The 68,574-nt window shown below is 39.4% G+C and overlaps 11 protein-coding genes and 1 long non-coding RNA gene across 16 annotated transcripts; 6 read left to right on the top strand and 6 right to left on the bottom strand.

Moving 5' to 3' along the window:
- Positions 1-26: 26 nt before the first annotated feature.
- LOC112179736 lies at positions 27-954 on the top strand. Its single transcript, XM_024318213.2, has 3 exons — positions 27-240; positions 322-386; positions 491-954. The coding sequence occupies exons 1-3, from the start codon at positions 153-155 to the stop codon at positions 608-610; spliced, it is 273 nt and encodes a 90-aa protein (XP_024173981.1). The 5' UTR covers positions 27-152; the 3' UTR covers positions 611-954.
- Positions 955-1,282: 328 nt separating this feature from the next.
- Positions 1,283-4,328, top strand: LOC112175897. Its single transcript, XR_002926697.2, has 4 exons — positions 1,283-2,670; positions 2,758-2,803; positions 3,075-3,244; positions 3,753-4,328. It is a non-coding gene; the product is annotated as an uncharacterized LOC112175897 (long non-coding RNA).
- A 5,191-nt stretch (positions 4,329-9,519) lies between these two features.
- Positions 9,520-11,220, top strand: LOC112176789 (protein-tyrosine-phosphatase PTP1). The gene is made up of 2 exons (XM_024314870.2): positions 9,520-9,767; positions 9,894-11,220. Exon 2 carries the CDS (start codon positions 9,913-9,915, stop codon positions 10,969-10,971), a length of 1,059 nt encoding a protein of 352 aa, XP_024170638.1. The 5' UTR covers positions 9,520-9,767; positions 9,894-9,912; the 3' UTR covers positions 10,972-11,220.
- Positions 11,221-12,681: 1,461 nt separating this feature from the next.
- Positions 12,682-14,615, bottom strand: LOC112179096 (GDSL esterase/lipase At1g74460). The gene is made up of 5 exons (XM_024317422.2): positions 14,193-14,615; positions 13,901-14,031; positions 13,582-13,821; positions 13,227-13,476; positions 12,682-13,132 (listed from the first exon to the last, which is right to left on the bottom strand). The coding sequence occupies exons 1-5, from the start codon at positions 14,428-14,430 to the stop codon at positions 12,885-12,887; spliced, it is 1,107 nt and encodes a 368-aa protein (XP_024173190.1). The 5' UTR covers positions 14,431-14,615; the 3' UTR covers positions 12,682-12,884.
- A 19,804-nt stretch (positions 14,616-34,419) lies between these two features.
- On the top strand, positions 34,420-36,428 carry LOC112179713 (geranylgeranyl diphosphate reductase, chloroplastic). The gene is made up of 2 exons (XM_024318188.2): positions 34,420-35,195; positions 35,535-36,428. Exons 1-2 carry the CDS (start codon positions 34,491-34,493, stop codon positions 36,234-36,236), a joined length of 1,407 nt encoding a protein of 468 aa, XP_024173956.1. The 5' UTR covers positions 34,420-34,490; the 3' UTR covers positions 36,237-36,428.
- A 738-nt stretch (positions 36,429-37,166) lies between these two features.
- On the top strand, positions 37,167-39,334 carry LOC112177143 (malate dehydrogenase, chloroplastic). Of its 2 annotated transcripts, none has more exons than XM_024315358.2 (2): positions 37,167-37,343; positions 37,742-39,334. In XM_024315358.2, exon 2 carries the CDS (start codon positions 37,752-37,754, stop codon positions 38,979-38,981), a length of 1,230 nt encoding a protein of 409 aa, XP_024171126.1. In that variant the 5' UTR covers positions 37,167-37,343; positions 37,742-37,751; the 3' UTR covers positions 38,982-39,334. The 2 variants fall into 2 exon arrangements, with proteins under 2 accessions (XP_024171126.1, XP_024171127.1); XM_024315359.2 differs by lacking the exon at positions 37,167-37,343 and adding an exon at positions 37,400-37,556.
- A 3,728-nt stretch (positions 39,335-43,062) lies between these two features.
- Positions 43,063-44,447, bottom strand: LOC112179810. Of its 2 annotated transcripts, none has more exons than XM_040512202.1 (2): positions 43,696-44,447; positions 43,063-43,384 (listed from the first exon to the last, which is right to left on the bottom strand). In XM_040512202.1, exons 1-2 carry the CDS (start codon positions 44,030-44,032, stop codon positions 43,260-43,262), a joined length of 462 nt encoding a protein of 153 aa, XP_040368136.1. In that variant the 5' UTR covers positions 44,033-44,447; the 3' UTR covers positions 43,063-43,259. The 2 variants fall into 2 exon arrangements, with proteins under 2 accessions (XP_040368136.1, XP_040368137.1); XM_040512203.1 differs by having other exon boundaries at positions 43,705-44,442.
- Positions 44,448-45,069: 622 nt separating this feature from the next.
- Positions 45,070-50,120, bottom strand: LOC112179564 (pentatricopeptide repeat-containing protein At3g47530). The gene has a single exon (XM_024318023.2). It carries the CDS (start codon positions 50,093-50,095, stop codon positions 48,176-48,178), a length of 1,920 nt encoding a protein of 639 aa, XP_024173791.1. The 5' UTR covers positions 50,096-50,120; the 3' UTR covers positions 45,070-48,175.
- On the bottom strand, positions 45,070-51,812 carry LOC112176386 (protein RKD1). The gene is made up of 5 exons (XM_024314289.2): positions 51,719-51,812; positions 51,587-51,640; positions 51,162-51,451; positions 50,855-51,022; positions 45,070-46,450 (listed from the first exon to the last, which is right to left on the bottom strand). The coding sequence occupies exons 1-5, from the start codon at positions 51,810-51,812 to the stop codon at positions 46,361-46,363; spliced, it is 696 nt and encodes a 231-aa protein (XP_024170057.1). The 3' UTR covers positions 45,070-46,360.
- A 2,726-nt stretch (positions 51,813-54,538) lies between these two features.
- Positions 54,539-56,555, bottom strand: LOC112178914 (protein EMBRYO DEFECTIVE 514). The gene is made up of 2 exons (XM_024317186.2): positions 56,151-56,555; positions 54,539-55,000 (listed from the first exon to the last, which is right to left on the bottom strand). Exons 1-2 carry the CDS (start codon positions 56,508-56,510, stop codon positions 54,695-54,697), a joined length of 666 nt encoding a protein of 221 aa, XP_024172954.1. The 5' UTR covers positions 56,511-56,555; the 3' UTR covers positions 54,539-54,694.
- A 1,466-nt stretch (positions 56,556-58,021) lies between these two features.
- LOC112179570 lies at positions 58,022-62,028 on the top strand. The gene is made up of 8 exons (XM_024318030.2): positions 58,022-58,179; positions 58,723-59,021; positions 59,565-59,636; positions 60,028-60,095; positions 60,316-60,472; positions 60,855-60,938; positions 61,019-61,108; positions 61,628-62,028. The coding sequence occupies exons 2-8, from the start codon at positions 58,743-58,745 to the stop codon at positions 61,748-61,750; spliced, it is 873 nt and encodes a 290-aa protein (XP_024173798.1). The 5' UTR covers positions 58,022-58,179; positions 58,723-58,742; the 3' UTR covers positions 61,751-62,028.
- A 2,596-nt stretch (positions 62,029-64,624) lies between these two features.
- Positions 64,625-67,460, bottom strand: LOC112179027 (probable arabinosyltransferase ARAD2). 3 transcript variants are annotated; one of them, XM_024317328.2, is made up of 3 exons: positions 67,287-67,460; positions 65,716-67,164; positions 64,625-65,287 (listed from the first exon to the last, which is right to left on the bottom strand). In XM_024317328.2, the coding sequence occupies exons 2-3, from the start codon at positions 66,688-66,690 to the stop codon at positions 64,778-64,780; spliced, it is 1,485 nt and encodes a 494-aa protein (XP_024173096.1). In that variant the 5' UTR covers positions 66,691-67,164; positions 67,287-67,460; the 3' UTR covers positions 64,625-64,777. The 3 variants fall into 3 exon arrangements, with proteins under 3 accessions (XP_024173096.1, XP_024173097.1, XP_040367870.1); XM_024317329.2 differs by having other exon boundaries at positions 65,716-67,076; XM_040511936.1 differs by having other exon boundaries at positions 65,716-67,076; positions 67,298-67,457.
- Positions 67,461-68,574: the final 1,114 nt, after the last annotated feature.

The following is a 68,574-nucleotide window of genomic DNA, read 5'->3' as shown; positions in this document are numbered from 1 at the left end:
ATAATTGCTTCCCCCACGAAACGGAACAAGGTCCAGATTCGAAATCCTCATTGTAATTCCATGTATAAATTGAGTACTGCTGCCTTTTTCAGACGACTCAACATTCATTCCCACAAGCTAGCTTCTTCCTGCTTACTTCAAGATCATCAGCAATGGCTAGCAGTACTACTCTCATTCGTCTACTCGTAATCTTGCTAGGGTTTTCTCACCTCATCTGCTTCAATGCTGTCCCAGTTACAAGTAATAATCTTAAACCAACTTTTCACATTCTCTTTCTTCTTCTACTTCCATCTTCTTCTGACTTGTTACTTTTGCTTGCAGGAATCGGAGGCCTAAAGCATATCGGACCTGAAGTTCATCAAACCGTTGCAGAAAATAACAAACTGGTATTGAATTTATTGACAAAATTAAATGATAGTTTGTTTCTGTCGTGGTGAGGTTTGCCATTTTTTCTGTCACTAATGCAGTTAATCTCTATATTTGAATGCAGATAACCACAGAAATGAAATTTTATGAAAGAATGGATGTGGAGCTTAATGACTACCCGGGATCAGGGGCCAACAACCGGCACACTCCGAAGCCTCAATATGGGAGATGCGTTGATTGCTAAAGAAGAATATTTCTTGATCCAAGTATTGAATTATATGCATCTCGATTAGATTTCTCTCTTGCATGATCACTGATTTAAGTTTATTATTGGGTCTGAAATTAAAGGGGAATGACTGTAACAGTAGGAGTAGATGCATTAGGTGGAATTTGGATTAATCCATATTTCCATATATATATATATATATATATATATAATATGTACGAAGAGGAGTATGGATGTTTAGAGTAGTATTAAAGTATGGATATCAGTACTGAAATGAATGTGAAAGAGCTAGCTAGCTTTTGATATAGCTAGTTTGTATCTATATATCTAGTTGATAAACTGGCCGGACAGTTCTTTTACAATTTTTACATGTTGCTTTAAGTCTGTGACTAGTTTGAGCATGATTTCAAATCCTATATTTTACCTTCTAAATAGAATCGGTGATTCCCTTTTACGTACTAAGATGAGGTAATAAAAGTGAAACCATAAATAGAAAAGATCAAAATAAATAGTTAAATACACAGTATATATGGTGGCAAAAAGGATGAGAATTGCTTAATTTGCTCTTTGTTCTTTTTCTCTTTTGTTTCTACAGGTTGTTATTGGAGAATTAGCCAGTTCTTAGAATGTCAAATAGTTAACAACTAGTGAACTAGAGGTAATGGATTTAAATAAGCATGTTAGGCAAACAACCAAAAGGCAAAAGCATACCAGTCGGTCTAAATATCTCAAAGCAATATCGATCCCAAAGCAAGTGGATTAATTATTTTGTGGTAGATTCCACTTTGATTGCCACTAATTAATTTGAACAATACTGGAATTCTGGAAAGCTGCAAGCACAAAGTTTGTAGTGGATATGAATCCATTAATTATTCAAACGTATCTATCCATAGTTCCTTACTCTATTTATAATATGCCACTACATAATACCATAAATGTTGGAACTATATAAACAATATATGCAGATCGATCTTAATAAACAAAAGTTAAAATATAAGCAAGTAATTAAGTTGTGAAAAATTGCACTACGATATGATTGCCTAACCAGCTTGGACAATGGCCGGCCGGCCATTGTTGTGTGGTAGAGCATTCGATCTTCTTCACCCTCATCTGTATGCGCTAGGCTTCGTAGTTGTCATTCTCATACAACTTTTGATTTTTGCACTTTCTTCTGTCTTCTTCTTTGATCTGTTGATACTGTCCACGTACGTAACTTTCACAACACAATGATATTGGACTAGTATAGTAAGCTTGACCCTTTTGCCTCGAGTACGTACCTAATTCAAGTTCAATCAAAACTGCCCGTAATTTTTCAGTGAAATCAAGCTCTCAGTATAACTGATTATAGTGCCTTTCTCCATCTTTGAAGTTGGACACGTGACCGGTTTCACTAATACATTAACTCTAGCTAGGAGTAAGCGCCACATGTGCTTTTTTGAGGAAGAAGGAATGGTGGTCGACTGTGTCCCTGAACATCTTAGAGACAAGTCGGATGCAACGTAGGGAGTTCAGGGGCAATTTGGAAACAATGTTCATGAAGAGGATGTCTAAAAAAAAAATCTAAAGAACTACAAAGTTTTGGCCCCAAAAGGAAAGCTTCGAATTATCTTTCATATATCATCAAGATAATGTTTTTTCTTCATAATTCCTTAATCTAATATGAATAGAAAAAATAGAAAATTACTCATAAGTGTCATTTTGAAACTTTAATTAACTATAAGGCCACCCAGTTTTTTTTGTACACATAAGGCCACTTACATCTTCAAATTAATTAATCTCGGACGATTTTGCCCTTTCACCTGACAAAACCAATTGCGTTGGCCGTTGGCTACATTACAGATCTCTCTCTATGACTTTCTCTCACAAATCGAAACGAACGCCATTACAGCCTCACGAGCTCGCTGGCGATGTTGAAGACGAATGCGTGGCTGGTCGTCGTCATGGTGGTGATCATCTCTCTGCAAATCTCGTTGAACAATTTGAGAACTGGCGAATCTCATTGAGCTTGGATCGACAGCGGTTTCGCGGTGTTGGCACCTAATATCCAAAGAAACCTTTACCTTCTCTCTGCTGAACAGGTACAGTGATGTGGATTTGTGTTCGATTTTGATTAGTGGTTTTTGATAATGGAGATGAAATTAGGTATTTGTACTGGTTTTGATTAGGATTTGCGGTGAGTCAGGTAGAGCTAATTCCTTCAAGGCCATTCAGGTATTACTAATCCGTTGTCTTTTTCTTTTGATTATTTGAGTTTTGAGAGTGAAGAATCAGTAATGGAGGTGGAGATATTTGCTATTGATAGATGGTGGCTAGAAATTGAAAGAAATATTTGCTACTGGGATTGTGCTCATAGGTTATTTAGCATTGATGATTGTTAATCATGGTTGATGTAAATTACAGTTTGCTATGTTTATGAGTACTTATATTTTACATAAACTTTTATTCAATGTTGTTTAATATTGGCAATATGCTTTTTCTGTAGGAAAATTTTGGTTTCAGATCTATAAGAGATAGTCATGAGGATCTAATGGATTCCTTGTACCTACAAGTCAAAATTGCCAGACTCTTATTTTTGTCACTCAATCACGAAGCTGGTCCTTTTTAGAACACCTTGGACTACTATTACTCAGTGTTGTTGCCATCACCCAGCTGGTAAGAACAATGACATTACTGAATAGATTGGATGCTTCGTGCTGCAATTAATAGTATGGTACAAGTTTCATTATTCACTTAGAGATGTTGCTCATTTGAAGAGAAAGTTTGACGAATACATGCTTAATTTGTGCTAATGGAAACTAAAGTGTGTTTTCATTTTGTTTTGGGTCTCTATCTGAAACAAATTTCAATGCTATACAATTTTCAATCGAAGCTTATTATGGATTGTGGACAACTGATATAGTTTAGAGAAAGCTACTCATGTATTTAGAAAAGTTTACACACTTCAATAAGGCTACTACAGCTGTTAAGCAAACATACTATGCATTATTTGTGAGCTGATCATTTTTTATCTATAATTCAAGGTGTGTTTTTTTATTGCAGTCAGTAACTATGCTTTGTATAACTGCCATAGTAGCTTATAATAACTACCTCAGTAGCTTTTGAAGGTGCTGTCATTATCTTTTGTATTTTGACATACAAGTTCGTGTTTTCTATTTTCTAGTTGATAGAGTGGCAAGTTGGCGATGCAGCGGCACGCTGCTGTTTCCATCTAAATACTATAAGGATTCGTTAAGTTCAACTCCTATTGTGAAGCCTCCATCGACCATGAGGCCATCTGGCAGGCCAGAAGTATTTGAATGAAGTTTGCTAGTGGAGATGGAAAGACCAGTCCTATCAAGTGTGATCCTTGTGGTGAGGTGAGGCTTCACAACAAGAAAACATGTACGACACAGATCTGAAAACTGACAATAGCAGTTTAACAGTTGGAGTATCTTTTCACATAAGTCGAAGCAGCTTTTTACAACACTGAGTGTAGCTTTTCAAATCATCTGGAATAGCTTTTATAGTATTGGCAGTAGGTTTTTCTTTTATAGCTTCTACAGTAGTCTTCTACATTTTTGGTAGTAGTTTTATACACCATCAGTAGTACTTTTTCACAACATTAGCAATAGGTTTTAAGATTGCTTTAAACTTTTTGATAACTACGACAATATATTCTATGTAGTTTACATATTTAGAACCTAGCTAGTTGCATACATTATGAGCATTCTATTGGATTGTAGCTTTTCTTGATTATATGGGTTGTATTCATCACATTTTTCAGAGTTGTTGAATAATCTAGTTCTTTTACTAATTGATTTATGAGAGATATCATTATATTAGGGGTGCTCTCATCGATCTTTATAATTATGGTTATGGTTATTCAAACAGCAATATAAAGTTACCACTATGCAAAAGTTACCATATCACTCTCAATACTTCAAGTCAATACAATAGCTGAAATACAACTCAATTTCCATCTTATAACTGAAATCAAAACAATATATATTCCGTTATGTCAATTCAAAATAGATTCACTAACTAACAATACGAAATTTGTGTAAAACAATAAAAGCTACTGCTAACAGTTAAGAAAGCTGCTAGCAACACCACATAAGGCTATTACTACCATTACAAGAAGCCACAGTCATTGTTTTAAAAGGAAAGAACAGATTATCCATCAACTAAGTCCTCTTGGTTCTTCTTGTTCTCTTTTTCCCTCTTTCTTCTAATGATATGCCTTCAATCTAGTCGTACATGTACACCCAGTTCTTTATCACCTTCCTTTTGTTCTGTTTTAGCCACTTGACATTTGAACTTCTTTTTGAAACTTTCTATGCGGTAACATAGCAGTATCATCAATGAATGCCTTTTCAGTACTTCTTTGTAGTATCATAAAATCTGTGCAGGTTTGCTTTGTAGTTTTGAGTTCTATCTCTCGGTGCACTTTCTTTGGACATCTTTGCCAAACTGCAATTAATTAGATAGACATATCATTATCTTTAAAGCTACTGAGAAAGCTACTATCAAAACATCTTAAAATGTACTACCAACGCATACAAAACCTACTTCTAAAGAAAAAAAAAGCTACTACCAAGGAATTTGAAAGCTACTTCCAAAAAATAAGAAAACTACTGCCAAAGAAACAAAACTTATTGCCCAACTACAGATCTCTGTTCATTTTCTTCAAAATCTTTGCTTACTACAAGTAATTAGAGAAAAGAGTGAGAAAAGATTAAAAAGCTATTGTTAAGGAATATGAAAGCCACTTCGAAGGACTACAAAAGCTACTTTGAAAGACTACACGCTACGTGCCATGATACAAAACCTACCACCAAAGAAACAAAACCCAGTACCTGTATTTCAAAGCTACATCTAATGAATAGCAAAGCTACTATCAAATAACAAAAAGTTACTGTAATAGATATGTAATGCTACTGTCAAAGAACCATAGAGCTATTGAGATAGAACCAGAAAACCCTTGCTAAACATGCAAGCTAGTAAGCCAAGTTGCTATTAAAGATAAGCTACTGTCAAGCATCATGAAACATACTACCAAACACTGTAAAAGTTACTACATGCCTCAAAAAATCTAAATCTACTTCCAGACATTCTAAAAGATACTCTAAAACAATTTGCAGGAATCAAGAATGTATTCGCACACAAGTACTACAAAATTTTGGGAGGCTTTTAATCGAAGACTAGAAAAGCTACTGTCAAGCAAAACAATCGCTACTGCTAAAGACTATAAAACCTACTAGCAACCAACACAAAATCTGCTATCATGAATTATGAATGTTACTACCAAGAAACACAAAAGTTACTGCTAATCTGTTTAAAAGCTACAACGAATGAATACGAAAACTACTACCAAGTGCCAACCAGAGAAACACATACTGTCAACCAGAGAGAAAGCAACTGCCAACCAACCAAAAACCTACTCTCAACCAAAGAGAAAGCTACTATCAACCAATACAGAATCTAATCCCAACCATCAAAACTACTATACAACAACAGTAATACAATCCAAGCAACTACATTATTTAACAAAACAATTCTTCTCGAAAACGAAAGAGAAAGCTATTCCAAATCAAATCGAAAGAGAAAGCCACTCCAAAATCAAAACCGAACACTCTCCGGTAATCAAAATTGGAATGGTCAAGAAGTGGCTTACAACTCAGTGAGGACTTGGTAATCGCCTTGGGTGGAGCAAGTGACGGGGGACCACGACGGAAGGTTGTTGTCGCCGCAAAGATAGAGAGCGTCGGTGATGAAGAGAGCGCCGGCGACGAGAGAGGAATGCGGCAGTGACGAGGTCGAAGTCGAGATCGAGAGAGAGAGAGAGAGATAGAGAGAGAGATGCGGTTTCTGATTCAAAATGACCTAGAACGTGAAATCGGGTCTGTTTAGAGACCAGTGGCATAGCTGTAATTTCTTTTACTTTTAATGTTTAAAATTTAACCCTATTTTGTATCTGATGGCCTTATGAAGGAAGAAAATATTTGATGGCCTTTAAGCTAAAATAACTGTTCAAAATGCACTTATATGTAATTATCTCTAGAAAAAATTAGTTCGATACAGAAATGGACTACTCTTATATTAATTGGTTAATGAAGTCAATTTACCTCCAAAATGAATTACTTTACTTGATATATTGGTACGCTAACTTATCATAGACAAACCCTTATAATATAGGCATAAATATCAAAATTTCACTTGAACTAGATATGATGAACGTTATATAAATTTTTGTGTTAAATTTAAGAGGTTAATTTCCGCAATTACAAATTTTGAACGCCACTCAGGTAAGTTGAAGGAATATATATGCATCGGTCAAGTACTCATTTCTATGCCAATGAGGGTTGGCATGGATGTCAAGACTCAAGGTTTTAAATATCTGCGATATTTCCGATATCTTTTTTTTTTAATAGACCAATATATCTAGGGGGTAAATATCTTATCTTTTACCGTTTCTCCGAAATTTCTCAGACATCATCAAATATTCCCGATATATTAGATATTTGCGTTATATTCCTGATAAAGTGAAGAAATATCTGTAAAATTTGAGGTAAAAATAAAATAAAACTCAGTAATTCTCTAAATAAAAATCTGTGTGAAGAGAGATCTCCTAAAGGTAAATCTGAGTGATGAGAAATCTCCTCAAGGTGAATCTAGGTGAGTAGAAAATCCCCTCAAGATGAATCTAGGTGAGGAGAAATACTCTCAAGGCGATTTTGGGTGAGAAGTAATTATCTAAAATTCTAAATGCAAATTTGTGTGAGGAGAAATTTGGTACTATGTAGTCTGTGACTATGTCTGTAACTCTGTAGTTGAATAATAGAAAGAAGACAAAGCCATAAAGGTTCAATTATTCAAATGAGGCCAAATGACATTGCAGAATGAAGTCAAGGAACCATATATGGATGACATGAAGAGAAGAGAGTGCAGAGTACGGAGTATTAAATTTTGGCTATGCATCTTGAAAATTTTTGGCTTTTCAACAGCCTAGAGTCTCTTTTTGGATGTAGATGAAGTTGACATTCATATGTATTTATATGTAGTTCTAAATTTCAAAAAAATTGACTTTTTTCAAAAACGACATTTTGTTACCCTGTATCCCCGATATATCCCTGATATTTCTGATATCTCCCTTTTTCAAAGTACCGATACATATGAAGATACGAATATTTAAAACCTACTCAAGACCAGGGATTGAAATATCTGTGATATTTCCGATATCTCCTCTGATATCTCTCTTTTTCGACGGATCGATATATCGAGGGGGTTAATATCTTATCTTCCACCGTATCCCCCAAATTTTTTCCTATATCGTCAAATATCCCCGACATATTAGATATTTAGGATATATCCCCGATAAAGTGAAGAAATATATGTAAAATCTGATTGAAAAAAAAAATAGAAAAACTCAGTAATTCTCTAAATACAAATCCGTGTGAAGAGAGATCTCCTCAAGGCAAATCCTCGCAAGGCGAATCTAAGTGAGGAGAAATACTCTCAAGGTGATTCTGGTTGAGAAGTAATTCAAAAAGTGGTGCAATTATGAATCATTTTGTATTGTGTAGTCTGTGACTGTAGTCTGTAGTTGAATAACAAAAAGAAGATAAAGATTCAGTTATTCAAATTAGGCCAAGTGACTTTGCAGAAGGAACCATATATGGATCTCCTTCATGTTGTAAGTGAGCCTCTTGATAATGGCATTGATCCACTTCATGATTGGATTGTGTCTGCACACCTCAACTATGAAGTTGGAAGACCTCTTCCACAAGTTGTAGAAACTGCAACTAACGCTGGAATCAATGTAGAATGGGTCTTATTTGAAGAAGTTGTTAAAAACCTAGGAGATAATTCAGATAGTGATGATGCATGGGGTGGTACAGCAACTCCAGATAGTTCTAATGGTGGTGGAGATGGTGGAAGCGAAACAGGTGGTGGAGGTGAAAGATATGAATGTGGACAATCTTCTGTGGGTGTAGGATTAAACCAATTTACCTGTGGATGTAATTTTGATCATACCACCCAAGATGAAGACCACGGAGTGAGAATAGTTGGTCATGGTGCTCAAGAGAAGACCTCATATGGAGGAGGACTAAAGGTTCAACTGATGATCAAAGTACCTCATCTGATGTTTCTTTAATTGCCTTAAGTTTTAACTCTATCAGTTTAGGCACAGAGCGCAGTGAGACCTCAAATGAATCTTAGGAAGGCAACAATCAATTTGGCTAGGATGCATATGGATATAATCAATATGGAGAAGTACATGATCAGTCATCCAGTTGGATTCATCCTTATTATCCCTTTATAGGGGAAACAGTCGGCAGCTCTAAAGAGATATATAACTATCATGTTCATCACTATAATTCGCACTATATGGGTCATATGTCTTGGTCTGATTATTGCATTTTCGTAGATCAGCGAGCGGCATTTCAACCACCTAGAGTCTCTTTTTTGTTGTAAATGAAGTTGACATTCATATGTATGTTTATGTAATTCCAATAAATTGACTCTTCCTAAAACGATATTTGTTATCCTGTATCTCCGATATTTCCAATATCTTCAATTTTCAAAGTTTCGATAGATATGTAGATACATATATTTTAATCCTTGGTCAAGACACTTACTTAAATGGAAGCTCTACTCAAGTCTGAGCTCTAACATTCACAAGTCCCTAATTAGTAAGTTGCAGGGTGCTGGGATCCTGCCGTACCCATTTGATGATGGTTAAGGTGTCAACTTTTAAAGAGTGTGTATCATCACGAGACATCCGGCAATCAAGCCTGCGGGCTGCGGGCTTTAAAGGTGAAAAACCTTGAATCAATGGAATCTGACTAATCAATGGAATTAGCACTCAAATATTAATAAAGTTCCTACAGACCACAAACGGTTCATAACGGTCGTGAGGTTGTAGACTGCCTCCCCCATCCAACTATCTTTGTCCAAACAAAAAAAGGTACCCATTTCTATATGTCACGGGAGAAGGTGGTCTCATTGCTAAATACTTGAAACAAAAGCACAACGACGTCGTCCTACAAATCCCCAAATTCGAAGTAGGCGAGCTCTGTATCCAGCGAAATCAAAATCCCCCACTGTGCCAAACCCTAGAGTCGCGATCGAAACCTCAATCGACTTCACAGCACCGCTGTAATTGGCAGAAAGCAATCTCTGAAGGTTTAGCAAGGTAAATTTTCGGTTCCTGTATAGGCTCACGGTCGTTTTCAATATAAAAAAAACCCTAACATTACCGATGTGGGGTTTCCTAATTAGCTTCTGATTTGCGCTGTTTCTCTTAAATTTCTGATACAAGATCTCAAATTTAACCGGAAATGGCTAACACCAAGAGAACCCAGGTCGATTGTGACGTTGATGGTGATAATGACGTCATCAAATTCCAAAAACTGGGGAACGTGGATTCATCGCCGTCAGAACAAGCCCTGCCGGAGTTCTTGGCTTTCTCTCCGCGGCGGCCGAGAGTGGTCCTCACCGCCGATCAGTACAAGTATTGCTCCCAGGCTCTCAAGTTCTTCAAAGACAAGTTACAGAACCCTGGCCAGATCAGCCTTGAGTTTGATGAGCTATATGAGCAAGCTGTGATTGAGAAGAGTTGCAGTGTGGGTCTCAGCAGTGCTAATTGGAGGAAGAATCGGTACGATGAGATCTTGCCGTTTGACGAAAACAGGGTTGTTCTGAAGGGCTCTTCCACCAGGGGAGGTGACTACATTAATGCCAGCTTTGTCACGACTAGCTTGTCTCGTTTCATTGCAACACAAGGTCCACTTCCGAATACATATGAGGATTTTTGGGAGATGGTGATCCAGTACCAGTGCCCTGTTGTCATTATGCTTACTAGATTGGATACAGGTAAATGTGGAGATTATTTTCGGGCAGAGGATGAAAGAGAATTCGGAAATGTGTGTATTGTCACAAAGTGGATAAGAAGTAGCGAGTCTAGTGAAAGTAATTCTTCGTTAGTGCTGCGGCTTTTGGAGGTGAGGCGTAAGGCAGGGTCAGAGGAGCCGCCTGTGTCTGTGTTGCATGTTCACTATCCTGAATGGCCTGACCATGGAGTTCCCTCGGACACAAGTGATGTTCGTGAGATGTTGAAAGGATTGATATATCAAGTGGCGCCACCAGAGCTTGGGCCGGTTGTGGTGCATTGTAGTGCAGGTATTGGGAGAACCGGAACATATTGCACAATTCATGATACAATGAAGAGAATTCTTTCCGGGGATATGTCTGCTTTGGATCTTGTTGGTACGATAGCCACATTCAGGTCTCAGCGAGATGGAATGGTCGAGACGCTGAAGCAATATCGGTTCTGTTATTCTGCCATCGTTGATGAATTGGAAGACCTCATCTCAAATCATGGAGATGAGAATAATTGAGTGAATTCAGCTCAACAACAATGGAATGATTTCAGCTCAAAAGAGGTGGCTGCATCAATAGATATTACATTTCTCATTGTGATCATTTCTTTCCTGGTGAATATTTGTTTTAGAGGCTTTTAGCCATTGCTAGTTTCTTATTGAATGAAGTAACTTTGTATAAACCAGTTCTATTGAAATGCCATTACTATGTAATAGGTTGGTGCTGCTTCGTTAAATGCAGCGTAGTAATGAAAGATGCTTTTTCGATGTTCACGTAGCATTGCTTGGACTCCTCACAGGCATGATGTTCTCTGCTTTCTACATGTTATGACAGATGTAGGTGTTAGTTATATGATCAAATCCCATACCAAGCCAATCAAAGAGATGGAGATCTTCATAGTCGACCGGAACTTTAACATTACTTGGTGGGAGGATTAGAACTTTTGCCTTGAGAGGATTGAATAAGAAGAATAGACCTCCATAGTCCATACTTGATATCTTTAAAGCAAACCAAGTTACAGAATACAAATTGTACATCGTAACTAGTTAGACATGTTCATGTTGCATCAGATGCTTGACATGCTCGTATGTTTTCTCTTTTTCAATTTAATTTAAAAAACTTGGATGAAGTCGCCGAAAGAATCTGTATATTTTATATAAACATCCCAGATAGAAGGGACATACGGATCCTTAAACCTATAATTCTAATGATGACAGAATTAGTCACACTTGCTTTTGCTTCAATCAATCTGCCAATAAATTTGCCATGGCTTTCCAGAAACACCAAACCGAAGTGGTTTCGCTTGAACCAACCCGTAACATTTCCATGAAATCAGGCTCCTGTAACTAATGACAGTCCAGTTATAAATCATTGATATCGGACACTCCACGGCTCCACGCGTTTCGCAAAATCACTACAACTAGTACTACGTCCTTTGAAAAATAGGCCATATTCCCACTCGGCTGTCGCCACAACTCTCAAATGGATGCATCAAATGTCCTGTATGTCTTGCACATTCTGCACTTGTATGGTATTCTCGAGCCCACTCTTTTGTATCACGATTCTTTCAACACCCATATGTCAATATGCTTATTTGCCCATACATCCACAATGGACAAACGTCCTCTCAAATTAATCGAGTTAAAGTCATTCCCTTGGGGGGGGGGGGGGTGTTTGGGGGATGGGAAGTCCAATAGAACTCCTCTTTCTTGATGTCGAAAGAAATTATTTTGCTCTCTCGGTCTCTCCCCTTGCTTTACTCTACGAGGAATTAGTGATCACGACACCCAATGCATGTCTCCATATGCACATGTGTTTGTGGCCACTACAAGAATTTGAGCAACCAAGTTTTTGTACTCTGAATTTCCAGAAACACGAAGAATCTTGTTTGGATTTGGTGAAGTTCATTTTGACTTGGAAAGTAATTACAGTGAATACATGCATCCTAAAATACACTAAACATAATCGTAATAAATTCTCAGTAGTGGTAAACTAACTTAATCTAACAATAAACCATCTTAGCAAATTGATAATAGACAACTCTAAACAAACATTTAGTTTGTCTAGCTAGCTACCACCACCAAAAATTGATGTAACGATGCATCAATGCATCTTAGAGCTTTCTGATTTCTCATATGTTAGGTACAACTGTACAACACAATTCACGCCACAGGTGACAAATTATATAATATATGAGTTCAAACCTGATTGATGCTAAATTATGTATGGAACGAACTACTAAAGACTTTATTAAAAAGGAAACCTTGAACAATAAGAATGCACATACATTTGCAAACCATATAACTATAGGAAAAACTGTTTAATCATCTCCAAGCAAGAAACTGCTTTATGAAATAAGCAGTACAGGTGATTAATTAAGTAGCAGACACAGCACTCTAGCTTTAAATTAAGTACACACATTCATTCTTTGTTAATTCTGATCTGGTGATGGAGCAATGGCAGGTGCTGAGGAAGGAGCATCGCCTTGATCGACACGCGTGAAACCGAATTTCTTGATGAGCTCATTAGCAATAAATTGGTTAGCGCTATCCGATGGGTGGTACTCATCCCAGAACAGATATTTGCTTCTGTCTTTGCACAGTACTGATGCAGGCACACATGTTAGAGCCGGTCTTATTTTTCCGAATGAGCAGCATGGTGAGTCTGAGTTACTGAATCCTACAAAGGTTGAAGTTGAACCCCAAAAAGAAAGTTAAAAATAGAACTTCATTATCAGAATAAGAACATAGTGATGACAAGCACATTAAAATACCATATTTGCTTGGATTGATGATGATATTATTGACCACATCATAAGCATCACCAAATCTATAGCTGGAGTTGGGAAGTTTGGCGTTCAAATTGTCCATTAGCTTGCTTCCAGCTTTGTTGAAGCTGAGAGCTAAGTTGTTTGCTCTGTCTACGCAATCCCCAGACGTACTTAGAACCCTCTGTAGTGGAATACAACCCATTGGTCCTAAACCAAACACCATCAGCTGCCTTGCCCCTAAAGTATGCAATAGCTACTCAAAGAAACACATACACACAGAAGTACGTTAATTAGGAAATTATAATATATCATCAAGAAGCAGAAAGAAACTAGCTATAGCTTGATAAGTAGAATCAACCTGAAGTTGTGCCTTTAGTGTTTCCATCAAGTAGTCGATGAAGCTTTGATCGTTGTAATTCCAGGAATCGCTATAGACCGGCATCAAGTAATTGTTGATGAAGTCATTGCTGCCTAAAGCAACCACGTAACGAGCTCCTTGGAAGAACTTGTCTGCTGCCACTTTGCCAATTTTGCTCCTTATCAATGTTTGTGTCCCTTCAAAAAGCTCGATTTGCTTGTAGAGTGAAAGCCTTTGAATCTGCAAGAGGTTACATATAAGCAAGACCTTAGGAGGGTACTGGGTACATGTATAAATAGATATTAGGATTGCAACTTACAAATAAGGCACCAGTTTCATTCAAGATTCCACCTCCTCCAGAAGCATAGTTCACTCCATTTTCGAGTATCATGTCTTCGGTTAAAGATGGGTCTAGATAGGCAGGGGGCCTTGGGAGACCCATTTTATCACCTTAATGTAAGAAACAAACAAGTATATTTCATCAGCATCAAAAACCAACAAAAACATGACCAGCTTTTTAAAACTATAGCCCCCAAATCCAACAAAACAGTGCTCCAGGCTCAAACTCCCTCGAGCACTACAAGTTGTGCAGCGTTAGACAAAGGTGTTACCTATAATATCAGCTACTGTACGACCATTAGAGAACCTCCCATTAGGCAATCCATTACCAAAATCGATACCATACCAGGGCAAGCTTGCTTGGGCCAGGCTCTTGCCCAAGTACTTGTTGTTTCCAACATCCGAGAGAGAGTCGCCAAATATAAACTGCACCACTTTGCAGCTGTAACCATCGATTAGGATGGCAAAGATGGTCACAACCAACATTGCGACTCCCACCTTGATCTTCATGGTTTGATAGTAATCAAGCAGATATGTTGTTTAGGCCTTAATTTCCCAAGTAGAGGGAAGATTAATTTGTGTTGGATTTGAATACATGTGCAGGGATTTATATGAGTAGGGAATGTTTTCGGATTTGGGAGAAACAGAGAGGGTAGTTTAGCTTGTTGGATAAACCAACTCAACTACCTTCATTTTTGGTTACAAGTTACATACAAAGTTACAATGGTATGAGTCTGAAAATGCCATATGTTAATCTATATGTGGAAATGTAAAGGGATTATTGTGGGTTCACCTACCCATCTAGATTTCTTGAACTGAAACATCAAGTAATTGGGAATCTCTAGCTCTTTCAACATGTTGGGCAAACCATATATATGCCTATGGAGAATGCACGCTCTACTTTTGAAGTTGAGTGATCTGTTTTCTATCAAGTAATGATCAAAGTTGAACACGCACAACATTTCCTTCTTTTTTCATCGTCCAATTATCTTCTGCACAATTCTCGAACAAAAGAATTTCTCTTCTAAACAAGAATTGAAAAATTACCGTTCCTAAAAATTATTCTATGCACCGACGGTGCAAGTAACCCAACACTTATAAAACAATCATAACCCTTGATAATTATTATCAACCTTATTTTAAAAAAAAATAAAAAGTTTATTTAATGCAATCTAACCATCCATTCATGTTGGTGCAAGTAACCCAACACTTATCAAACAATCACAACCCTTGATAATTATTATCAACCTTATTTTAAAAAAAATAAAAAGTTTATTTATTGCAATCTAACCATCCATTCATGTTGGTGCAAGTGCATGTCGATGCTCTGAATTCTTGTTTGCACCTCTTTTGCATTATCACTAGAATAGGAGGAGATGTCTCGGTTTTTGTTGAGTTGAACGTGTGACTTTTCTTCATTTAATCTTGTATTGTAATTAATTAAAGAGTGTTCAAGTAAATCCAGAATATGTGTCTGGCCCAAACTCTAGGTTACTTGACCTAATTGTAATAGAATTTAGAATTAGAGATATTCTCGGAAATATTCATAGATATCCGATTAATTGTACGATTATCTTTCCTTATACAACTCTGTATCTATGTCTTGTAATCCTCTATATAAAGAGACCCTATTATCAATGAAAGCACGACTCAATTCTCTCCCAATTTCAGTTTTTTTTTTAACACATTATCAACACGAATCTCTAACCCTGAAACAAATAGCCAAACACTGATTCAAGAAGCTAAAACCCTAAATCTAAATACAAAACCTTGAAACCCTTTCGGCCCCCGCCGTACATCTTGAAGCCCTCCATCCCAGGAGTCCAGAACCAGCGACACCACCCTAAGAACCGGCCGGAAACCTACCGAACCGGCTATCGGAAGCTCCAAACCACTTGCATCAAATACTTTACTGGTTCACCACATTCCAGACCTCCAATTGCAACTAAATTTTTTCAACAGTAGCAGCTCAATCCCAAAATCAGGGAACAGCAAAAATTTTCCCCCGAACTGGCCTAAAAAGACGTGAACAGGTCAACAGAGCATTTGCATCCTTGAACCGGCAGAAGAAGAAGAAGAAAAAAAATCAGGAGAAGCCCAGAAGGAGTCAAAGCCCACTGCCACCGGCCCACTAATATCAGATTCGCCACATCAGCGCGAGACGTCAGCACCAGTGCCACATTAGCAGCCACGTCATCGAGACACGTCAGCCCCGGTCAACAACAGTCAACCCTCCTGTCTACAACAGTCAACCCTCCGGTCAACGACTTTCCTGCAGCTTTTCCGACCACTTTTTCCTGGCAAATTTCTGGCTACCTATTTCGAAATATTTTTTCTAAAAATTCCCCTTTTTAAAATTCAATTTCTCTTCTTTTTCTCGGAGACTTGCAAACTCCCTTCTTCTACCCCCCCCTTTCTTCATCATATGGGAGACCTAATTAAGCCAAACTGTGGGAGTTCGTGCTCACTCCAAGCTTGGAGCTTGTTGAGATCTCCAAACTTAGAGTTTGTAGAGAATTTATGATCGACCACTTATGTCATTGTTACGATCTAATCCAATACCTCTTGGAATTGAATTTCTTGGAAGCGATTACGCTCAAATTTTTTTATTGTTTTTGTGGTAGCCTTTTTCTCTCCTAAACTAACCCTAATTTCTTGTTCTCTTTCAGGATGAGTAACCTAAACAAATTGGACTTTGCTCCATTGGGAACAACTGGCTCTAGATATCACAGGTGGGTTGGTGATGTCTGCCAGCATCTCAAGGCCAATGGAATCCTAGATACGATTCTCGAGCCTATCCAGAACGTGCTAACTGTTAAGCAAGTTCAAGCTTTGGAAGCAAATAGAGCAGCCTTAGAGGCAAATAAGGCGAAAACCATCATCCTAATGACTCGTCATATGGATGATTCGCTCCAGTATGAGTGTATGAATGAAGAAGACCCCAGAAGGCTGTGGGTCTCACTCGAAGAAAGATTTGGCAACGTCCGTGACTTCCTGCTTTCTGACTTAGAAGTGTCCGCTTATGTGTTTTCAAGTCATTTCTTGACTACAGCTCGGAAGCACTTCGCATTAAATCCTTAATGAAATTCTATGGTAAAGAGATCACAAATGCAATGTTGATTGATAAGACTCTCTTTACCTTCCCCATCTCTGCATTGATGGTCGCTAAGAACTATTGAATCGATGTTACTGCAGGACGGATCACAAGGTTTCATGAGCTCATTGGAACTATGAATGTTGCTAAAAAACATGACAACATCCTTAAGAGAGGGCGCCAAGAACATAACCCTAATCTTAGGGATACTTCTGGACGTTTTGGTCCATATAATCGCTCTACTTGGGAAGGTAACCTCTGTTTGGACCCAAAATGAGCATTTTGGCTTGACAAGGCATGTGTTGGAGAAATTGAGCCAATGTCAGTGGCTCAAGCTATATATTGTCGACAAGTTCGAAATATATTATTTAAAGGCTAAATAAAGCCTACTATGGAGAATTATGCGAGTTGTAAGAAAAGGAAATGATGGAAGCATGGAAATGAAGAGTCAACTTTAGCACATTTTCCTACTTCGGCTAGGAGAAACCGAGCTAAACAAGGAAATAGGGGCGGAAGACTAACCAAAAAAGATCCAAATAAGCTGAAACTTTCCATATTAATACTAGACATCCCAAGGATAATTTCTTATGAAGAGTGCAAGATCTAGTTTCAAGTGGAAAGTCTTCAAACAATCAGTCCAATTTTCTACATAAGCAAAACTGGAAAACTGGACCTGTGAGGAGCCCAGCAGCATTTCGGCCCAACCATATGGAATTAAGCTCTAAAATTTCATCACAATGATCTAAACTCATTGTGGATAATTTTACATGAAGGAGTCGAAGACCCATTATGACTTCTTGGTGGAGATATAATTGAAGGAATAAAGGAGCCGAAAGTGATTCAAAATCACTCCAAAACTCATCATTTCTATCTCCATTTAGTGCTCCACTATCTCCAACTAGTGCTCCACTATCATTTGTTTAAGGCCAACCACTTTGGCATGGTAGCCTATAAATAGAGGTTACAATGAAACACTTGAACACAGACAATTCACTCATCAATACATCTCTAAGATGATCTAAGTCTCTCTAGAGCAAACCTCTCTAAGAGCAACTTCTCTCCTTCTCTTTCTCTTACCGGTGACCACACTCTTAGTCCTAGTCTTCTCAGAAGCCGACTTTCAGTGCCACCAAACCCTCTATCAACGTACTTCGGTCCTAGTCTCCTCGGGAGCCGATTGTAGTACCATGACCACAACGGTTACGGAACCAGCCAAGAAAGGGTAACGCCCTGCAAATCAGCCAAGCTAAAGTCACGCTTTAGCAAGTTCTCCTCACTTCCCAATGGTTCTCGCTCTGCTCGATTTACAACATGGAGTATCGATTGTGATTAACAAGAAGCTCAGCAAAAGTCCTCGCCACGAGGCACAAAGAATCCCACGACGAGGTTGGTGCTCTCCTCGTCCACAATCGCTTGAAAGAAGTCAGGTCAAGAGACACCCCCGACGACTGCACCCAAACGGTGCTGGCACACCCGCCCAAGAAAAGAGACTGTTGACCAGTTACAACAAAATTGGAGCCAAACAACCTCCAAAATAGGCTAACACGGAACCGAAGAGGTAAACGTGGAAAGAGAGAGGGATGCAATGCCTCTGGCCATGTTGGTGGCACCACCAACACTAAGAGCCATCTAAATGATGCTTTCAAAGCGCCTCAATCAATGGAGTCTGAACAAAGAGATGTATGTTCTCGATGTGGAGTATCTGATCATTGGGCACACATTTGTAGAGCTCGTAAAGAAATTGTCACCGCCTACAAAGCATATTGTGAAGCAAGAGAAGCTCACTATGTGGAACAAGAAGATCAAGAAGATGATCTAGAGTGAAGGGTTAAAGACTACAAATCTGGCTGAGATCAATAGATCGCCAATTCTGTTTAAGTCTTTTATTTTTCCAAGAGATGTAATAGGCAATTGCAATATACTTTGTAGTAAATACCATTGATTTAGTTTTTCTTGACATAGGCTCATCCAAAATAAGTATGATGTCTAGGAAGGTTTTGAGATAAGTGGTACTTAAGCGAGTTTTGCTCCACTGACATCTCTCTACTTACCTGGTCATATTTATTTTGGAGTTACCGAAAGAAGTCAAACGACTACCTTTGTTTTGCATTAGCTAACATTTGGATTAGATTCTCCTAATGGTTAAGAGACAATGATATACTCTGTTGGCTTATGAATAAAATTTCGAGTTCTTTTCATTATGACTCCATTTTGATTATGAGCATATTACTTTTGTGATTACGATAGCTGGGTCATCAATATTAATTTAAGGACATGGAATAGCCCAAGTTTCCCTTGCCAAATGGCACCTTGATTACTGTCACATAAACTCTCTACGCTCCTAAGGCAAATCGCACCTATGAATAGCCAACGGATTCCATGCAAAAACGCATGTAGAGAACGGAAATGAGTTCCTTTGCAATGCCTCAAACAAATTGCGAACAAAGGCGCATCGTAGAGAAGTTTATGTGTCTATCTAGTGGACTCTATGTCACTATTCGAGCTATTAAATCCAATAAAGTCATGAGAGAAAATCTCTTGGATTTAGACACATATTGGCATTGTCACGACAAGATAGGTCATCCTATTCATGATATGATGATTCGTCTACTAAAGACTTCACATGGACATCCTTTCTCTCGAGCGAAACGAAGCATGAATCAAAAGTTGATTCCTGGACTAAGTGTGACCGTCGCTGCTGCCTCTGGAGCCACTGTCGTCCACCACCAGCCTAAGGCTGGTATAGTCCTTATCCATGATGCCATGGATAGCGTACATCATGGTGATGACGCCCTAGGTGATGCTGCAATCACCCATTTTTCTTCAAATAGCGTTTCAGATGCTCATGCCCAACCAAAATCCTCATTGGTTGCTTCTAAAGCCTCTCACTCTTTTTACAAAGCTTGTTCCTTAGGAAAATTAGGACTGAGACCGTCCTATGCGAAGGATATGAAAATACTCATTCTGTTCTTACATAGAATCCATGAGGATTCTATGGACTGATTCAACCAACTTACGGACGTTTAAATATCTCATGATATTGGTTGACACGCAAACACGTTGGTCACGTGTTATGCCATTGTCCACTTGTAAATGCTGCTTATGCTCCACTCCTAGCACATATCATATGATAACGGGCTCACTCCCCAAATCATCATATTTAGTCAATTGGATTTGACTATGCTAGAGAGTTTACATCAAAGACTTTCGATGGTTTTTGCAATAAGACTGATGTTGGACATCATATTCTCATGTACACGCCCAAATGGTCTCGCGGAAACGACTACGATGGTAGTCTGGACATTGGTAATGCGCACCAATCTCCTTAAATTCGCTTGGGGCGATGCAATATCGCATGCAACTATGCTAATTCGTCTACGACCCACCGCCACGCAATCTACCTCTGTGTTACAGCTAGTGACTGGGTACAAGTATCGTACTTACGCACATTTGAAGGAGCCATTTATATGCCATTTGCGCCGCCACAGGGCACTATGACAGGTCCTTACAGACGAATGGGAAACTACTTTGGATTTGAGACTCCGACAATCGTCCACTACTTAATGCCGTTGCAAGGCGATCTCATTACTGCTAGATTTGCGGGTTGTCACTTTGATGAGACAGTCTTCCCGTCGTTAGGGGGAGATAAGAACACGGATGTTCAGCATAAACGACTGGAATTGTCATGGAATGTCCTCACTATGTCTTATCTCGATCCCTACTAAGGTGACAAGATCACACATATCTGCTGCAAACATGCCTGCAAGGATGGACGTCCCTACGAGAGGACGTAGCGCCACCCTACACGGAGGTAGGCATGGAGCCAACGCCAAAGAGAGTGGAACTCTAGCTTTATAGGCCATGGCCCTAGCTAGAATGCATAGGAGGCCTGTGGGTTCAATGATATTTTGGTACATTCCAATCCTTTGATCATCAAGACTCAAAATCCGTCTAATGAGAGAATCTTCCGGATTATGATTATCGTTGGGAGATGCCTTAATGTCAGAACCTTTTCCTGAGAATATAGAGCTCTTAGAAAATTACACTAGTGTACATGAGACGTGGGATAGAAACTTCATCATAATTGATGCTGTAGTTGCGCATTTCGTTGCGCATGAGTTTGTTGACTCTGATGATATCGAACCACGCTCCGTTGATGAATGAATACCAACATAGAGAAATTTGGCCTAAATGGAAAGATGCGATCCAAGTTAAGTTGGATTTTCTAACGAAGAGGAAGATTTTTGAGCCAGTGATGCCAACACCTCCTGACATAAAACCTAATGATGAATGGGTATTCGTTAGAAAGCGTGATGCGAAAAAGAGATGGCAATCTCGCCTTATGGCGCAAGGCTTCTTATAAAACGTCCTGAAATAGACTACAATGAGACATATTCTCTCGTAATGGATGTCATTGCACTCCACTATCCTGTCAATTTGGTAGTTTCCGAATAATTGAACATGCTGCTTACAAATGTGGTCACTACGTATATCTATGGGGATCTAGATACAGAATATACAAGAAGGTTCATGGTGAACTTCATTTACCCAAGTCAAGTGGCTCTAGACCATGGAGCATGTTTACAATAAGGTTGAAACACTAACTAAAATGACTAATTGATTGGGAAGGGATATGCCCGCGCGTTTCCATAACAAGTTTCGGATTCTATCGTGGTTCATGTTGGACATGATCTTCATTAGAAGCCCTTAAAGAGTTAAGGGAAACAGTTGAACACTTGAAATCAGATTTTGAGATGAACAATTTTGGGAAAAGAGGATTATGTCTCAATTTGGAACTTAAGCATCGTGTTGATAGATGCTTAGGCATTTTGACAAGGTCAAGCCTTCAAGCACCCCCATGATCGTCCATAGTCTTGACCCTCAAAAGGATCCTCTTCGTCCGAAGGATGATGACGAAGATGCGCTAGGGGCAGAAATGCTCTAGTTAAGTAATACAATAGGCGCATTATTGTACTTAGCTCAATGCACAAGACCGGACATCTCATTTGCATTGAACTTGTTAGCTAAGGTATAGCTTTGCACCAATGCGATGCCATTAGATTGGTATAAATGATATCTTTCAGTACTTGAGATGTACGATTGATATGGGCTTGTTCTATCCCTACATAGAGATGATGGATTCAGACCCATCACACACCAGGAATGCCGCCAACACTGGCCTGCGTTCACTATTCCCATCCCAAAACGATAAGCGTTTTGGAAGGTTTTTGTTGATATTGGGTATCTTTCTGATCCACACAAAGGTCATTCTCAAATTGATTAAGTGTTCACCATGGATAAAGACTGTGATATCTTGGAGGTCTACAGAATAAAGCCAAGTCGCTATATCTTCGAACAATGCAAAGATTATTGCTCTTCATGAAGCGGTTTGTGAATGTATATGGATTGGATCCATAATTATGCATGTTCGAATAATTGTGGTTTGAAGTCTACCACAAATGAGCCTACAAGCATTTAGGCTAATGCTACTTGTTTTGAACAAATGAAGCAAGACTATATCAAAAGCGACAACACCAAGGATAATCAGCAATAACAAACTCTCCTCAAGATCAAAGTGTACTAGGTTCAATCTGAGGACAGTGTGGCAGACTTGCTCATTAAGTCATTGCCTAAGTTCCATTTTCGAGAAACATATTGGTAGCATCGTTTGCGGAAGTTATCCGAACTCCCGTAACCGTAGTCATCAGGAGGAGATGCAGACATCAGGGGGAGATGTCTACATGTATGGTCTCGAAACATGAAGGGTGTGTTGTGCTCTTTTTCCCCTTCGACCGAGGTTATTTTTGTCCTATTGGGTTTTTGTTACTCGGCAAGGTTTTTAATAAGGCAACGAGAGAAGCACCACGTTTGGGCGACACAAGGGAGAGTGTTCAAGCAAAATTCAGAATATGTATCTGGCCCAAACTCTAGGTTACTTGACCTAGTTGTAATAAGGTTTAGAATTAGAAATATTCTTGGAAATATTCATAGATATCCGATTAATTGTACGATTATCTTTCCTCTGTACAACTCTGTATCTATGTCTTGTAATCCTCTATATAAAGAGGCCCCTATTATCAATGAAAGCACGAGTCAATTATCTTCCAATTTCAGTTTTCCTTAAACAAACAGAAAATTTTACAAACAGTATCCCAAATAAAGTCCATTCATCACTTTGGTACATCACATTTAAAAACTATCACATTGGTACCTCAACATTTAAAGTCAACACAATTTTCATACCCTCCAATTATAACAGCGTTAACTTCATTGCCGTGTAAACTATTTCAAGGGAAATTTTGTCTTTTCATTTTCTATGTTTTTTTTTCCCCCTTCTTCATCCCCTTTTAATCACATAATCTCTAGCTCTCTCCCTCTCTCTCTCCCCCTCCCTCCTTCTCTCCCTATCTCTCCCCCAAAGTCCAAAGAAGAATCTGAACCCGAACCCTTCTCTCCATGTTTATAGCTATTTGAATCCAAAGTCATTGCCTCTGTGTTCAACCTCTACCGGTGACAACACAGTCCCCGTTGTCGTGAAAGAATGAGGATGAGGGAGGTTGGGGGTTTGATGACCCATGCCTCATCAGCGCACAACCTGCGCTTGGCAAGTGAGGCCAAGTAATTAGCTGTCTCTCGGTTAACCCAACTCCATCGAATTTGGAACAATCTGTCTTGTTTTCATTTGATTTGACTGATAATTGGGTAAACTTCCCATTTTGAATGCTTCTTTCCCTTAATTTCATCAATATCATCACTTGATTATCATTCAATTTCAATCTTGTCCCATCTTTTTTCCAAGGCCAATGAGAGAGCCTATGAAATAGCCAGCATCTCTACAAGAATGACAGAGCTGGCATGGATCTATTTCGCAAACCCTCATACAAAGTGACCAGATCAATTGTCTCTGATTGGAAAGTATCAAATAGTCCTAGGTTATGAAATTAAAGGTGGTCAATGTTGTTTCTTTGCTAGTCAGAACGATTCGAACTTTGGCTTTGAGCGAGACAAACAAAAATGACCGCAAAGATGAACACATAGGAGACAAGTCCCAGTAATGGTTTATGGGTTTTGATCTCTGAAACTTTTGTGAATTAGGAACAGAGATAGGGAAGCATTTATGAGCAGTAATCATCCAAAAATAAACAAACCCATAACAATCAAAACATGAATGAATGAGAGAGTCAGAGATGCGTACCATTTGAAGAGACTAATGAGTAATGAGAGTAGCAGATGGTAGAGAGATAGTTTCGTGATTAGGAGGGTAAGAAAAAAAAAGAGTAAATGAAAAGACAAAAATACCTATAGAATTGACGCCGTTATAAACGGAATGTATTAAAATTGTGTCGGGTTTAAATGTTGAGGTACCAATATGATAGTTTTGAAATGTGATGTATCAAAATGATGAATAGACTTTATTTGAGGTACTATTTATAAAATTTTCTCTTAATTAAATCACATCATGTTATAAATAAGATCTTTTTTCTTAAAGTCATGCCAACAACTTCCTTGAACAAGCAATGGTTTCCTTAATATCATTCCAACTCATAAATATAACCACCTAACCTCATAAATACAAGCACCTAACCAAGCTACTAAGCTTGGCTAAGTAAACCAAAGTGAGTCCACACTTTGGTTAAGATAAAACTTGTTCATCATTTATGAGGAAAATTTTGCAATACATTGACAAAGGTTACATAAACATAGACAAGTTTTATTAATAGACGAAGTCTAATTTTCTCTTTCTAAACGATGAAGATAGGCCAAGTCTACTTCTATTGTCACATCAAATTGGTCTATATTAATACATCGATTCATTATGAGCTGAAAAGAACACTAATTAGTACAATTGCATATAATCATTTATTTGCAAGTTTAGGTCAGTCATATTTGCAAAATTGTATTTGGTTTATTAATTATCCTCTATTTCAATTTCTGTAATGCCTTCGGTGGCTTTTAATGCTATGATGTACATGATCTCTATAGCAATAGGGGTCTAACTTGTAACATATCGAGAAACTTGGGAAAATAGTTGTAATATTTCACAATTTTGTCCTAAATTGATATTACTTAAAATTTATGCTTAAAAATAAGGGTTAATGCTCATACACCCCAAATCTGGGAAAATACTTCTCATACACCCCAGTGTATTATTTTTGTTCCCTCTTACACAACTTTTTCTCATTTTCTTTCCTACCTACCCATCTTTTCAAAATCCCTACCATTAGTACCCCTTTGCTGTTTTGGTCTGTCAGAGTCTGCATCTGCATATGTCTCTTTCATAAGTTTATTCTACTATATATGTTGTTTTAGAAACGTGGTGGGCCCATCAGAGTTTGTTTCATTTGAATATATATATGAAGCTAACAGTTATCCTCTAATTCGAAAGGTAAACAGTACAAATTACTATTCATAATTTCAGTTGTAGACAGACTTGAGTTAGTAGCTATATGCAAACATACTACTAAAGAACTGCAGATAGAGATAGAAAAACTCCTATATGTTCTGGAAGAGGAACAAAAACCTCTAGATTATTTGAGCATTGGTTAGATCCGCACACCACTGGTATCAGAGCTTGTAAAAGGCTCAAAGGAGAACCCCTCCTTAATGGGGACAATGTCAGAATTGTTATTAGAGAAAATAAATTCTCTACTGAAAGCTTCTGATGAGAAATATCAGAAGATGTTACTAGAAATATCTAGATGTCAGTCGACACTAGAAAAAATTCCTGCTATAATACACCAATTGGAAAGATTGGAAAACAAACTGGATTATATCAAAGATCTTCCAAAAACGGAAGAAGAAAAGCTGACGAGTGTCAGTAGAAAAATCAAAGAACAGCAAAAAACGCTGGAATCTATACTGAAGGACAAGAAATTGCCTACAGTAAAAAAGAAGACTAATGGGTTCAAACCATTAGAAAAACCAGATACAAATCGTGTTCCTAGCATGATTTTTCTGGAACCATCTACTAGTCAGACTAGTATCCGGTATGAAAACCCGGAGAATACAGAAAAAAGAGAAATGAAGATGTTAAGCATCTTTGGGAAAAAGAAAGGAGTTCAACTCCTAAATTCTGAAGAATTTGAATACAATGAGATCGAGCATGAGGTAAAAAACTCCTCAATTCCAAAGCTAGATTTCAAACAGATCTACAGACGGGGAACATTTGACCTGATGGATAGCCATCATTTCAAAGTACTTGAATTCACAACCCCTTCAACAACAGGAGAAACAGATCTCTTGATGATCACCCCTGCTGAAGTCGCCAGAGCACAAGCAAAGCAGTACCAATTTATGCACATTGGAGCAGTCCAAGTCGGCATAAAACTGTTGGCAAGATAAGGCATCAACTGTTCAGTCCTATGTGTCCTGCAAGACAACAGATTGACAGACTTCCAAGCTAGTCTGTTGGGAACTCTAGAAGCATCACTATGCAACCAGGTAGCATATTTCAACTGCTTCCCCAACTTTTCAACCAGCTTGAAAGATGCAGCCCACTGCCTCAGACTGAGAGTCAAGACAGATGGAATATCCATGAAAGAAGAAATGCAAGAATTGGCTATAGTATACAGAGTATACTACAAACTGATGAGCACTACAGTAGAACCAAAGACACGGATCTCCAACATCCCTGGTCTCACTACTGGATTCCTCACAAGCCAGAAGAACCATTCACAACAAATTCACAAGGTTGCTTGGAATGAAGTAACTTTTCCTCTTGAATGGAAATTATCCGGTCCCAAAAAGCTACCGGAAAGAGTAAAAGCAAAGATCTACGAGAGTAGAAGAACTGGAGAAATCAGCCTCAACTTCGACGATCACAGGAAAAGTGATGTCTGTCCTGAAAACATCAGGATAAACAGCAGTCTTCTGAGAAGAAGCTACAGCACCAGAGAAGCCGGTGTCAGTGGTACAAAACCCACTATTGAAGAGCCAATATCAGAAGAAGATTTAGAAGCTGATCTACTCAGACCAGCCCATATGCTCAGAGCTGAGAGGCTCTATGATCTCTACAAAGAAGCTGAAAATTGTGAAAGTCCTGAACGATTAGAAAAACTAATCGAGGAAATGAAAGAATTCAAATGCAGAAAGACAAGAAAAGTCTTTCCTTATCAAGATATTGAAATGGAAGAGGGAGAGAGCTCCAGAACTTTCATAAAAAAGGAAACAAGGGAAATAAAACTCCCAATCCAGAAAGCCCCCACGGGTAAAAAAGGAGAAAGAAATTCCCAGAGATTTGTCCCAGAGGACAATCTGCCAAGAGTTCCTATCACAAACTACGGCATCTGGTTGAATCTAGACAAGAGTCTAGACAAAAGAAAAACTATCGACCAATGGGTAGGTAGCCTGATGATGGCTTCTGCACTTACCCTTGGCAAATTCGAAGCACCAGATTTGCAGGTGTACTATGAAACTACTCTTACTAGAGTGGCAAAAAAGTACTACCTATCTTTCAAAGAAACTGCCAGAGGAAGAGACTGGCTTGAAGAAATCAAAAATTCAAAGTCTCCATATGATTTTGCAGTACCCCTGTACGATCAATTCTGTGGAGATCTCTCAAATCTGAGTGAGAAAGCCAAAGAAACGGCAAAGTCGAATATCTATGCTCTCAAAATCTGTGACATGAGATATTTCGAAGAATACCTGAATGAATTTCAGGAATATTACTGTACAATTGGTGAACTAGAGAATACTGATCTAGTTAATCTGTTGCACAGAAAGCTCCCTGAACCATGGAGAACAGCTGTGAGAGAAAGCATAGCTGCAAAACCAATTGAAAGATTTTCAGTTGGGGGAATTGCCGACAGAATCCGGCAACTATTGAAGGAGCAATGCAAAGCCAATCTTAGAGCTAAGATGGCTAAGAAACAACTCAAGGGAGTTGAAAATTTCTGTTACGGAATACTGGATATGCCCACAAACTGGGGATGTCATGAATCCAAATTCCACAGAAAGAAGAAAAAAGAAAAATATTACTCCAAAAAATTCAAAAAGGGTAATCAGGAGAAGAATTGGAGATTCAAGAAAAGCTCCAATTACAAGAAGCAACAGGATAAAGATCCAAAGAAGAAGTTCTTCAAGAAAAAGAATACTCATCCGCATCAACCTAGCAAGAAAGCTTGCAGATGTTGGTTATGCAAAGTTGAAGGGCACTATGCCAATGAATGCCCAGAAAAGGGTAAAAGATCTACTAAAGCTCTCTTTGAAGAATATGAGCAAATAGTAGAGGTAGCAAATATAAAAGGCTACGAAATAGCCTATTCTGATGATGAAGAAGACAACAGGTCAGTTTACTCTGCCTGGTCTGAAGAGTCTGAAGAAGAAAGTTCATCAGAAGAGTCTGATTCTGAGGTAGAGTACCTCGAATCTAGACAAATGAATGTTTTAAAAATAAAAAACTGGGAAGAAAGCAAGACAAAATCCTTCATGTCTTCCTATCAGGTGAACCCTGGTTCATTCGTTTGTGACTACTGCTTTTGTCACGAAAAGAATGGTCTTCCTATGTTCTGTGAAGAGTCTAAGAAGACTTATCATAAAGAATGTTTCATAGCTGAAGCAAGAAGAAAAACCAAAAATGGTCTTGTCAGCCAGCTGGTTGAACAAGAATATGAAGAGTATTTTGCCGAACAAAAGGCAAAAGAATCAGAAACTCTGTTCCGGGAAACCATGGAACAACCATCTTCCCCGAAAAAGGAAGAAATCATCGATGAAGAAAAAATCGATGAGGATATTGAACTGGTTGAAAAACCAGAAACTACTGAACTGGTGAAACCACCAGAAACTGTTCATCTCTTAGAACGACGAGAGACTACTGGCACGTGGGATCTACTTGGCCAACCTTCGGGCAAGTTTGATTACAAAGTCAGATATGATCCTCCTGCCTGGTACAATAAGCCAGATAACAAAGAGGTGATTCCTACAGATTGGGATGATACAAAATCAGTTAGTTTTGCTGAATCTCCCACTCAAGAAAATATTCCAGAAGAATGTAAACCGTTCATTCCGAAGGAACAGGCTCAGAAAAATGAGTCTCAGCAATCAAAGGTCGTCTCTACAAGCAGATACAGCAACTACATAGAGATTGGACTAAAATTCCCTGATCACAGAAAATATCATCTACATGCTTTTGTAGATAATGGATCGGGATTTACTGTTGCAAAATGATTTGCAATTCCAGACGAACTCTGGAAAGAAGATAAAAAGAAGTCAGCTACTGGTGTTACTTTTGATGGAAGCCATCTCACCATGAAGAAAGTAGCAAAAAATGTTCATATCACCATTGGTGGAGGAACATTTATCATCCAGAATGTTTGGCAATCTGAAGGCCAAGGATCTGATTTCTTGTTGGGCAATGACTTTATTCTCCAACAACGATTCATTCAGGATGAAGAAGCGATCGGCTTCAGGAAAGGAGAACGGGTGTTCTGGGCAGACCGACTCACACATGCATTCAGTGTGGTAGGTCCCGGTTTTACTACTCACTATCAGAGATCGCAACAGAATAGTGGTGATCCCTACAAACCCAAATTTCAGCCCATACTCCAAATCAAACAACAAGAAGAACTGCTTGTTGAAGAATCTTCAGAAGAAGAAGAAGAAGAAGCTAGTAAAGATGAAGAAGCTAGTTTCATCCATGAGCACAACCTCAAGCACTTTCAGAACAAGCTTGAGTCTCAACAAACTCCCACTCTTGACAAAATCAAGAAACTACTCGAGCAGAATGTGGATACAAATCCTCAGAAGTTTTGGGAAAAAGACCCAGTGGTCTGTGAATTGAGATTGCATGACATGAACGCTATCTGCCATGTCAAAGCTATTCCTCAGTACAAAGAGGAAGATCAAAAAGAATTCAGAAGTGATATTGAAGATCTCCTGAAAAAGAGATTAATCCAACCTTCCACTAGCCCTCATCATGCTCCAGCATTCTACGTGAGAAATCATGCAGAGAATCTACGAGGCAAAGCTAGAATGGTGATTGACTATAGAGATGTCAACAAAAAGACTGTCAAAGACGGATATCAGATTGCTCAAGTCAGAGTCCTGATCAACCAGCTCAGAGGAGCTAAAGTCTTTTCGAAATTCGATGCAAAGTTGGGTTTCTGGCAGGTCAAGATGCATCCAGAGAGTGTACCTCTCACTGCATTTGGAACACCACAAGGTCATTACGAGTGGCTGGTAATGCCTTTTGGTCTCAAGCAAGCTCCCTCAATCTTTCAAAGAAAGATGGACAACATCTTCAAGCATGTAGCGGAGTTCTGTGTCGTCTACATAGATGACATCCTGGTCTTCTCCAAAAACAGAGAAGAACACATGAAGCACCTCCACGAGGTAGCAAAGCTGATAGTTCAGCATGGAATTATCCTAGGCGAGAAGAAAATCTTCTTTATCCTTGATGAAGTTGATTTCCTAGGAATAAACATCAAGAATGGAGTCATAAAGCTCCAACCTCACATCCTTGAAAAGATCTGGAAGTTCCCAGACAGAATCCCTGATGCTAAGAGTCTAGAGAGATTCCTTGGTGTCATAAATTATGGGAGAGATTTCATCCCTAGAATCTCAGGGTTAACAACAATGTTATCTCCTAAGACAAGTTCCAAAAGAAAATGGAACTTCACAGAAGATGATGAAAAGATCGTGAAGCAGATAAAAAACCTCTGCAAGAACCTCCCTCCTCTTCAACAACCAGAAGAGAATGATGAAATTATCCTCCAGACAGATGCGAGTGATAATTACTGGTCCGGTGTTGTTCTAGCGAGAGCGCCTGGAACTAACATTGAAAAGATCTGCAAATTTTGTAGTGGCAAGTTCAGCCCTGCAGAACTGAATTATCCCACAGGGGAAAAAGAAATTTTAGCTGTCAAGAAAACGATTTTAAATTCTCCAGCTTATCTGGGAAAAACCTTTACTGTCCGCACCGATTGTGCTAGAGTAAAGAATTTTAAAAATTTTAAACTTCACAAAGCTGCTGATAGAGGAAGATTAGCAAACTGGCAATTATTTCTTAACCAATATGATTATACTGTTGAATTAATTGCAGGTAACAAGAACTATCTTCCAGACGCATTGACCAGAGAACTGGCAATGTTCAGCCAAAGAGAAGACGACGAAGGTCGTAATCCCAGAAGCAGAAGGACTGGGAAAGAACAGGAACCTGAAGAGGATCCAAAAGAAACCAAGGAGAAAATCCTTAAAAGGTTTCTGCTAAGCCCAAAAGGCTTGGCTTCAACTGATCAAACCCAGGGTAAAGGATTGGCTAGCCCGTCTCAAACGGCAGACGGTAAAGGCACATCAAGACCGTTGATGGCTGCTGCTTTGCCAAAAAGCAGACCAACTCCGAGTGGAGTTATAAATGTTTTTAATTATGAATTAAGAACTTTTGATACTCCTGTGTTCAGAACTGGCAGGAGACTAGCTTATCACCAGAAGGCAATCCTGGACAATCTCTTATTTGCCTTTCAAGAAAGAAGCAGTGGATTAATGTTCCCAGCTCTGTTTGCATTAGCTGAAGAACTCTACGAGAATGGTAGACCACAAGGTGAAGAGCTTCATACACAGCAGAGTGCTGTAAGGAAAGAAAAACTATCCTTCCTTGAAAGTCCAGAAAGTGCTAGGGTCCCTATCATGGCACTCAATGAATCACACTGGTATGAATTCCATAATCTGATAGGAAGGCACAATCCTGAAAACCTAGTTCCTCCAACCCTCTTTATTGTCTCAGGACCATATGTTGGAAGATACCTGGTAAATGTTCAGAGTGAACATCCTCAAGAACACAAGCTGTGGCTTGTTGAAAATGGTTTTGTCCATAATTTGTGGACCAAAACTAATGATGATCTAAGAGGCTTGCCACCTATTATTGTCAACACGGTTAAGAACATCAGAAAAGACAACTGTATGCTTCGTCTGAAGTTCAGATCCACTCCTCCAGAATGGATCCAGAAGACAGATGGTGAAGTTGAATATATTCCTCCATATCATTATGTGAGAATTATTCAAAGAAGATATCTTCAACCAGCCTGTGTAGCATACAACGGCCAACCAAATTCTAGCATTCCCTTGATGAAGGCCATGGCTCTTGACTACATCAAAAACGTCATCTCTGAAGACAGCAACAACACATTCCTGGCAGCAGGAGAAAAGACAATTATCACTGCTTACGATCATTCTGACGTAGTCAGCAGCGATATATTCCTATCTCTAAACAGAAAAGAGATAGATTCGACAATGGCATGCATGCGTTGGGTGGAAAAGCTTGAAAATGACAACCACTACAAGATGTATGTTGATACAGACGTCGAGGATAATGCAACAACAACTCGCATGGCCCAGACAGACAACAACTCCTTTGTCTTTGGCCACCATTCTGAAACGGACGAGAACATGTGAAGCTACGGGTGATGAATCAGCACCAAAATAGCAACTGTAGAACTTTAGACTTTTCTAAAGCTACTTTTTCTTTTTCCTTTTCAAAAAGAAAAGGTTAAGTGAAAAACATTTCACATTTTTCCTTTTGCTTTTCCCTGACCGACCTCCACCAACAGGAGCACTACGAAAAGCAAGAGTCACGGAGTTGTCCTGTACATTTTGTTTTTTGAATTCTGGTTTGAGTTCCGCTCCCTATATAAGGAACTTTAGCTTCTCCTAGAAGGCATTCGAAGTTTAGATCAGAAAAACTCCTCTGAAAATAAAAAAATAGAATAAGCAGTGTGCTTCCTTTCCTGTTTAGGTGTGAAGTAGTGTGCTTTCGGTACAAGTAAGTAACTGTTCTCATTCTTATGGATAGCTAAACAGCCTTTGCTGTTTACCTGAGAATGAGGCTCTGATTGTTTAAAGTTCATATGTATATTTGAATAAATAAATTCAGATGGATGTTCACCCACTTCTTTAATTTATAAAATGTTTATGTCATTATCTTTACATTTATCTTTATCATGCATAATTTACTATGTCAAAGTTTGAACATTCAAATGCATGCATCCCATGGAAAGCTAAAGTTCTAAAGCTTTACTGTTCAGCCAAAAGAATCAGTTTTAAAACAGAAAAAATTAGGACAAGCAGCAGTGATTCCGCCCTGTGAGTAGCCGTTTAGACAGGAAGTCGTTAGGCGAAATGTGGCATCTTGAAGGCTAGTCTTGTTTTTGTTTTGAAGTTTTTTACTGTTCCTTTTTGTTGAATAGAACGGTAGAGGAATCTAAGGTCAACATAGAATACAAAGGGCATTTGTTTGTTAAAACTATCCCTGATAGTCTTTGTCTTTCATCAATAGTGAAATACCAAAGTGTTGGGCAGTTGGGAAAAATACCAAGGATTTTTGGGTATGCGGGAATTACCTCTAAAAATAACTATGACAATTATTACAACAGTAGTGTTTACCTGATCAGTTACTGATCATGAAAATTATGCTCAATTGCCGTTAGCTATAAATTTAACAGTGAAAAATAAAATAACTATATTTACGGATTGGCAGAAATATCACTTTGGTCATCGAACTATGGCTCGCTCGACACTTTGGTCATCCAACTTTTAAAAACTTCATTTTGGTCATCGAACTATATCATCGCATATCACTTTGGTCATTCCGTCTGTTTTCTCTGTTAACTCCAAGGGTATTTTAGAGATTTAAAGATTTACTCGCCATTTTTGTAACTTAATCCAACTTTTCCCGCATAAACATAAAAACTTCATCCAATTTTGTCAACTTTTCCCTCTTATAATTCCTCGATTTATTAAAACAATATTTTTCTTCCTCTTATATTCCCTCACTTTGAATCATTCTCTTACTCGATTATTTTTCTCTATTTTATGCTTTGATTACTGATGATGAATGCATGAATAAAAGGAGCGAAAAGTTGGCAAAATTGGATAAAGTTTTATGTTTAGGCGGGGAAAATTGGATTAAGTTATAAAAATAGCGGGTAAAACATTTCATCTCCAAAAAACCCCTGGAGTTAACAGAGAAAACTGAAGGAATGACCAAAGTGATATACAGTGAGATAGTTCGATGACCAAAATGAAGTTTTTAAAAGTTGGATGACCAAAGTGTCGAGCAAACCATAATTCGATGACCAAAGTGATATTTCTCCCTTACGGATTTACCATTAAATTTACATCTGAGGTGGTTAAGCTCCGGCATTACAGTAAACTAGAGAAAGTGGGTTACGTGGCAGATATCAAGTGGTTGCATGTATGATACTTCCGAACCCACCAGAGTGAAACGCATCCATTGGAAAAGTACACAACGTGGCATCAAGTCACCCACTACAAACTCCCAGAACACAATCATAAAATTCCAAAAAAACCAACCCGAAAATCTATCGGAATTTCCCAATAAAATCCCAGCCCTCCATTCCCCCCAATCCAACGGCCACCTCCCCCCTTGTATCCCAAACCATATCCCGCAAAAACATAAACCTTCGCACTCCCCCACCTCCCACTCACTCTCGTCTCTCCTCCACCTCCACCTCCACCACCCAAAATGGCCTCCATTGCTCTCAAGTCCTTCGTCGGCCTCCGCCAATCCACCCTCGAAAACCCCAGCTTCACCTCCCAGTCAAAGCCCATTTCCTCATTCCCATCATCACCGCGCACTTTCCGCGTTCTCGCTGCGAAAACCAGCCCGAAAGTTGCCGGCCGCAACCTCCGCGTCGCCGTCATCGGAGGCGGCCCAGCAGGAGGCGCCGCCGCCGAGACGCTGGCGAAGGGCGGAGTCGAGACGTTTCTGATTGAGCGGAAAATGGACAACTGCAAGCCCTGCGGCGGAGCTATCCCGCTCTGCATGGTGGGGGAGTTTGACCTGCCGTTGGATATCATTGACCGGAGAGTCACCAAGATGAAGATGATATCGCCGTCGAATGTGGCGGTGGATATCGGGCAGACGCTGAAGCCGCACGAGTACATTGGGATGGTGCGGCGAGAAGTGCTGGATAATTACCTGAGGAACAGGGCTAGTGAGAATGGGGCGAGTGTGATTAATGGGTTGTTTTTGAAGATGGATAGTCCGAGTCAGGGGGATGGGACCTCGCCGTATGTGTTGCATTATACTGAGTATGACGGCAAGGCCGGCGGGGTTGGTGTGAAGAAGACTTTGGAGGTTGATGCTGTGATTGGAGCTGATGGGGCTAATTCCAGAGTGGCTAAGTCCATTGATGCCGGTGATTATGAGTACGCGATTGCGTTTCAGGTACTATGAACTATCTGCATCGGTTTGATTTGAAGTTGGGTTTTGCATGTAGGAAGGTGCTACCTAATTAAAGAGAATATGTTTATATTAATTGGACTAGTGTGAGCAGTGAATTAGTTAATTTATTAGTGTCAAAATTAGTTAAAAGTTTAGTGCTTGTGGGTTTCTAAAAGAAGTGCTTTGGGAGAAAGCACTTCCTGCTGAAGCATTTCTAAAGGTTGCACTGAAGATATGATGGTTGTTTATAAACACGTACTGAACAGCTAGCAATAGTGACATGCTCAACTGGTGCGGTATTTGATTCATTCTTGGTAAATTCTTGATTTTTGTGTGTTTCAGGAGAGGATCAAGATCCCTGATGACAAAATGGTGTACTACGAGAACTTGGCAGAGATGTATGTAGGTGATGATGTGTCGCCAGACTTTTACGGGTGGGTGTTCCCCAAGTGTGATCATGTTGCAGTTGGAACAGGTACTGTGACACACAAAGGAGACATCAAGAAGTTCCAGCTAGCAACAAGAAACCGAGCCAAGGACAAGATTTTAGGCGGAAAGATTCTACGAGTGGAGGCACATCCGATCCCTGAACACCCCCGCCCAAGAAGGCTAGCGGGGAGAGTAGCACTGGTCGGTGATGCAGCCGGGTATGTCACCAAATGCTCGGGTGAAGGTATCTACTTTGCAGCAAAGAGTGGAAGGATGTGTGCCGAGGCCATTGTTGAGGGATCAGAGAATGGGAAGAGGATGATAAACGAAGGGGACTTGAGGAACTATTTGGAGAAGTGGGACAAGACTTACTGGCCGACTTACAAGGTGCTCGATATCTTGCAGAAGGTGTTTTACAGGTCGAACCCGGCGAGAGAAGCGTTTGTGGAGATGTGTGCAGATGAGTATGTGCAGAAGATGACCTTTGATAGTTATTTGTACAAAAGGGTGGTGCCTGGGAACCCATGGGAGGATTTGAAGTTGGCTGTGAATACCATTGGGAGCTTGGTTAGGGCTAATGCACTTAAGCAAGAGATGGAAAAAATCAGTGCTTAGAAAGGAAGCAGTGTAATTTTTCTTATGTTTTTTCAGGTCTTATGTAATATTAAGTACCATCTCATTGGAACCAATTAAGATCGAGTGTAATTTTATATTGTATTACAAAGCCTCAGAGAATTTGTAGTTATAAATAATGTAATGGTTAGCCTAAAATAAAGAATGGATGGTAATGACTAATTTAGTTGGGTTTGTTGCTTCTTGTCTCATAGTTCTTTCCCAAATACAAGAGGGCATCAGTTTTGGACATCCAAAGCCCAAATGAATTCAGCACCCAACCTGATTTGGGCCCCCAAACCGAGTTGGGCCTCCCCACTGATATGGTCACCCTCTCATTTACACCCATTTCAATTGCGGCTGAAACCTCCGCTGTACAACTTCTCGCCGCCAAATTTTCAGACCGGAGAGCCCATCTCCGGCTAGAACTGCTCTCCCAACTGTCAACGCCACAATACCGTCGTGGACAGGACGTTTCTGCCTCGATCGTTCTAGACCCGCAAGCATCATGTGATGGCCATAGCCTTCGGACCCCTCCAATTCTTCCCAGCCAATCATGACTTTTTAAGACCCGCCCCGATCAAACCTAGCCCCAAAGACACCACCATACGAACATGGCTCCGTGACAAAAAACAATTGATGCATTATGTTATCAACAACCGGTTTCATTACAAAGACAACAAAATTGAGAATTACATAAACAAAAGTTATGTACCCGAATCCCATTTTGGAAGAGGTGATTTCATACATACAGTTGGAAAGTGAATCTATAGCTTTTCCTTTCATTTTCTTGTACCTAAAAATTGACAAGAAAAGGTAACAAAAAGAAGAAAAGTTCTTGGCTAGACTAATCGTGGCCGTCGATAGCAATTTTAGAGAAGGAAAGGAACATTTATATAGAAGATTCCGTTGCTTATTGGCATAAAGAAAGAGTTTGGTAGGTGTCGAAAAAACGGGGTGGATTCGTCCGAGGCCCATCGACGGAGTTTCACAAACAAAACCCAACAAAACTTTCACTCAATATATTCCTTCCTCATTTCGCCTTCCAGACTCGTCTCTCAGCTCTCCCTCTTTCTGGTTGGTTGTTGTGGCCGTTCAACTGCTCCAAAGGTCAGCGTCCCCTACTTCTCCAATCCTATGTCATTTGTCTTCTGTTTTTGAGATTGATTTGGTTTTTTTTGTCATGTTATGGATCTGTGAGGGTTTGGTTTCAGATCTGGTGGGGCCTTGTTTGGTTTTACAATCTCCAGGCTCTAATCTTTTTGTGCATTTCTTGCTTCTGAAACTCAAAATTCTTTGCAATTGTGAAGAGGAATTGTCTTGGTAATGTTTGTTGATTGTAAAGATCGTTGCTTTTTTGTGGTATTTGATTGGGGTATTTGTCTAAGTTCAACTAAGATGTAAAAATCTGTGCTTTTTTGTTTCTGGGATTGGATTTAGGGTAATTCTGTGCTTCTTTTTTTTGGTGTGTTATTGAATGCAAGTTTCGATATTATGGTGTAATACAGGGTGTGAGAAATGGCAGCAGCAGCAGCTACGTTTTCCGTCGGAACCACATGTTCCGTTGGCCGGAAAGGAGTCTCAACCCCACAATCGAAGCCTTGTGCTTTGAGGTTCACCGCCCAGAATCCTCTTAAGAGTTTCAGTGGCCTTAAGGCAACTAGTGGATCGTTCGCTTGCGAATCTGAGCCATCATTCTTTGGCAAGGAAAGCACTGCAACTATTCGAGCTTCTTATGCTCTGAAAGCCCAGAAGGAAGCCTCGGTGGTTCAGCAGCCGCAGGCGTCTTACAAAGTAGCTGTTCTTGGAGCTGCTGGTGGGATTGGCCAGCCCTTGGCTCTTCTCATCAAGATGTCCCCTTTGGTGTCTTCCCTGCATTTGTACGATATTGCAAATGTCAAGGGTGTTGCGGCCGATCTCAGTCACTGCAACACTCCCTCCCAGGTTCTGGATTTCACGGGAGCTGATGAGTTGGCTCAATCTTTGAAAGGTGTGGATGTGGTTGTCATTCCTGCTGGAGTTCCAAGGAAGCCTGGCATGACCCGTGATGATCTCTTTAACATCAATGCCGGCATTGTGAAGACCTTGATTGAGGCTGTTGCTGATAACTGCCCAGATGCTTTCATTCACATCATCAGTAACCCAGTTAACTCTACTGTGCCTATTGCAGCTGAGGTTCTGAAGCAGAAGGGTGTTTATAACCCAAAGAAGCTCTTTGGTGTTTCTACTTTGGATGTTGTGAGGGCTAACACATTTGTTGCTCAGAAGAAGAATCTGAAATTGATTGATGTTGATGTCCCAGTTGTTGGGGGACATGCTGGAATAACTATACTGCCATTGCTGTCAAAGACAAAACCCTCAGTCAGCCTCAGTGATGAAGAAGTTGCAGAGCTGACTGTTAGGATTCAGAATGCTGGAACTGAAGTTGTGGAGGCGAAGGCAGGTGCTGGGTCTGCAACATTGTCAATGGCATATGCTGCAGCTAGATTTGTTGAGTCGTCTCTCCGTGCACTGGATGGAGACAGCGATGTCTATGAGTGCTCTTATGTGGATTCAAGTCTGACTGAGCTTCCGTTCTTTGCTTCAAGAATTAAGATTGGAAAGGAAGGAGTTGAAGCTTTGATACCATCTGACCTTCAGGGTCTAACAGAGTACGAGCAAAAGGCTCTTGAAGCACTGAAGCCAGAACTGAAAGCCAGCATCGAGAAGGGTATTGCATTTGCCAACAAGCAACCAGTGGCGGCCTAGATTGCTAGCATCTGAAGCTTCTCCTCATTCTAATGCATGCTTTACAGAGGGATATACAGAAATCTGGTTATTTTTTCTTCGGATTTAGCTTTGCATCAGTACTTTCGATTTTGTAGAATGAAGTTTATATCATTCCATTTTTCTATGTCGAAGCACTTTGGGGAGGAAATATAGAGTTGCTTCTGTTGTTGTAGATGAAGGTACACAGTTTTGAAATAACTTGGCTGCTCAATGGTTAGTGTTTATGGATATCATGTATTTCTCCTCCCTCTGCATGTATGCAAGACTAGCTCTAGTCTGTGATGCAGCAAATAAATTCTTAAAACAGCTGATATCCTACTTTCATGGCAGTATATAGTTTTACTTTGTGAGCACCTTTGATGATTTCAGAATATGAATTATACGCAATTAAGCCTCAAAGCAAACTCTTAGATTATGTATCAATTCAACAAAAAATGGCTACTAAAAGGTACATCTGATCGGGAATTTCAACAATTTTCAATTTTGACTAGCGGTTTGTGAATTAGCACGCAGTAAATATATAAGTAGATTATCGAATGTCAGATATTTTCTATAACTTTTGCTAACAGAAACTCTGCAGATATGGGACACACAATAGATCACTATATGTGTAGAACCGATTAAGAATGAATACAACCATACATACTTAAAAGTTCCTCCAGCTAATCGGTGCAAATAAATCCTTGTACGTACCCATTAAACTTTCTGGCCAACATGCATGTGCTTCTCAGACAACTAAAGCCTTATGCAGGGGTTTAGTCAAGTAACCAATTCATCATGAGGCTCATCAGTGTAACCTAAAGTACCATAATCTCTCAAGGAAATCAAGCTCCCAGTATAACTCATAATGATTGCAGACTCCTCGGTGGGCATACCACAATATTGACGGAAGCACATCTAAGATCCAAAAAGAATCTAGTCATACTATCGGACTTTAAAGAACCGTTATGATTGTTGAAAAATATGCCATGCTCCCATTCACCACAATAGGCATACTTCAACTCAAACTCGGGATGCATGTCGATATTTATCCTGTATTCCCTCGCCCACTCTATAATCTTTCAACACCCATATCTCAACATTCATACCTCCATCTGGTGATGAAGAAAGTTAGATATTGAGTAAATCGGTATATTGTATTAATCTTACACTGAAGTATAAATAGGATTACAAAAGTAGAGCATACAGCTCACTACACTGATCTATCACTAACACTACAGCTCAATGAATCATTAATCCTAGATGTAGATTGGTTGTCAATTCTGAAAGGTAGACATACTCATTCTGATCTAGTGCTGCACATGGTTGACAACTCACGACACTCCCCCTCAAGTTGGCATATACATATCAACAATGCCTAACTTGATTAGTGAGTCATAAAATGCCTTCCGAGAAATTCCCTTGGTAAGTATATCTGCGAGTTGCTCTTCAGAAGGAACAAAAGGAAAGCTGACAAGCTTGGCATCAAGCTTCTCTTTTATAAAATGACGATCAACCTCCACATGCTTAGTACGATCATGCTGTACTGGATTCTGTGATATGTCAATGGCTGCCCGGTTATCACAATATAACTGCATAGTACTTTTGAGTTTGAAACCTAAATCCTGTAACAGATTTCTCAGCCACAGTAATCCACACACCCCATGAGCCATACCTCTATACTCAGCCTCAGCACTGGATCGCGCCACAACTTTCTGTTTCTTACTCTTCCATGTAACTAAATTACCTCCCACAAAGGTAAAGTAACCTGATGTTGACCTCCTATCTGTGATATTTCCAGCCCAATCAGCATCTGTGAAGCCACAAACCTCAAGAATGTTGTTGTGTTTAGAAAACATTACTCCTCTCCCTGGAGCTGACTTCAAGTACCTTAAAATTCTCATAACAGCATCCATGTGACTCTCACTCGGGTTATGCATGAACTGACTTACTACACTCACTGCATATGCAACATCTGGTCTGGTATGAGCCAAATAAATCAAGCGCCCAACCAACCTCTGATAGCCAGCTCTGTCAGTAGGTACTTGATCTGGATATTTTGCTAAACAATGGTTTTGCTCAATAGAAGTGTCAATAGGTTTGCAATCCAACATACCTGTCTCTGTCAATAGGTCAAGAATATACTTCCTCTGGCACAAGTAAATCCCTTCACTCCCCCTGGCTACCTCAATTCCTAAGAAGTACTTTAGTTCGCCCAAGTCCTTCATCTCGAATTCAGAGGCTAGCTGTCTCTGTAGTATATCCATCTCAATAGTATCATTGCCAGTGATTACCATATCATCAACATAAATTATTAGGGCTGTTACCTTCCCTTGTTGATGTTTGAGAAATAAGGTATGGTCTGAGTTACTCTGTTTGTAACCAAACTTCCTCATGAACTGTGAAAATCTCCCAAACCAAGCGCGAGGTGACTGTTTGAGACCATACAGAGATTTTCTCAATTTGCATACAAAATCACCAGGAGAAGCAGCTACATACCCAGGTGGAAGACTCATGTATACCTCCTCAGCTAACTCTCCATGAAGAAATGCATTCTTGACATCAAACTGTCGGAGTGGCCAATTTAAATTAGTAGCACAGGAAAGCAGAACCCGAATAGTGTTCATTTTGGCAACAGGAGCAAAAGTCTCATCGTAGTCTATACCATATGTCTGAGTAAACCCTTTTGCTACAAGGCGTGCTTTATATCGATTCACTGATCCATCTGCATTATGTTTGACGGTGAACACCCAACGACAACCTACAGCCTTCTTGCCTTGTGGTGAAGGCACAAGCTGCCAAGTTTCGTTCTTCTGTAACGCCTCCATCTCTTCTTCCATTGCTTTCCTCCACTTTGGATCCCCCAAAGCATCCTGTACTTTGTTAGGTACTGATACAGCAGATATTTGATTCACAAATGATGCATATGACTTAGACAATCTCCTAGTGGACATGTAATTAGCTACTGCGTACTTTGATTTTGCATGAACAGTGGGTTCATATCTTTTGGGTGGTTGACCTCGAGTAGACCTTTTTGGCAACACATACTGTTCATCATTGGACTCACTACTATTAGTACCAGTTGGTGAACATACCTCAGATGAGTGATCTTCAATACCAGAGAGCTGTGGGTCAGAGGTAGGAGCAACGATTGAGGGGACAGTTGTGTCTTCAGCTTCAGTTTCAGTGATTGAAACTGGTGCCTGGATGCTTGGAGCTTCTGCTTCTTTGACTACTGGATTTGATGGATTAGGGATCTCAACTCGACCCGCTGAAATATCTCCTTCCTGTGTTACTTCTTCACTTCTTTTCAATTCCTCCCCCTCACCCTGATACAGTTCTTCAAAGTATGAATTCTCCCCCTGAAGAGTGGTATCAGATGAGGAAAAATAACTCATGTCCTCAAAGAAAGTAACATCCATAGTAACATAGTACTTTCTGGTAGGTGGATGGTAGCACTTGTACCCTTTCTGATATCCGCCATAACCAACAAACACACATTTAATTGCCCGGGCATCCAACTTAGACCTATGATTTTTAGGAACATGGACAAAGGCCACACAACCAAAAACACGGGCAGGAAGATTATGAAATGATGGCAAGGAGACATGAGATGCTAGGACCTCAAATTGAATTTTTCCCTGAAGGACACTAGATGGAAGACGATTGATAAGATAAGAGGATGCTTGTACAACATCGCCCCAAAGATACTTAGGCATATGAGCACTAAAGAGAAGGGCACGAGCCATATCAAGTAAATGACGGTTTTTCCGTTCTGACACTCCATTTTGTTCTGGAGTCTGTGGGCATGTAGTTTTGTGAATAATGCCATGTGTTTGGAAAAATTTGTTGAAAACATGATTAACATACTCTCCCCCATTGTCAGATCGTAGGACTTGAATGGTGCTATTGTATTGTGTTTGAACAAGAGTACGAAAAGTTTGAAAGGCTGGAAAGACTTCATCTTTGGTTCTAAGAAGAGCAACTCATGATAATCTCGTACAATCATCAATGAACAATACAAAATACCTCATACCGGATATAGTGGGTTCTCTAGAAGGGCCCCAAACATCAGAATGAATTAACTCAAAAGGAATGACACTTTTATTTGAAAAACTAGGAGAATAAGTAGCACGATGACTTTTGGCTAAAACACATGTTTCACAACGCAAAACAGACTCATTCACACCAATAAATAAAGTAGGCATGGATTTTTTCATAAGACTAAAAGATGGATGCCCCAATCGACGATGCCACAACCAAATCTCACTTAGTTTGTCAGAAGTCGAAGTCAAAGCGGTGCGGGACTGTGTTCCTGGTTTCTCCCCAGCGTATGTCTGATCCAGATGGAACAATCTGCCCCTCAGATACCCCCGCCCAATTAGCTCCCTGGTGAGAAGATCCTGAAAAATCACATAAATGGGATAAAAGGTTACAGAGCATTGAGATTCAGTATTCAACTGTGGGACGGAAATCAAGTGATGAGATAAGTCTGGCACGTATAAAACGTTATGGAGATGTAAGGTTGGGGTTATACGGATTGATCCCATCCCTAACACAGGAAAAGCCTCACCATTGGCATTCGTAACATAGGACACTAGTGGGGAAGACAATTCAGTAAAATAAGATTTATCATAAGTCATATGATCAGATGCACCAGAATCAATAATCCAAGTATCAGAACCAACAAAGTTAGAAACCTTTAAAGCCATACCAATCTTACCACGACCAGCGATAGATGCAGTAGGAGGAGCCCCACCTGCTGTATGATGATCTTGTCCAGCCACTCCATAGAAATCTGGTTCTTGGACCAATTGAACAGCAGCTGCTTTCGCCTTAGGATGAGAACCTTGTCGTTTAGTCTTAAGGTGTGGGTTCAATTTCCAACAGGTCGCGCGAACATGCCCAACATCATTGCAATAAGAACATTGTGGACGAGAGCGATTGGGAAAGCCTGGTGGAGGTCCTTGCTGATGAAATGGGACAGAAACTTCAACTTTCTGGACCTCATTGATCTGAGAACTCTGGCCTTCTTTTTCATCACCACCCATTGCAATAATATAGAAGGAATATCACACAATCACAGAGTATGCAGCGGAACAGATCGTGCAATAATATATATAAATATATATTTTTTTTTTTTTTTGCACGGGTTGAAAAAGATTAAAACCTCAGAACAAAGTGGAGCCGGCGAGTGCGAGTGCGAGTGAAAGCCGAGTCTGGGAACCTTCTGAAGAGCTGGAGGCCGGTCTGGTGCTGATGCAGGCAGTTTTGTGTGCGGCTGGGCTCGTGGAAGAAGATCGTGGAGACCTGATCACCACGAACTGGTCTGATGCAGGAGCTGGGGTCTGATGAGATGATCGACCTGTTGGAATCGGAGATGAGTTGGTCGATCTGTGGTGATTGATGAGAACAATCCTTGATGTGGTCTGATGGTTGCGACTTCAAGTCTGGTCTGCGCATCGAAGATCTGCTCGCGCCTCTCGTCGTTTTCGCCTCTGATCTTCACCAAGATGATTGATGATCACCAACTGGAATCGATCTGGGATGTGGATTTTGATGTCGATCTGATATCGATCTGAGGCTTGTGATGTGATCTTGATGTCGATCTCAGATGGATGACGCTGATCTCAGATGCAGATGGTTCTCTAGATGGGTTCGACTGGTGGAGGTGAGATGGGTTCGATCTGGCCTTCTGCTATCGATTTGTGGTGATGGAGTAGGTTGGGTTTGAATGTCAGGAAGCACCGAAATCAGGAAGCACCGAAATCAGGAAGCACCGAGGTCGTGTCGGCCGTCGAGGTCGCCAAGTTTCACGTCGGGTTCACCAGATTTCGGTCCGCACCATTTCGATTTGCACAGATGATCTGTAGGTCTAGGCGATGCTAGGTCCAGATTGATTGATTGAGAGAAGCCGACGTCGGTGTTGATTGATTGACGATGCCGGATCGGATTGATGAGAGGATCAGCAGCGGTCTTGGGCTGAAGACGAAGCCAACTGGACAACAGAAAGTGATCGATCTGGAGCCTTGAGGTTTGAGATTATGATGGTGTTGTTCTTCAACTGGAGAACTTGATAACTTTTCAGTGAAGTTGCTGAGGTTTGAGATGAGTCCGATCTTGGGACAGATGAAGGACGCCGATCCGGAAAGATGAAGGCTGCCTGCTTTGATGAAGGTTGCCTGCTTGATGGGTGCAGAGAGAAAATTGCTCTGAGATGGGTGATGAATGATTGCAGGCGAAGATCGGTCTCAGAAGAGACGAAGATCGGTCTGATCTTGAACAAAGAATTAAGGAGACAAAGTCCTTTTGGATCTCAGCTCTGATACCAAGTTAGATATTGAGTAAATCGGTATATTCTATTAATCTTACACTGAAGTATAAATAGGATTACAAAAGTAGAGCATACAGCTCACTACACTGATCTATCACTAACACTACAGCTCAATGAATCATTAATCCTAGATGTAGATTGGTTGTCAATTCTGAAAGGTAGACATACTCATTCTGATCTAGTGCTGCACATGGTTGACAACTCACGACAAAGAAGTCTCCACAATGGCCATCGATCCTCTTACAGTAAGCAAGTTCAAGGTGGAGTCCTTGTTCGAGCTTTGCAATGTGGGGGGAGTAGGAGTCCAATAAGGGCATGTTTGTTTCACGGGACTACCATGCCTCACCTTAATTTCTATGAGAGTCCTGGACTTCTCAAGCCTGGCTTATGCTAAACTAATACTTGAACCATGTTTGGTGCTCCGTAGGACTAAGGATTACCACAGAAGAACAAACTCATAATAAGAAAGAACAACACAAGAAAGAACACCAGGAGAATGATTGGTGGAGTAGAAAAAGAATAAAGAACCAACTGACTTCTCAAGCTCAGCCAAAACCCAGAAACCCATCAACATCAGTTTTGGAAATCCCACTAACAAGAACAACACAAGAAAGAACACCAGAAGAATGATTGGTGGAGTAGAAAAAGAATAAAGAACCAACTGACTTCTCAAGCTCAGCCAAAACCCAGAAACCCATCAACATCAGTTTTGGAAATCCCACTAACCCAAACCCAATCCCATGGAAGAAAACAAATACCCAAAAGTAGAAGAGTTCCATGAATAGGTTGTCAAATGCTTCCGACTCAGAAGTTGTTAAATTTAACATGGAAATTAGTACCCAAATGATCAATGGCCAATGCGAAGTGGCTCTGCATGTGTTTAATGCAATGGGTTGGAGGAGTTCGGTTTCTTACAATGCTATGATATTTGGGTACTTGGCAAATGGAAAGTTTCCGGGTTGCCTCAATTCTATTGGTTGGATCACAATTCTTACCAGGTCAATCTACTCAGACAACAAATTGATCAAAATCTTAGCAGATCTAACTACCCAGACACCAAAGAGATAGAAGAAGAAGAAGAAGGTAGAGGGGATTGAAGGGAAGAAGAAGAAGGTAGAGGGGATTGAAGGAAAGAGTGAACAATGATTAACGCAAGAAAGGGAGCATGATCGAGAAAAGAGAGAAACTGAACCTGGTTTAGTTGAAGGAGACAGAAGTGAAAGATGCGAGTGAGCGCCGAGAAGCGAAGAATGAGCGAGCGTTGCTTCCACAGTCCGGTGAAATTTGGGGAGACTATGTAAGAAGGTGTTGATGTTGATTTGGGGACTACATAGTCTCATTTATTATAGTCCTTGTTTCAGCCAAACATGGGATAAGTCTTAATTTATTAGATAAGGCAGTCTTATCCCATCCAATCCCATGTAACAAACACCACCTAAAACTCTTATTTTTTTGAAGTCGAAAGAAAGTATATGGCTTTTTGTTACACCTCTTACTCTGTTTTTCTTCAGCCAGAGCATATCTCCGTATGCACAAAGATTAAACCCGCAATTTAAACCACAAGGGGGAACAGAAGGTATTTCTCTGCATGAGTTCGTGCCCAATCTTGTAATATGCGGAAACATGCCGAGGGTTGTATAAGGTTCAGGTAATTCCTTACTGAGAATCCTGGAAACACGAACAATTTTGTAGGTGTGTTATATTATCAAATCCCATACCATACCAAGTAATGTGTACTTCAGAATTTGGACCATATTTTGTAAGTTGTTCGATGTTAATATTGGTTGGGAGACTTAGAACTTCTCTAAGAAGAGGATTGATCAACAAGCAGTGTTCATTCTCCAGGGCGATGCAAAGCAAGTAGAAAACAAATTTATTTGGTAGCTTGTCCATATAGGGCTTCTCGTCGAATGAGTAAATGCGTATTCTCCTTTTGTCATGGTGGTGCCGCCATCATATCTCAGTGATTGCAAAGTCACAAAATACACTTCTCCTCTGGGAGGACTTGTTTCAGCAAAGCACATGAGTTGAGGTACTCGAACAACATGGCTGTTGCCAGCAATGAGTGAAAGTGTGTGCTGCCTAACGAAAGAGGGGCTGTCAACTGTGTTTAACAAGGTCTTAGACACACATCGGATGCAACGCAGTGACTCTACCGGCAGTCTCAAAAGGATGTACACCACGACATCGATGGGTAGATCCATCAGCTGCCTCGGGATTTCGTTGCGGTTGTAGTACTGCCTCCTCAATGTGTTGCACCTCACCATCTCCAAATTTCCTTTTGAAGCTAGATAGCTAGGTTGATCAGTCAACAAAGGGCTGAATACTTTTCACGAGCTAAATAGTCTTCTAAACGAGAAACTACGTTTTATTTACCCTTGATCCTTTTCTATAGTAATTAAGTCCTGTTTCCAATTCTCATTAGAATCGGACAACCAAACCCTAAAAGGGAAGGAATTGAAGAAATGGTATGGGACTCGGTGATCAAGCAAATGAAAATTTAATCGGTTCCTTTTTTTTTTTTTGCTTTAAGTGTAACCAACCTAGCACGGAGGCCGCCTCTTTCAGTGGAGCAAAGAAGGAAAGCCACAACATAGATGAGCAGTGCTGTCGGAGGCAAAATCATTACCACACTGTTTCTCAGGATTATACTGTTCATACGGGAGTTAAAGCTTTGGAGTAGAGAATAGGGTGATCGAGTTCCGCATTTTGTCCTCCAAATAATCTGAAATTCTTAGTCACTGTCACTTATCAATAGCTTTTCACGACCATCTATAAAACTCTGTGTTGCTTCCCACCCAGCCATTTCATTTGCAGAACATGTTCCCTGATGCTCACATGCCGTAGTTCTTGAATGGTCCTACCAATAGCCATGGCACGAGCAGTGTCCATCCCGAAAATGATGAAACCGGCTGCGGTCTCTCACAATTACCGTCCTGTTATAAACCCCTGAGAGAATCCTCGCAAAGTTGTGGCAATCAACACAAGTGCGAAGATTCTTGGCCACTCTAATTGTCGTGCCGGGTGGAGTTGCCAGCACTCCAAAAGCAATAGCTAATTTCTCGCTGTGATAAGAGAGTGCATATCCCTTCTCTTCTGTCCCCAACTTGTGCAGTTCTGATGATACATCAGCAACATAACCAGCAATCTTCAGCTGACTATTGATCTCATCCAGCATTCTGTAGATTTCGTCCTTCCTTGGATGCGAAACATCATCCACCAAAAACTCATGGACTGTTCCATGCAGTATAACTGTGCTGCAGCCTGGTGTAGTTTGAATTGCTTTTTCCTTCATAAACTTCCTTAATTCAGCTAATTTCTCCCAGTTTTCAGCCGAAGAGTAAATATTCATCAACAGAACATAGTCCCCTGCCTCTAGAGCCTTGAGTTCGATCAAATGATCCACCGCACGTTCCCCAAGGGTTTCATAGTTATGAATCTTGCAAGCCCCAAGTAAGGTTCTCCATATCTTTGAATCTGGTTTCATATCCATCGACATTATAAGCTGATATGCTTGATCGAGTCGACCAGCCCGACCCAAAAGATCAACCAAGCACCCATAGTGATGGACATTAGGCACTACTCCAAACTCTTTGCTCATGCAATCAAAAATATCCATTGCTTCATCAACCAACCCACAATGACTGCAAGCCGAAAGAACGCCAGTAAAAGTCTGTTCATCAGGTAAAACCCCCATTCTCTGCATCTCACAAAACGCTTCAACAGCGTCTCTGCCATGCCCATTCACAGCAAGCCCAGAAATGATTGCACTCCATGAAACCACATTTCTACCCCGCATCCCCTTAAACACCTCATAAGCCTGATCCAAACACCCACACCGCGAATACATAGTTATAAGAGCATTACAGAGATTAGAAGCACCAATATAACCATGTTCTTCAATGTACCTATGAACCCTTTCGCCAAACTCCAACGCATTCAAGCTTGCACAAGCCTGGAGCATAAGTAAACAAGTAACATCATCAGGCTCACATCTGTAACTTTCGCTCCGCATAATGTCAAACAAACCCAAAGCATCCCTGCTGCGGCTGTTATGCAGAAAACAAGAAATCAACACATTCCAGGCAACAGTGTCTCTGTGAAGAATTTCGTCGAACACCTTACATGCATCATCAAACTCGCCACAAATCGAGTACAGGTCCATCAAAGTCGTGAGTAAACGACTGTCTGATTGCTGCCCATCTCTCACAATCCTAGCCTGAACCTGAATTCCTCCTAATAAGTACTTGGCTCTAACACAACATCTCATTACGAAAGAGGACGAGAAAGCGTTGCCACCAAGACCTCGCCGCCTCAAATCAAGGTAAAGATGAATCCCCTCCTGGGGTGAATCACTGATTGAGTAAGCTCTTATCACAGTGTTGTAGTGAATGGCTTTGGGTTTGGGAATTTGAAACAAGAATTGGCGGGAATAGGTCAAGTTTTGGAAAGGTGGGGAAAGCGAAACGAGGGACAAGAAGTGGAAGCAGATTGAGGAGTCGAGAATGAGAGAGGTTTGGAGAATGTGGGCGTGGATTTGGAGCAAATGGGATTTGTGGGTGCATGATTTGATGAGGGAGAGGAGGGAGTCTTTGAGGGTTTGAGTATAGGGGATGATGGGTTTGGTCTGGTTTTGGTGGTGATGGGGTTTTGGAGAGTTGAAGGGTTTTGGGTTGGTGGTGACGAGTGAGGAGAGGGTGGAGGTCAAACGAGTACAAGAGATGTTGTGGTCTTTGAGACGGCCACAGCTTGAGCGCAGGGAGTGTGAGATTGCGGTCATTTTCCACTCTCTGCTTTCTGAGATGTGAATTTATATGTTCTTGCCGTTCCCCTTTTTTTTTTTTTTTTCCCTGCAAGAATTTGAGAATTTTTTATCAGACTGGATACCATTACACCATTTTGTTCATTTTTAAGTACTTGAATCCAGACAAAATTCGTCTAATGGTAAATTTCAAGTTTGAATTTTCTTTTTTAAAAAAATAACAAACAAATTATATGTTGAGTTAACGAATTAATGATAATTTTATAAAAATACGATGAAAATATTGAGTAGAACTTATTTGCTTTCGTTAAATTAATTTTTTTCAGGTTGAGATATCAATTAATTCTATAAGATATTTGAATAGATGGATTGATATTCCACATCCAACCTACTCTGTCTAAGAAGAACCAAAAACTAAATCAACCGTGTCTACTTAACTAACCATTTTCATGTGCTTAAGACAGATTGTTCTGAAGAGCTGGTAAGCTAGCTTTTCTTCAGAGCCCACTGTTCATATGAACAACTAATTTAACCATGTTGCATTCACAAAATCAACCAAAAAAATCAGAAAAACTAAACAACTGATCGGGCTGTTATGATTCCCTTTTATATCATCATGCTAGAGGAAGATGAGAAGGAGTCAGATAAAAGTGACTTAATCTCTTCGTCCTCCTCCTCTCCTCGATTGTCAAGAATAGCGACGGACTTGCCTCCACGAGTATCAATGGTGCTGAAATTAGAAGAATGCGGTGGATAATCAATCAGATTCATCCCCATGATCTTTCTCTTCTTGTAGTTGGCCTTAAAACAAGCCTGTCTCAACCGCTTGGTATTATCCTCCAGTTGCATATCAGGAGCTTCCTCCATCAACTTCTTCTCCCTCTCCAACAACTCGATCGCATTCCGAAGCTTCTCTTCGTTCTCCTCTTCTTCCTTTCCCAACTCCTTCACACGAAGCACAACAAAAAAATGTGATAATGCATCCGAATTTTGAGATTTTTTACACATTAATCATCACTTGCTTTAGAAAATTATATATTCCAATGGTGAAATTTTCTTTTTGAAATATGTCGTACTTCGGTACCTGAATGTTCCGGATTAGGGTTTGGAGGCTGGTGAGTTTCCGATGAGGCCAACGACGAATACCCAACTCCCTGCACCTTTTCTTCAAAAGGGTCAAGCCGATGTTGAGTTCCTTAGCTGCCTGAGTTATAGGCATGTAAAAGTACGAGGAGATTGTTTCCCTAGACAACAATCTCGACGATGAATAGCTTCTAGTACTACTACCACTTTTCACTTCATGATCAATTCTCATGCACCGCCTCTTCCTCTTCCTCTCTTCAGCCACATGTTCTCTATCAGCACCACTTTGATCTTCATTGCTAGGAAGCAGTAAATTAGGTTGCTGCTTTTCTTGTTGTTGCTGTTGCTGCTGCTGCTGCTGTTGTTGTTCTTGTTCTTGTTGATGATGATGATTAGGGCGCTCAAACCCAGAAGCGAACAACTCACTGTTAACTCCATTCTCAGTCTCATTTCCATTATCTCCAAAGGAAAAATCATCTCCTATATTTTCAGGAAGTTATTTACACACATATAAGAACAATAGATATATAGAAACTTATATATATGATTGATCATCACCTGGAAATAGGTGTCGGATAGGTTGAATATCGAGCGAAGGAAGACAACTCTCCATGAAAGGAAGAGCATCAATAAAAGTGTAGTCTTGCACCATCGGCGGAAATTCATTTTCCCAATCAAGTACCGGAGCATACCCACTTCTCCACCAATTAATTAAGAATCATAAGATTAATGGTTTAAGTACTAATCAAATCAGAGGAATGCAGTTAGATCAAACACTAATCAATATACCTGAAATCAGCAGGAGAAAATTGATTTGGGAATGAGAATGGGTTTTCAGGATCCTTAGAAACTACCCAATTAGGCGTCAGGGAACGACTCTGATGGTGACTCTTCATTGTCATTGCACCTAAGTCGAGAAAGAGGAACAGATTATTGGCCGGCGGTGAATATAAATGTGCAGAACTCTTATCGACTTGAGGAAGAAGAAGAGGCAAATAGTGAATGTATATATAGGCTACATTACATATATGCATGAATGAGCACAACTACTAGTGTTGTAATTAATCATCGTGTTACTACTGTTTTTTGTGTGCGTTTCAATGCCTAGTGAAAGTTACAAGAATGTAGTATTAATTACATTGCTATACACGTCCTTCAATTGGATTTATTAGATTTAGAGGGCTTAATCATCATCATCATTAGCCTACATGGCTACATGAACGTGCGCCGCCACAGCTTCTGCTCCTCCTCCTCTATCTTATAATTTCATTAATATTATTCCTTCTTTCCATTTTTCTCGATTTTGGCAAGATATGCATAGTATCTCTAGAGAGAGATTGGGTGGATTAGGGTTTAGTGAGTGTGTCGGAGGTGCTGCATGCTTGCCAAGTGTGATTTTCCTTCCAACTTGGACACTAAAAACTTGGACTTGCTAGCTAGCTAGTTACTACTTTACCGTCACTATCAATTTGTAGCCTATCTAGTTACTTTTCCTCACTCTAACATCAAGTCCATCCGTAGTCAAGAAATGTCAAGGTCGAAAAGTTAAGGCATCGATCAGGGTTTCCACCCGTTTTTTTTTTCTTGACCAGTCAAGATTGTTTATCGATTTTTACTGTTCATTGAAGAGGAGGAATGTGTAACTATGAAGTATAATTTTTTGGGTGTGAGATGTAAAAAAAATGGTAAGTATTTATAGATAAATTTTTAGAATTTTTTACAATTTTTTTTCCTATCGTTTCTTATCGTTACACCCTATATATACATATTAATTCCTAAACCGTCGGATCCCAACATTAATTGAAACCAACGACTTAGATTAAAGGACCGTTGGTTTCAAATTTTATGTTCAGCCAACGGCTCCTGTGCACGTGTCTCTGCCTCGACCCACTCTATGTCGCTACGCCACAAAAAACTGCCGCACACGCGTTGCGACTCTTCCTACGTCGACCGTGTGTTCCACGTTCTCCTCCTTCGCGTCTCTCTCTCTCTCTGGGCGAATAACGTGGATGTCACCCACGTGTGGAACTCAGGCCGAGTTGGCAACTAGGCAAACTGGGTCAGGAAAATAGTCATGGCCTTGCCCTTTTTTTTGGACTTGGTCATGCAAAGCCAAAACTTGGCTGGTCAAGCTTGGGCCGGTGGAAGCAAAATTTTCCTTCAGCTCGGTCACCACATCATCAATCCCTACTGGTGCCCGGTCAAAACTAGACCGGTGGACTTGCTCTAAAAGGGAAATCTTTTCATCTGGAGGCAAAAGAAGATAAAAGTTATAGGATCTTCTACCTTCTTCTGAAAATTTGAGATGATTATTGTGAGCGTGACAAAAGACGGGGTTTACTACATATGCCTTCACATACAAGCATGCATGGCAATAACACCTCATTTTTGGAAATGACATTTCACCAAAAAAAAAAAAAAAACTTTTTAGAGCATCTTTAGCAATGTTAGCCATTTTTAGTCAAATTTTAGCTAAAGTAGCTAAAAAATCACTTTAGCTAACCACTTTAGAATTACGTCTGCATCAATGCTCTCTATTTTAGTTAGTTTTTAATAAATGTATTTATAAATTACATAAAATAACTTAAAATGAATGTTTTAAATTATAAAGAGCTTCATCTCTCTCTCTATATTTATGAGCAAGATAGCTAAAAGTTATAATAGAGAGCCACTTAGGAGTATGGTGCAGCTACTAAAATAAATAAAACGTTAAACATACTCTCCAAAGTAGCTCAAGAGCCAAAATAAATAGTCTGCTAAAAATGTTCTAATAGAGGAGTATATGCATGTGACGTACCAATAATCATTTACAAGTTAAGGAATAAAGACTGTTAATCATTTTTTGTATGAATTAAGATTGATGAAAACTTATCAGTGGGGTGTGAGGGAAGGAGTTATTGCTTTATAATTTCTCTCGACACTATCATCCTTCAATTATTCATCATTTTCTATCATCAGTTAGAAATCTTGTGGTTAATATTGTAAGCAATTAATATCATGTATCTTACTTAATGCATATGAGTAGTGGTGGCTTATCCATTAATCGGCTTTAAAGCATTCAATATATGGGAGATGATCCGCTGAGAGTTAAAGAAGTTATGATTGATTACACAATCTTCATTCTAGTGTAGGGTTCACCATAAAACCTAGCAGTGCAGAAGTGCAGTAGTGTAGAGATTTGCCCAGACGCAAAATTCTGGAAAACCTTCTGTCCAAAATGCCCTACAGGTGACGACAAATACCCAAATGTTACATACCACCAAATTACCAAGCTTGTTCAATTGTTTATTGCAAGATCTGTGATCCATCACTACCCTTTTTTAAAGTATGTGTGTTTTTTAAGCTTGTAACTAAATAACTAATAGAGCAGATCAAAAATGATCACCAAGCAACAGCAAAATCCATTAAAAATCAAAATTTGGATAATACAACAGTTTTAGCTTTTGATATGGTAGAAGGGAAATAAGCTGGTCCAAAACTTTTCTCAAGCCTCTGCTAAACTCAAACTCCAGGAAGGGAATACGAGACTATGATTCAGTTTCTTGACCTGCCCCTTCCACGGCCACGCCAGCTTCCTCTCCCCCCACCACCCTTGCCACCGCCTAAGGCTTTGTTGGCATCAGCGTGTGCTTTCATGTTCTCTGGCAAGGGAAGTATATGATCCACACACTTCCTGAAACTAAAATCATCACTGGCTCCATCTTCTCTAACAAGGAAGTAGCATCTACTTCTATACAATGGGTGGAACCGAACTTGGAAAGCCTGGATTCCTCCACCAATCTTTTTATCAGGCTCAGAGTGACCCTTCTTGAGCAAGTCCAGTAAAACCAGATATTCATACTGCAACACAATACAACAAGAGATTCAATCAAACAATTCAAGGTTATAATATAATATCGATCAAACATTTCATCAAGTATAATACATGATATTCAATTACACATTTCATCAAATTTAGAAAGAAAAAAGAGACCATTTCCACCAAGCATATTTTGAAATTTTATCATCCAGCTAGAGGGTGCCGTCATGATGTGGAAGCAAGGTGCAATAACATGTATAATGATTATGCATGTACAGGATGTTGCTCCTATTTTGTGATACCTTGGTACAAGCTGTAAGCTATACTTTAGTACGACGTTACCTTTCCATAAATATCTGATTGTCTAATAGTTAAAATGGCATACACCTACCATTTACAATGGAAATTTGACAAGGGATCAGATTCTTTGTTCACAGTAGGGATACATGTAAAATTTTCAGGGTGAAGATAACATCAGAGGTTAGAAAACTTTCCAACTAATTCAGGATATCGTCATGCAGAATTCCTACCAAATCCTTACAACAAGACTAAAAAATAACACTTGAATCTCCGCCCAAATCAATGTTTGTGAAACACCAAAACTAAAGATATCAACTCCCAACATGCAAGAATGAACTACAAAATTTCACCATTATAACATGGGTTGTCAAGCACAAGCTACAACGCTCCACCAGAACAATCGAATTATGAGAAATACTTGACCCTTCTTGATCATAGACCAAAACAGGGGAAAAACACAAGCCAAAACCAAATTTCCCAAACTCAGCTCAACCACGAGACAGCCAAATTACCACATTCTTCTTACATCGTATCAAAACGTTCAAATTTTCTCTCTAAAATCCATCCAAACTTCCAAAACTACACCCTAAAGCAATGTCAGTCAAACACTAGACCCAAAAAGCATGCCAACTTCAACTTCCCCATCTAAAACATAAAACTATCCACAATAGCATATTAACACATGCAGCCAAATCCCAACTCGAATATCAATCACTAGAGCGATATACCCCAAATTTCTCAAAACCCAACATCAGCAACACTCAAATTTCACACAAACAAACACTAAACTCACACACATTTAACCAAAAGCTTAAATTTTTCATCAAAGTTCCAAACTTTAAGCAAACCCAAAACAGAGCTCAAAAAAATCAAATAGCTTTTTTCTCTTACCTTATTAATATTAAGATCGGTTGGCCAGTAATGGAGTAGCTTATAGAAATAGTCGAACATCTCAACGGCCGACCCGAAACTCTTCGGACCCAAGATGACCCGACCCGCCTCGCTCTCTCCTTCCCCTAACTTCTCCAATCGTTGCTCTTCCGCTGACTTCTCCTCCTCCACCTTCGTCTTCTTCGCCGCGCCGTCGCCGCCGCTCTCTTCTTCTTCCCTGGCCCGCTTAGAGTTTGCGTCGCCGTTCTGGGCCTCGTCCGGGTTTTGGGCCGGGGCGGTTTCGAGGTCCATGTCCTCGGCCGCCGCGGTGTTGGTCTCGGTCTCGGTCTCGGCGATTTCAGCGACGGTTGCCTCTGCCATGATTGAGTGTGTGGAGCTAAAACCCTAGGCTTTTGTGTCCCTCTTTATATATGCAGTAAACGGGCTTTTCTTAAGGGCCGAATCTTTTCACCCAAAAATTCCATATTTTGTAACTTTTCTTTTGCAAAGTAATTTTTTTGCCAAAAAATAAATAAATTTACCTCTTTTTATATTCTCCTATAAGCATATGGGGTAATTTCTATTATGAAATTTTTTTTGGTACCAAAAATTATCACTTTGAGTTGGGATCTGATTTAGATAAAAATATCTCCAAGAGGTGTTTTTTACAAGCGGATGGACTTCTTTGAGTATCTAGCTCACATTTGCTCAGCTTGTAGGCTTAGCCATGTTTTCGCTAGACCAAACTCATTGAGTTATTTTTATTATGAACTTTGAAATTGAAGTCAATATAAAAAACAGTCTTTTGTTTCAAAAGGAATGTCTTTTTATTAATGCCGAAAGAACATTGCATGTAGTGATTTGTCTTAGTAGAGGTAAGCTCAAGTCATGAAGTATGACAAAAAAAAAATTAGTTTTAAATTTTGTGAGACACAAAACAAAAAAGGCACCAAATATAATTTCACTCAAATTGCAATCCCCTCAACCACTATAAGAGCAACTCCAACAGTTTCCTTATAATTTTTGTAATATAGAGAAGCAAAAGTCACAGCTTTAGCCTCATTTTCTTCTCCAACTCCAACAGATTCTCTATTTTACAGCAATCTCTAAAATCTCCATAATTGTTCCTTAAAATTTTAGAGATTGCTGTAAATATAGGGAATTTGGTTTTCTCTTTCCTCACTATCCCCAATAGGGATATGGATAGTTATAGAGAATCTGTTGGAGCAAAAGAGACTCATTTTCCCCTAAAATAGAGTTGTTCTAAGTAGCTCAGTGTTTGAGGTATTATTGATTGGGAACCGCCCTACCCGCGTTCGACTCACAAAGCTGTCAAAGTGGCAAAGTCCAACGTGGGTAGGGGAGTTCCCAATCAAAATCTCAATTATTAGGCCAATAGCATTTTTTTGATGATATTTGTGATGCACAAATATGACCGACTAATACATTATTTTAATTTTCTTTTCACCATATTTTAAGAGATTTTCTAGACTTATAGTTTATTTATGAATATACAGTTATGCAAATATTTCATTTTTTATATTGAAAATTTGAAGTTGACGAAAGATTACTCTATTAGAAATGAATAACATCAATAATTAACTTAACAAAAACGTCTAGAATTATTTCTTTTCTTTTACAACAAAAGGTTCTAGATATTTTTTTGTTTTCCATACTTACCAAATAAAAGAATTTTCAAAAATAATGACTTCTGTTTTGGTCTGACCCCCCACCTACTCCAAGACAAGACCGGAATCTGTCCCCCAATTTACTAACGTCCGTTACTGTTAAAACACGCGCTAAATAGTAAACGCCATCTGAACCGCCAAAACCAACCCCCCATACCCCTTGAACGGTCAGGATTTCGCTCCAGCATCTGACCGGGAGTTACCGAGCCTAGGGAAACGAGGCTAGTCTAATCCGAAGCTGGTGGTGTGGTGTCTCTTCCAAATTTAATTACATTTCTTTCGAGGTGAAGAAGACTTTTCAGATAGAGAGAACCAAAAAAATTTCAGAGAATTCCAAAGCAAAAATTCTAGGTCTTTTCCAGGTACTTGTGCTTCTCTTTCAGAAATTATTCATCTTTAAATTTCCGGTAATTTTGTTTGTGTTGGAAATTTTTTGTTTATTGATGTAAAAATTTGCAGAGGTGGTTGTGTTTTGATTGCGGTTTGTGAAATTTTGGGAGTTTTGAATCGCCGATTGGTAAATTGTTCGGATTTTTGTTGCAATTATGAATCGGCGACGGAAAGTTTGGGGCTTTATGGTTGTAGGTGTTAATTTTGAGTTTTGCTGAGCTGAAATGGTTGAATCTGTAATTGTTGGAATTTTGAAATGCGGGATGGTTTGGATGTTTTGAGTTTTGATGTGTGATTTGTGATGTAGAGGCGATTAGATGAAAGGGACATGAATCTAAAAATTTTGGTTTTGGAGAGATTTGGGATTAAGAGTCAATGTGTTATATTGTGCTGCATTATGATCATTCAAACCCAAAATCATGATGCATAAGTTTACTGTGAGTTTTGTGTTTTTGTTGAATTTGAACAAGAAGGTTCGAGTTTAATTGTTGTTTTGCTCTGTCTTGTTGATGCAGGAGCTTTTGTTTCAGTGAGAATGAGTGATCACCTGGTGTTGTGTGTTGACCGCTTCACAAAACCTGAAAATTCGCAATCAGTGCAAGGGACTGAGACTCCAGGATCTTCTTCTCTAGAGGCCTCATCCTCCCAATCGGCTGAGATACCCAGCTGTGCAATTGATATCAAGGGAACGGGGGAGAATGTTGTATCAGAAGAAGAGGAGCCACTGATTCAAACTGTTGAATGTCGCATTTGCCAGGAAGAGGATGGCGTTAGCAATTTGGAGGTCCCCTGTGCTTGCAGTGGCAGCTTAAAAGTATCATCTGATTCATTGATGCTCATATTGTTTTATCTTGCAGTTTTGCAACCTTTTAATGTTTTTTTTCCTTCTTTTTTTTTTTTGTGTGCTGGGGGGCGGGGGAGGGTGTCGGACAGTTCTTTTGATTCCTTTGACTTTAAATTTGGTATTTGTTTACAATCATTGGTCAGTAACTCAGTACTTTCTAGAGTTCAATTCTTGAAGTAGGTTGTTCTTGAGCATTTTAGTTTGGTTGTTGTTAGTTCACATATTCTTTTCTCCCTGGTAGTTAGTGTCGGTCTTCTATTCTGGAATCAGCTTCGTGGGCTTGAATAACTATCTGACAAGTGCTGTTTATTTCTTTTTCTTTATGTTTTGTTTATGCTGAAGGATCTTAGCTCATGTACTTTTCTTCCTGATTTTATTTGTCATTTTCTTTTTCGCTATCCACTGGATATTATGCTTTTTGTCCTTTATTTACTGAACAATTGCAGTGCCTTGTTGTATTTCAAATCAATGGTTTGATATTATGCCTCTTAACTGTTTCTTCTACAATTCCAGTATGCTCATAGAAAATGTGTCCAGAGGTGGTGCAATGAGAAGGGAGATATTATTTGTGAAATCTGTCATCAGGTAATTCGATAGAATCACTTCATTCCCTTTGCATATGCAGCGGTCATTTTCATGATCGTTTATAAAATTTGATTGATTCCATTTCTATGTTAGGGATTAGTAATTATGGATCTTCCTTATATTCATATAAGTAAAGCAGATTCAATTTATTTAGAAGCTATCATTGTCATGCTTTTCCAATTCTTTTATTGTGAAGTGTTGATACTTCGATGTATCATGAGAAGATATTTTTTCATATCAACTAACTATGATAATGCATCTATGTAATTTATTAGAGCATGTGACCATTTTCTGGTAACCTTTGATGATTTCAAATGGTTTATTTGAATTTTCACCAGTCATGAATTGCACAGTTTGTGTTCTCTATGATGAAAAAGTTGTTTTGGTGCAGCCTTACCAACCTGGTTATACTGCCCCATCACCTCCCCCTCAGTCTGACGACACTACTATAGACATCAGGCAAGTACACAATTTACATATGCCTTTTAACTTGGTTAATATTCCTATCATGGGATTTTTTTTTTCTTTTGGTTTTTCAGAAGTAAAATTTGGAAAGATGCAGGATGTGTGTGTGTGTGTGTGTGTATGATAGTGCTCTTTGCATTTCAATCTTCAGGCCAATATGGTGTAGACCTTGTCTGTTTTGACCTTTTATCTTTTGCTTGAATTTGCTTGACAGTGAGGGCTGGACAATCTCTGGTACCCCCTTAGATTTACGTGATCCTCGACTATTGGCAATGGCAGCAGCAGAACGTCACTTTCTTGAATCTGAATATGATGAGTATGCTGATACAAGTGCTAATGGAGCAGCTTTTTGCCGCTCTGCTGCTCTAATTGTAAGCCACAATAACCCTCGTCAATACTGTGGTGGAATGATTTATATATTTTATTAAGTTTTTTTCTTCTTCTTGTGAATCTATTGGACGATGAGTAAAATCTAACTCATGCTTTTATCTGGTAGTCTTCAAGAATATTTCCCTACTCTTTTAACAGATTTTGCTCACCTCTTTATTTTATTAAGTCTCTTTTCTTCATGATCATTTGGTTTGGCATAATTGGTTGGCTTTCTTTGGGTCATGCAACTTGTTGCATGTGCAAATGCCCATATTGAAACATTGGCAACTCTCAGTTGAACAAGAAAATTCAGTTATGTCATCTTTTTCTGGTTGAAAAGTTTCTGTTATCTATATTAACCTTTCTCTCTTGTTTTTTTGGCAGTTAATGGCTCTTCTACTCCTGAGGCATGCTTTGACTCTTCCCAATGGTGATGGTGATGATGATGATGCTTCTACATTTTTCTCTGTAAGTGCGATATGGATGTTTAATGAGTCTCATAACATTTGACATTTTTTGCACTATCTAACTCAATAATTAATTAACAGCTTTTCTTGCTACGAGCTGCTGGTTTTCTTCTCCCCTGCTACATTATGGCCTGGGCCATCAGCATATTACAACGTCGAAGGCAAAGACAGGTTAGTTCTCCGGCTTTGCTGTTTTTGGAGCAACAAATTCTACTCAATTTTTCTCTTTTCTCTTTTCTCTTTTCTTTTTTGACCAAAAGAAGATCACATCTATGAGATTGGTTCCATCAGGAAGCCTGAATGGGATTTGTTCATGCTTCTATTACACTGAAAGAATGTAGTAAATGTGTTGCAAACAACTTTCTTTTGTCATCTACAAGAAGTTTTCTGCTCTTGGTAGATTATTGGATGCTGTATGATATTATCTTCTTGAAGACCTTTTGCCATCAATGGTCTCAGTATTGATGCATAGCTTTCCAGATGGGGCTTAAAATTGTCTTTTCCAGTTTTCCTTTCCTCCTTTTTTTTTTTTCTGTATTGATGCATATGATTCACTGTAGCACATATTGATGCATAGCTTCTAGAATGACATGTTGGTTGCATGTTGATTTCAGTTAAAATAATGCAATTTCCCTTTCCTTTTTTTTTTTATTAACATTTTAATCTGTTTGTGTATTACTGTTTATCCAGGAAGCAGCAGCACTTGCGGCAACTGAGGTTGCATTTATGCTGCAGGCAGGGCAACGTCGTGGATTGCAGTTCACAATAGCTTCAGGACCTGCTGCAACTCCCCATCAGGAGCCAATTCAATAATATCAGTGTTCCACAATTCTGGATATGTTCTTTGTTGGTGAAGAGAATGGGGACTGAGATTTGAGCATGTTGTTTTTTTATGCTTAGTAGCAGCCAAGATTAAATCTTTAACGAGTGTCATGTATCTGTAATCAAAATTTTTTAAATACAGCTCACTTTCTTTCGTGAAATGTTAATTTCCAATACTATGTATATAATTCGGTTCTCAAGTAAACTACACTTGATTCAAAAACTGCTTTTTTTCACATATTATAAAACCATCTTGGATGCATGCTCTAGTTCTTGTTTGTTCACTGTTATCTTATTTTATGGTTACTGCTCATGATGATGGAGTATTGGAAATGCTTGCCAAGCATCTACTCAACCTTCATTATGTATCAGTCTACTGTTTCTTCTTATATTCCTAGCACTTTTATTATTTTCGTTTCTTAGGTTTCAAGCCAACAAAACTGGTCTCTACTCTTAGGTATTTGCATTCTGTTGATTGTTGAGGAACTCATTACATGATACATATAGTATGTTGTAGGATCAAATAAACTCATCGCAGTTTTCCATTTACACGGATTAGGTTTTGTTCTGAATGTGATGTTTTGGCTTCCAGCCTTGTAGATTCCTTGCACCATTGCTTTCTTGAATCCAGTTGAAGAAATAACGTTACACTGATGTGGTTGTTAAAGTTAAATGTGATGGTGAAGAGTGATTTGGAAAGCAATAGTTCATTCAGTTCTTTTACTTTAATACAGCTCTCAAAGCAGAGATCAGGGATGTTAGAATATCCAAGTGCTCAAGTCCAGCTTGGACCATGACCAGTCCACGTCCTCCATAGGTTCTGGTAAGTTTTCGAAAATGAAAAGAACAGAAATATAAAGAAAATGAGGGTAGAGAAAGATGGTCTTCATGGATAAGCGAGATAAATATAAAGAAGAAAAAAGAAGAGGAGAGGCCAGATATGCAAGCCAAAATGGGTTTCCTTTGAAACTTTGAATGAGGTAACTTAGGGAGGGAGAGCTGGGCAATCCAAAGAGAGAGCAAAGAAAAGCATAAAGGAATTCCATTCAGCACAAGAAACCGAGACTGTGATTTTTGGTGCATGGAGAGAAGAGCTTGGAATTCTAAAGCTAGCTTAGCTTAAAGCAAAGTGGGTTTGGAACATAAAGCCATTGCTTGGTTGGTTATTTGGGTTTGTTTTTTCTTAGGAAGGGGGTTACTATTCCCCACCATTACTCCAGGATCTCTACTTTTGATGGCTTTTTAATTGCAGTAGCTATCTTCTTAAGGTAGTATTTCCCTAAAACCCTGATATTCTTCTCAAGATGATGAACAATGATGTTGTAGTGTGTCTTTGTATGACTTCCTTTGAATTCTCTTTTTGTACCTGGCGGTTTGATATGTCTAGTAACTAGATACTGGCTCTTTTCAATGATTACATTTAATCTCAACTAGATGTGTAGGTCTGGGTTGAGCCACATATGCAAAGTATTTAGCATATGCTTTTAGGGAGCAGATCTTGGGTCAGGCGGTCAGACCAATTTATTGGTTCAACAGGCAGCCATACACAAGTTATGTTCGCTTTTAGGATATGGAAAATTGTGCACATCAGCATGGTAATGGTGACATGGCAAGTTGGGAAAGTACTCTAGAGGTTGAGCTGGTCTTTGTTTGGTAAAAAAAAGAGCAAGGCAAATGATAGATAGAGGGAAATGTAATCAAAAACCAAATGAAAAAAGATACTTGGCTTCCCAAGGATAGTGTTCCAAGTTAACTTTTCATTCAAACCTGTCAGAGTCTTCTAAAACAGCCTTATATTGCTTCTATGGCAGGCTTATGATTGAGGTGAATCTAAAACTTCCCTACATGTTCTGGCCTTCTGGGGGCCTCCATTGTGCTTTATGCTTTTAGTCTTCCAAATCCCATAAAAGGCATGCCCTTGGCTTATTCCCACAGGAATGAACCATAAGAAGGAAAGTCTCAAGCACACTACTCATTCCCTTATCATTGCTTGAAACACAGATACCTATACTACTACTTCACCTCTTGATTTTGCAGAGAACAATCAAGCATGGGTTGTTTGGCTTATAAGGGGGCCATTCTTCTTGTTTGCATTGGGTTTTTAGCTCTCCAGCCGGAAAAGGTTTCCGGATTAAGAAGCATGGATTTGGCTCTGAGATGGGATAAAAGGCACTTCTCATTTCTTAACAGTTTGCATGTTGTTAAGGCGGTTGCTGTAGAGGACTTGCAAGCAAAGCTGAGCTTGGCGCCTGCACCTGCAATGACATTCGATCCAAGTCAATCAAACAAACGTACAGTTCGAAAAGGATCAGATCCCATTCACAACAGATGTTGACATGCTGATGCAGTTTCTGAATGAAGGAGGGTTCTTCAGGCACAAGAAGCTGTGGAGGCTGTAACTAATACAAAGTCGGTTGGTTAGAATTCTATATTTTCGCTTGTTTTAGTCGAAGTGTTTTTTTGTTGAGCTGAAGAACTGCAGCTGATCGAACCAGTCATTGAGCGAGCATCATCTCTATAATGTATAAAAACATAGGTCCTAACCAATAGATGAACTTTGAGAATGATGATGCTGGCTCTCACAGATTACATGCATTTCTAATTTTTCTCTATAAAAGAAAGGATTTTATACTTCTGTGTTGCGACTAATTTTGCATCATATTGCCACAACCTTGATTGTTTCACAGGCATTGCAACATAGATTTCTCAGTTTCCTCTGCAAAACAACCAATGGTTATAAAAGTGCAAAGAATTAAAACACAAGTCATGAGCTCGAAGGGCTGTCATTTCTCTTGAAATAACTAACATTGTCATTCCGAGTGCAATTACTGTAGTGAAACTGCAATGCAATCAAAATCTCACATATCATAGCAAAAAAGGAATTGACTTTTCATTGATAGTTTCAAGAATAAAAAATTAGCTTGAAAGTATATAATATCTACAACTCGAACAAAAAGTTCGATGTTTCATAACCTGCATACATCAGATGCTTTCAAATGGAACAATGCCATTTTGTTCTTAAACAAGTTGAGACCTGTCGTATCTCTTCTTCCTGTGATATTTAAATTGTAGAGAGGATATCTTGCGAGAAACTGCCTGCCAAATCATATCAACAGCATCATCAGGCAGGGAGGGATATTGATATTCGAAATGATGTACAACTTCCTTCAACCTTTCCCACATTTTGGTCCACTTGTCTTTGTTTATTCCTCGAAGAAGTTTCAGTAGGTAACCCTTCTTTACAGCATCAGCCCCTCGAACAAATATGCAAAATTGTGAGTAGTCTAAGACATCTTCAAATGGTAGCTCAATCTCATCGCTAATTATTACTGGAACACAATGACTAGCAATGGCATCGAATAGGCGATTTGAGGATGGGGTATCGCCAGCTATATTTAGGCAAAACTTTGATGAGGCCATTCCTTGGGTTGCCTTGCGAACACCATTTCCTCCAATGCTACCAAAAGTGAAGTCTACATCTTTCTCGTCTTTGAGAAGATGATACAATTCTTGGCGAATTACTCCTCCCTGGATTAATGTAAAAGGTAAATATTAAATTAACTAAGTAGATATTATCAGGCTATTCTAAGCTTGACTATTGCTACATCAAAATAGTGTATGATGTAAAAAGGGAAGGGAAGAACCACAAAACAGCTATTTTTCAATAAAAAGAGCAATGACAATAGGGCATCAAGAAATCAGAAATCAGAAATCAGAAATAACAAATTTTGAACGTCCTAATTGCCAGATACTTCATTACAAGATCAAATTCAGGGCAGTATGAGAAAATCAGAACAAATCTCATCATGCATTTAACACTCCTAGTCAAAGCAAATAGAATTAACGCATAGTCTACTAAAATTATTAAGAGATTCATATCATGAAGCAAAACAACATCACAGCAAAAATATTATTAAACATAAACATCACAAGAGATGAAAGAAGGAAAAACTGACATCTTTTCTGTAAATTGCTCCTCGGAAATACACTAGTATAGGGCGCTCCTTGAATGTGGCTGATTTGCTGCTGGGAACAGTCGTCACCAAATGTCTGTAAGGCGCGATTATATCCTTCCCAAGATTTGCTATTTCAGCAGGATATCTTCCAAAATCTGCAAGCACGAACATGGCAGAACCCAATTTCTTTCTTGCATCCAACATGCTATTTGGATGATGAGCAACTATTAAATGATCCTTTCCACCCTTTCTTTTCCATTCATTCCGGCCCATCAAAAACTGCACCAACTTGTCCTGCAACCTCTTGTTGACACTGACTTTCTCCTTCTCATGAAGCTTAGAATGCCGGTTGTAACTCAGAGATGAGAAGAATGGCACAAAAATAAAATCAGCTTCACTTGAATTGTGCACCCTGACTACTGTACAAGGTCTGACCACATTTAGGTTATCTGATGATAAAAGATCAAGGGTGAGCCAATATTCTATACTGTGCTGTAAATTCAGCCCGCCTGGGTAAGGTGGGATGTGCTGTGGCCATGTTTGATTCTCCATTCCCTTCCAACCCAATAACCCAAAGTGAAATTCAGGAGGCAACTCATACATAAATACCCTCAAACGAGCCTGCTTCGAGTCACAGATCATCATTTTCTTTCTTTCTACAGATTCCACTTTCTTACTCGAATCCGAAACTTGACAAGCTGATTCACTTATTCTTTTTAAGGGTTTTATAGCATCAACTTGGGGAACCTCAGAAGAGAGGAAAGGAAGTTTAAATGGTTCCTTTTTCACATGAGGCTCAAAGTACACTGATGTGCCATTAACAAGCATAAGCTCAAATACTGATCTGGGAATGAAAGATGTATTGCCAGATTGAAGAAGGAACACAGAAGAAAGAACTAAAAGGAACACAGAAACTGTTATCAAGGAGGAAATGAATCTTGACGGAATCCTACTCTTTTCTGACATTGATGACATTCAGGGCACCAAACACAGCTAAAAATGCAATCAATGAAATTCACCTTAAGTATAAAAGCATGTAATTGCTCCCACAAAATATAGAAAAGGCAATGCCCATTAAGTCAGCATATTAAAAGAACAAGGCATGGAAAGAGAGACACCCATCTCGAATTGGAAGCTAAATTCTTCTTAAACCTCAAAGGGTTTTAACAAGGATTGAAAACTGCTGGCTCTCTTAGAACTCATTGCCAAACTACCTATCTGTACAACCATAATTTCAAGAAGAAATTATCTTTGTTCTTAAAGAAGAAGCTTCTACATATAAAAGATAGCACCTTGAATTTCTGGAAGAACCAAAGCCTCTCTCTTGAAATCACCACCACTCACCAGAGCAAGTGATAAATCTGCACATAGAGAATGAACACTCATTAAGCAGACTACTTCTTGCAGCTGATCACCAGAATTCATGATTTGGGTTCTTGAGTAGTTGAGCTACATGAAAATTGCCACGCACAAAACAGAAAATTGAAAGAAAAACAAGAAAAGAAAGAAAAAATCTGAACTTTGGGTATCAAAGAAATCAAATTTCATGAACTGGGTCAATTAGGACTTACAAAGGCAGCACCTGGGTCAATTCTGAAACTTCATGGCATGCATTGTGACTAAGTAGATTCGTCGAACACAGTGAGGGGCTTTGAACAAAGTCTATTATTATTTGCAAACTTTCTTGTGGACTGTGACATGTGATTAATACTTTATATTGATCCTTTTGGGGTGTTCATGAAATGGACAACAGAAAGAGTATGACTTTTAGAGCCTTTCTCGTGTCCCTTTGCTTCCGAGTCTTTGCCAATTTTTTAAGTTTTTTTTTTTTATAATCATTAGTCACGGTGGTCGTGCATTCCTCAATTACTTGTAAATTAAAAAGTCATTTTATTTAGGTAAGAAATCTAAAATAAATTGGATAATTTTAGGTGAAGGGAATAACATTTTTTTTTAGGGTAACGAAACGAATTCATTGATATAAAATCATACGGCCACATTCGGTAAAGCTTGGTAAATCAAAAGATCCCCAAATTACACAATACCTGCTCAGCTAGTAGCGAATAAAACCTAAGGAAAAACCAAACTAAGTCTGCATAAAATGCTTATTGCAACTAAACCAAAAGAAAAAACAAAACTAGAGTCCAAAAGACCTGCAAAAGAAAATTTTAAAGCGTATAGCCTACAAACCCAAAGTGGAAGCCCTGCCTTGACCATCCTTGTCGCCTAAGACCATTATGGTATACTGCACTCGAGGTCAGTTGGAGTCGTTGATGTGCGTACAAGGTAGAAGGTTGAGGTCAGCACCTATCAACAAGTGAAGACAGTTCAAAGGTGGTGAAGATCTACAAGAACATGATCAGACAATCTACTAGTGTGTCTAGTAAGTAAGCCGAGGTCAGAGCTTTGAGTTGTTTGTAAAGAACTGGTATTCTTTCATCTAGTGATTTGTTTTTATTAGGGTCTTTAACCTTAAAGGCCCCGCAGTTGTTTTCCTCATTTTTGAGGTTTTTACTGCGCAAACAATTCTGCTATCTTGGTTGCTTGTGTGTTTGTGATTATCTTGGTTTGCCTAGTTATCTTACTACTGTTTTGGGATCCATACCTGTGTTTCAATCATGAGTATTGTCTGTTACGTTTTGAATTGAAAGAAAGTGTGATTTCTACGAGAATAGCCTATTCACCCCTATAAGCATATTTGTTCCATCCTAGTATTTTCATTTGGTATCAGAGCAGGTTACTAAGGTGTCTTAGTAAGGTTTGTGGGAAGGATGGAACGTGAGAGCGATCGAGCCTCGGGTTCGATTAACTGTCCCCATTGGTTTGATGGGGAAGATTATTCTCAATGGAAAATCATGA

The sequence above is a fragment of the Rosa chinensis genome, chromosome 7, assembly GCF_002994745.2.
Source record: "Rosa chinensis cultivar Old Blush chromosome 7, RchiOBHm-V2, whole genome shotgun sequence".
Taxonomy (NCBI): Eukaryota; Viridiplantae; Streptophyta; class Magnoliopsida; order Rosales; family Rosaceae; genus Rosa; species Rosa chinensis.
Note: the sequence above shows the minus strand (reverse complement) of the source record. Positions and strands in the feature narration are given on the sequence as shown.

Bases quoted from the DNA above. Each gene is read 5' to 3' on its own strand.
- LOC112177143 (XM_024315358.2), top strand. From the start codon at position 37,752: ATGGCAGCAGCAGCAGCTACGTTTTCCGTCGGAACCACATGTTCCGTT.
- LOC112179810 (XM_040512202.1), bottom strand. From the start codon at position 44,032: ATGGGTGGTGATGAAAAAGAAGGCCAGAGTTCTCAGATCAATGAGGTC. The intron at 43,385-43,695 runs GTATGGCTTTAA...GTGATTTTTCAG, and splicing joins CGCTGGTCGTGGTAAGATTG to GATCTTCTCACCAGGGAGCT.
- LOC112179713 (XM_024318188.2), top strand. From the start codon at position 34,491: ATGGCCTCCATTGCTCTCAAGTCCTTCGTCGGCCTCCGCCAATCCACC. The intron at 35,196-35,534 runs GTACTATGAACT...TGTGTGTTTCAG, and splicing joins AGTACGCGATTGCGTTTCAG to GAGAGGATCAAGATCCCTGA.
- LOC112179096 (XM_024317422.2), bottom strand. From the start codon at position 14,430: ATGAAGATCAAGGTGGGAGTCGCAATGTTGGTTGTGACCATCTTTGCC. The intron at 13,477-13,581 runs GTTGATTCTACT...TTCTTTGAGTAG, and splicing joins CACTAAAGGCACAACTTCAG to CTATTGCATACTTTAGGGGC. The intron at 13,133-13,226 runs GTATTTTAATGT...CAACCTTTGTAG, and splicing joins CATCAATCCAAGCAAATATG to GATTCAGTAACTCAGACTCA.
- LOC112176386 (XM_024314289.2), bottom strand. From the start codon at position 51,812: ATGGTGCAAGACTACACTTTTATTGATGCTCTTCCTTTCATGGAGAGT. The intron at 51,641-51,718 runs GTGATGATCAAT...CTGAAAATATAG, and splicing joins TATCCGACACCTATTTCCAG to GAGATGATTTTTCCTTTGGA. The intron at 51,452-51,586 runs GTGAGTTGTTCG...CTAGCAATGAAG, and splicing joins GACTGAGAATGGAGTTAACA to ATCAAAGTGGTGCTGATAGA.
- LOC112179570 (XM_024318030.2), top strand. From the start codon at position 58,743: ATGAGTGATCACCTGGTGTTGTGTGTTGACCGCTTCACAAAACCTGAA. The intron at 59,022-59,564 runs GTATCATCTGAT...CTACAATTCCAG, and splicing joins CTTGCAGTGGCAGCTTAAAA to TATGCTCATAGAAAATGTGT. The intron at 60,096-60,315 runs GCAAGTACACAA...TTTGCTTGACAG, and splicing joins GACACTACTATAGACATCAG to TGAGGGCTGGACAATCTCTG.
- LOC112176789 (XM_024314870.2), top strand. From the start codon at position 9,913: ATGGCTAACACCAAGAGAACCCAGGTCGATTGTGACGTTGATGGTGAT.
- LOC112179564 (XM_024318023.2), bottom strand. From the start codon at position 50,095: ATGACCGCAATCTCACACTCCCTGCGCTCAAGCTGTGGCCGTCTCAAA.
- LOC112179027 (XM_024317328.2), bottom strand. From the start codon at position 66,690: ATGTCATCAATGTCAGAAAAGAGTAGGATTCCGTCAAGATTCATTTCC. The intron at 65,288-65,715 runs GTCAGTTTTTCC...ACATTAATCCAG, and splicing joins GAGCAATTTACAGAAAAGAT to GGAGGAGTAATTCGCCAAGA.
- LOC112179736 (XM_024318213.2), top strand. From the start codon at position 153: ATGGCTAGCAGTACTACTCTCATTCGTCTACTCGTAATCTTGCTAGGG. The intron at 241-321 runs GTAATAATCTTA...TTTTGCTTGCAG, and splicing joins CAATGCTGTCCCAGTTACAA to GAATCGGAGGCCTAAAGCAT. The intron at 387-490 runs GTATTGAATTTA...ATTTGAATGCAG, and splicing joins TTGCAGAAAATAACAAACTG to ATAACCACAGAAATGAAATT.
- LOC112178914 (XM_024317186.2), bottom strand. From the start codon at position 56,510: ATGGCAGAGGCAACCGTCGCTGAAATCGCCGAGACCGAGACCGAGACC. The intron at 55,001-56,150 runs GTAAGAGAAAAA...ATTGTGTTGCAG, and splicing joins CCGATCTTAATATTAATAAG to TATGAATATCTGGTTTTACT.